Source organism: Vipera ursinii (assembly GCF_947247035.1).
Source record: "Vipera ursinii genome assembly, chromosome: 3".
In the NCBI taxonomy this organism is placed as follows: domain Eukaryota; kingdom Metazoa; phylum Chordata; class Lepidosauria; order Squamata; family Viperidae; genus Vipera; species Vipera ursinii.
In genome coordinates, this window is record NC_139516.1 from 31,694,278 (window position 1) to 31,766,366 (window position 72,089).

General features: G+C 36.6%; 1 protein-coding gene across 1 annotated transcript; it reads right to left on the reverse strand.

Moving 5' to 3' along the window:
* Positions 1–489: 489 nt before the first annotated feature.
* TOX2 (TOX high mobility group box family member 2) lies at positions 490–44,891 on the reverse strand (the record flags this gene model as incomplete). The annotated part of the gene is made up of 6 exons (XM_083360373.1): positions 490–1,716; positions 7,058–7,188; positions 9,551–9,958; positions 14,616–14,696; positions 36,418–36,645; positions 44,661–44,891. 6 exons carry the CDS (start codon positions 44,889–44,891, stop codon positions 1,680–1,682), a joined length of 1,116 nt encoding a protein of 371 aa, XP_083216499.1. The 3' UTR covers positions 490–1,679.
* Between the last annotated feature and the right edge of the window lie 27,198 nt (positions 44,892–72,089).

The window sequence follows — 72,089 nt, forward strand, 5'->3', positions numbered from 1 at the left end:
GTTCCCGAAGTCCATCATCTCTTTTGGAAAAGCTAAGTGCTGGATAGTATTCTTACAGAAACATACCATGGGTCAAAGGTTTATGTATAATCAACTAAAGTGGCAATCTTAACTTAGCTAAAGTTCATGTATTGAAAGGTATTTAACTCTTCTTTAAAGCACATAGTTATTATTCAGACCCTTATGCATAATACACACAAGAATTCCTGATTAAGCAGATCCGTCTCAATAGAGTCTAGATTCTAGTCCATTAAAACTAAGGCTAGAGTTAATGTATTAGCATTTAAGAGACTCTGGGCTCTTCTATGTTGTGTGATGATGGAGGTTCTCCTGTGTATTTTGAAACAAAAAGCAATTCTGCAAATGCATTCACTTTGTGTGTTCTCAATCCTCCATTAAAGTGAAGAAAGTATGCTTTATGAGCAAAGGAATTTCATGTGTGCCCAGATACTCCCATAACAATAGAAGTGATGCAAATACATCTGCTGGAAGCATATGTCACAGTACTTTCACTAATGAGAAATGGCAACTCAGAGTTATACACCTTTGAATGCCCCACAAAAGAATGTGACACCTTGGATTCTACTTTTTTTGTTTTATTATAAAGAAAGGTAAGATAAGCATTGTGAGTCAAAATGTGCAAGTACTGTATAAACAGCACCACAAAGAAAATAAAAAATAATTAAAAAAAACATGGAAAACGCACTTTTCATAAACTGTAATTCTGCTTTCTGTTTTTTTTTCATAAATAGACAAAAATCCTTGTCAGCAATTTTAAATAGATGGACATATGGCTGAAAAAAAATATAATAATGCCATATAACATGGATATAAATTGTCCATTTCTTGCTGTACAAATAATAGAAACGGGTTTGGCAGGGTTTTTTTTCATTTGTTTTTTTTTATACACATCTCCATTCTATGTATAACTAAAAAATGTGCTACAATTAATATAAAATGCTTTTACTATAAAGTAAACTACTATTTCTTCCACAAAAGAATTTTAAAGATGTCTTTAGCACACTTCTAAAACATTTAAGTAAGCTACTTACAACTATCCAACAAATTATATTTTCCATGGTCTTTTTTTCACATTGTTTCCTTCTCATATTTGCACTTTTGCTTCCCAGCTACTATGTCCACCCATTCTCCAAACAATAGTTTTGTTTTTTATTTTGAATTTAAATCTTTGCCAGACATTCAAGGCCTTTTGCATGTACAATATTCACACAGACTTCACATTTGTCTTGCACAGAGTTTAGTGCCTTTTAGCAAGTCATCGTAAGAGCATCTCCTCCTGCTGAGCCAAGCTAATGCCGTTGAGTGCTGTGCCATAGTCTGTGCTGAATCTAAAAAGCAGTTCGCTAGGAAAATGGTCCTTAGCTAAGCTGGTAGCAAGCAAGAAAGTTGTGTGAGGGATGGGGTGAACTTTTATCAATTTTGCTCTTTTATGATCTATGCACGGTTGGCTTCCACGTACAGTAGACTTCTGAGATGAGAAAGGAAGGGAGGAGGAACAAAAGATAGAAAAGACAAAGGACAGGCTGCTCTCAGAATCAAGATATGAAGCCATGCTCTCTTTTCCATGTGACTTGCTTGATGCCCACCTGGGTAGCCTGTGTCACAGACTCACTTAAGTGTCCTTCCTTTTCACCTTTGCAGAATGGAGATGTCAAGGCTTAAGTGAGGTAGAGTGACTTGTCCCTTGGCAGCATGCTGTAAGAAGAAAAAAGAGGGGACGTGAGATTGTGACAAGCTGCTAAAAAAAAAAAACCCAGCATAGCAACCATGAGACTAGCAGGTACCCCTGTGTTGTACCTGTGCATTGTGAGGTCCACATTGTAAGAGACAGTACGGAAATTAAAAATCAACAATCTGCCTTTTTCTGCTTGAAGTTCACCCATATATGGCAAGGGCACTATAAGGACAGTCTCAAGGAACAAGCACAATAACTGCTTGCAGGTAAGACTAGCTCATTAGCCTATCTGGAAGCAACTGACTCGGGAGCACCAAAACCCAAAAAACATCCAAGCCCTGCATGCCATTCAGACATTACAGCACTGATGTTGCCCATTACCACAGAGATAAGACCAATTATAGTTCCATTGTCAATCACAGCTGGACATGGGCTATGGCTGAGAATGAACTGCATGACTGGCCAACCAAATAACACTCAGCCTTCACATTTGGAGCAGTAGCACAGGACAGTGGAGGATATGGCTTCTGTTCCAATGCCCAACTGGCACTCCAGATATCAAAGCATTTGCAGCTGTTGCTTTTAGAAGGCTGTTGGGCCAGCCAGAGCACACAAGTAGCATGCCTGATGTATTGCCATCCGTTTTCAAACGGTTAACCAGGCTTTGTTATTTTTTGTTTCAGAGCAGGCCTTTACATACCAACTGACTGGAAATACAATTCTAGGTGATGCATCATTCTTTGGGTGTTAATCCTCAAAAATGACAGCCCAAAGATACCAGATCAGTGCTAGGATACATAGTTTACATGCATAAGGTTCCAGGCTGAATTCTTGGAGTTTGCAGAGGGGGGTGGGGGAATCTGTAAACTTGGAGAGCTGCTGTCAATCGGATAGTCAATACAGAACTAAATGGAATGTGCAAGTCTTACATTCCATCCATGATAAAATGTTTTCATTCTCTACAGTTTGCCAGTCACTATTCTTACAGCTGACATCATTGTGGGTGCAAACTGTGGATGTGCACTTTTATACTACTATATTGCATTTGTTTTATAATCTACTTAAATAATTCACTGTTGTTATACTTAACTGAGACTGGCATTGAGCTACAACTTTAGGTAAAAAATTAAATGTGGTGATTATACTTCTAAATTCATTCTAATCCTGGGACCTCCTGGGACCTCCTACCCATGTGGTGAAATGATACAGCTTAGTATCAAAGTTGTAAAGGGCCATGTAGGCCACAGCATTTAGCTCCCTGCTTAGTGTGGAAATGCATGTTAAAGCATTCCAACATTTGCTTGAATACATCCAATGAAGAGGATCACCACTCTTGGAAATGTACTCCACTTTTGAATTGCTCTTCCATTCCTAATACCCAGATGCTGCCTTAATTTGAAATCATTATTCTGTTTTCTGCATCCTGGGACATCAAGAACAGATCTTAAGTTCTTCTGCTTTCCACTCCATCTAGCGCATATTATTGTATTGTTATTTTTTAAGGCTACCTATGCAGTTTCCTCTGCGACTTTCGTAGGAGTCATGTTGCTCCTATATTGCTTAGATTTTCCTCCTTCTTCTTTGCTCAAATCCTATTCAGCTCAAATCCTTTTTAAAGCATGGTGCTCAGCCCTGGATTGCAGTACTCAGGGCTTTTTTTGTCACAGAATGCCCAGAATGGAGTTCCGGCACCTTTTTTTGGATGGAACCTTGTAGGGTAGGCAAGGCGGGTTGTATGACGTGTGTGAGTTCCGGCACTTTTTTTTTTTTTTTTTTTTACAAAAAAAGCAATGGCAGTCTCAAGGTAGAATCTGACCAATATGGAACAGAATGATTTGAGAATAATTGTATTAGATAAGACCAAAATTGGCTTCCTTATTTGCAGCTATTGTGCTGTTTCTCTTAGTGACAATTATGAAAAGTTACAATGAAGAATCCATCAATCTCTGCCCCTCTTCACCCATTTTCCTGCTAGTTACACTTAGTAGTGTTATCTGAGTTTGCATGTTTTTCCTAACAGGAACCATTTATTTTCTTTTTTGTCAACTTCCACAGGTTGTAGCAACAAAAAAGTGTGTTTTGCCTTCTTAGAAAAGTTGACTAGGGCAAAGATTAATTCTGATTATTCTTTTAATAAAAAAGGCAATGAATGGCTCCACCATTCTGACCTGAATATATTTTATACTTGCTGAATGCTAATAGATATGGATTTGCTTTGTAACACAGGCTCATAGAAATACGCTGCTGCAAATAGACTTCTAAAGTATGTTTTCACTCTCACTCACAAAAAGATGGAAATGCTAATCTGATACTAAACGTTATTGAAGATTTCTGCAAAATCAGCTAAATTCTGAAAGCCTTATCAAATTAAAACTCATAACTGGTTTCCCCATTTAAGAGCTTCATGGAAGAATTTCAGCTAATTAAATTGTGCAACTTCCAAGTTGTCTAACCCCATCCTCTCAACCCATTCACAATTTTCCAGATAAAACTATAATGCCTTTCATTGCATTTCATAATGAGTGAATAATTTTGCCTTATTGGAAACTAAGAAGAAAAGAACTATCAGAGTGAGAATCAGTGTTGAACCTAACTACTGTACAGTTTAATGACAGGTATCCCTTAATCAATACAAAGCAGGCTGTAAACTTGCATTTTAGATGGAATAAAGCACATACAGTATTGTATATGTGGTGATACTAAACATTTCACCACCAATGTATCTTGTTGGATTCAAGAATTTTCTCCAGAACTAAATTTTTCTGCTGGAAGTAGACTATGGAGAAAAAATTAAGAGATAAAAGAGGTTGCCTCAATTGTATATCCTTCCTCTATTAAAAACTGGATGGCTCTACTCTTTTTTATGTGCCTGTAGTAGGTTCATACTTAAGTGAATACATCTAAGTTCAAAATGAATTTCAGCCCTCTGTTATGGAATGAAAATATACTACAGCACTTGTTTGTCAAAGGTATCTATGGTATCCACTCTCTCATAATTCATTTATCTGTCCTTTTTACAGTCTGCACTTAGCATGTTCTATCTTCCTACCCTTAGCACAGAATTAATATGAACATGAATAGCATGGTCCTCTAGTATTAGAGCTTCATTAATTTTACAAACTGCTCTCCCAAACACATTATGGATATTGTTATAAATAATTGAATTTCAACTAAGTGCCTTTCCCATGTTTATATTTGCTCCTTTTCCCCCTCTAAATATATTTCTTCACTTACTCAAGTGATTAGGAAGATTATATCATTTTGTCTACATCTTCCAGTTTCCAACATGAATTAGTGTGGTCTGTTTTTGTTTGGACAAACTGACTGTATGCAAATCAGCAATATGTGTGGTTTGCTTCACAGCCTTAACACACAATTCAGACTATTTATTCCAGAGTGCTCTCATGCATTCTCTCTATCCATGTCAGCCCTTCAAGGTAGGCTAGATCAAGAAACAGATATAGCAGAGATTCCAGGAACACCTTTTACTGTTGAAGGGTAGAAAAATAAAATCTTGAAAACCTGTTAAAGAGTTTTTTTCTACCCCATAGTATATCAAAGATAATCAAGATGGGATTAATTTGAGTTTCTATCTCACACATTCCTCCTCTTTGTCAGGACTTTTTTCAAATTCCCTTTTTAATGGTTCACTCATTTCTTCTCCATTCCCAAGGCCAGGTTTATAATTCTTTACATAAAGAGTTTAAGAAATACAGCATAAGTTGCAAAATTATATTAAGATATCCAGACAGTGAAGCTTGAATATTGGCAAGAAGCATAATATATTTAAACCAAGATGAAGAACAATGAAAACACAGCAATAGCTTTAACTAGTGTAGTCACAATTATTCCAGTAAACAACCATCTTAGCAAAACAATTCATGGTATATCCCAATTCAGATTTCTCCAAGGGCCTTAGGCTGCTGGAATTCTGGTAAAAAACAAGACAGCAAATGGAAGCCATGTCATGTTGTAAAGAATGATGTTAAGCACGCACATTCAGAAGATTGTGCAAAAAAAAAAAGTAGCCCCATCTTTCAGGGCTAAAATGCTCCTTGCTAGGCCAGCAAAATCCAGACAGTTTCATGTCTTGGCTGCTTCAGTTTCCAAAAGACACAGATTTGCGGTTTGTGGGGCAGCACACATTAAATGGGGCAAGGCTTTAACAGCATAATTTATCTCACCATCTTTAGTTTTTGTCCTCCTTATGCTGAAGCCTTTGACCAGTGGTCTAGATAGCCTACTATTGCATTAAGTACTGTATTCCATTTTTCTGATTTTAGAAATCAGAAAAAATTCTATGGTAAATAAAAAGAACAGTGAAAATTATGATGGCACTGAAAATTATAATGGCTATAGTGGAGTAACATAAATGATTTAAAGCATATATTGTAAAGAACTATTGTCATGGTATAATAAATGGAGGTACGTCAATACTTTGGATTGCTTATACAACCGTACATATGCAGAAATCTTATGTTAGCAAGTGAGAAGGCTGGAGCCAGTTGATAGTAAAGAAGGAGTAGAGGGTTTTTGTAAATTAACCCATCTTTCTATTTGTTCTCTCTTATTAATCAGCTCCGTCACTCAGTCTTCATCATAGAAATCTTCCTGTCTTAGATAGTCTTCATCATAGAAATCTTCCTGTCTTAGATATATTACTAGGTAAAGGTAAAGGTTTCCCATGTCCAGTTGTATCTGACTCTCAGTTGTATGCTCATCTCCATTTTTTCTCTGCCAAGGGAGTCAGCATTGTCCAAAGATATTTCCGGGGTTATGTGGCCCATGTGACTATATACCAAGGCACATGGAACGCTGTTACCTTCCCACCAAAATGGTACCTATTTATCTACTCTCATTTGCATGCTTTTGAACTGCTAGGTGAGCAGGAGTTGGGGCAAGTAAAGGGAGCTCACTCTGTCATGTGCTGTTCAGGTCTCAAACCTGGAATGTCAGCTGACAAGCTCAGCATCTTTAACTGCTGAGGTACCGAGGCCCATATTACTAAATAGAACAGACCAATTCTTAATCAAAAGAAAGAAAATTAATCTTTTGAATAAAAATAAAAATTGAAAAAACAGAAAGTTAAAGTTTTTGTTTCTGTTAGATTAAATGCAGTTAGTTTTACTCTGATAATCCATGCAATTGTTTTGGGAACAAAATAGATTTTTTTCTTAGAAATGCAAAATCTAAATAAAAGCACTCATGTTCAAAGGAAACATGTATGTTTTGGAACATGGTGTTTTGTTTACTTCATTATTCTCTCTTTGTGACCTTAAATGATAAATTTCCAATTGTGTAAATAAATGCAGTTTAGAATCCTTCTAAATAAGTTGGGAGTTTTTTATTTTGTTTACTGGCCTGCAGTGGTTAATCCCACACTCTCTGCTGGAGTAATCGTTGTCCCAGTCAGTATTTCCTGGAGCGTTTGATGCACCAGGTGATCGGGGTCCAACACTGTTCTGAAACTCGGATGAAATATGTGAAAAATCCTAAGAACAGAAGACAAGGACAGAAGACAGGAAAGTTAGAACCCTGGCAGAACAATTTGGTTTTATATATATAACCATTTTATGAAAACATTTAAGAAGGGGGAAATCCCAGATGAACCAATTCTGCTGAGATATGAACAGCTGTGAACATGCTGAAGATTATTTCAGATTATTTATTCTGTAAAACAATTTGCTGCTTTCTCACTCATTCTAGCTTTACAAACTATTGTTCTGAAAAAATCATCTCACATTTACTGTCTTACTATGCATAAGAATAAATACTTTTCCCTTTATCATTTTTTTCTTTGCAATTGTAGCCTTTCCCCCCACATGAACTGCATCTCTCACTGCAGTTTTAACAGAAGCCATGTTCTGGTAGTTCCAAAAAAACCTGAGAGAGACTCCATGTGAAATATTGTTTCAGATATTGCCCTAATCGAGTTTTCTGAAATCTGCACCCTCCAGATGTGCTATGAATGTTGGTAAGTTGGCACTCTCAAAAACATGGTCTCCGTATACCTGGAGGCATACAGCTGGGGAAAGCTGAAATCATAATAACAACTAAATTTAAATCCCAGTGAAGCTCCTGAAGGAAATAAACAAACCATTATTTTATTTATTTACAACAATCAGGGTAGCCTCAAAACAGGGCAATCATAAAATTTAAAAAAGATGTTCTACACAAATTTAGCTTGACAGAAACAATGATGGAAAACATCCATTGTCAAACCTCCAGGTTGAAGTTCACTTACTCTACAGAATTGGGATTTGACTTATTGCTACTTCAACTTCCCAATGAATAATCCATAGCTCATTTTGATTTAAATCACTACACTAATTTGCCACAATAATAAATAAATAAATAGTAGAAATAGGTATACAAATTAAATAAATAAATAAAAATCCCATCCAGTTATAAAAGGCAACTTAAGGGCTATCAAAATCATGGTTCATGTTTGCAGGCAACAATAATTATAAATGATTGTCTATAGCATTCATTCTCCTACCACTAAGCACTAATAACAAATTCATATTTTTTGTTGGAGATTGCTATAGTAGAGGAACAGGAAGTTTTTATTTGGCTTGAAGGGGGAACAATAACCCTATTTAAAAATATTTCTAGGGAGATTCTCAGTCTTCCAGGTCATGGTTGTCCCAAAAGTGCTTTCCAAAAGGCAACTGGAAACAAACATAGGAACACGACTGTAAAAGCTAGTAAGGTCACATTTTTCAAATGTTTGGACAAAGGCAAAGGAGTTTTAAAAGGAACTTGCTTCAGCCACTATATTTCTTATTTTAGCAAAAAAATAAAACTAAGTAGGAGAAAATTACATTGCCAAATAATTGTTACCAAATATTAGGAATGTAACATGAAGATACTTTGGAAACTATAAAAGTAGCACAGGGAATTCTGTGAAGGCATCACAGATAGTCCTTGACTTACAACTATAGTTGGAACTGGAATTTCCATCACTAACTGATATGGGCATTAAGTGAGTATCACGTGAATGTGCCAGATTTTGAGAGGATGTTTTTTTTTGCCAAAACAGTTAAATAAATCACTTGGCTGTTAAGTAATCACACTCTTAATTAAATCTGCCTTTCCCCACTGCTTTTGTTTGCCAGAAACCAGCTGGGAAGGTTGTAATTGGCAACCACATGACCCCAGGATGCTTCAACCATCATAAATACATGCCAGTTGCCAAGGGCCTGAATCTCAATCACATGACTGTGGGGATCCTGCAACAGTTTTAACAGTTTTCCCTCCCCACTGTGTCCTATTTACTTTTGTATTTTTGTATTTTATTCTATAATCTAATAAAATGTTACAAATACTTTTAAGTCTGAAGACTGATTGGATGTCACTTTTTTGAGCATGTTACAATTTTGAAAGGTTGCTAAATGAATGGTCATAAGATGAGGACTACACATGGGAAATGGCACTGCTTGGAGTGCTTGTAAAATTCTATGGATTCCCCTGAGAGGCACCTCAAACCATGAGATGGGCAGCAAATAAGTTAGTTAGTTAGCTAGCTAGTTAGTTAGTTAAACAAATAAACAAATGCCTGAAAGCAACTCCTTATATTAAGAGCTGGTTAACCATGATTTATTAATTATACCATAACTGGCTGGATTCACATAATGCACTAAGTCAAACAGGCTTCTGTATGGCTGGCACACAATGTGGACTCAGTCAGTCTCTTCCAGAATCCCTTTTCGTACAACTTTCAATGCAGAGCAGCAGGATTGCTAAAATTAGTAAATACTATATGAGACTCACAGATCCTAGTATCACATTTAAGCAAACTATAAACATGCACAACTTATTTAAGAATGGTTGCTTCAGAACTCAGCCACTCACCTGCTGGCCTGGTGGTGAAGAATTCAGTGGGGGCTGTACCTGTAGTGCCATAGAAGGAGACAAAATAGGTTGCTGGGGGACCTGCTGCATGCTGAGGGGCTGGTTGAGGATGGAGCTCTGCGGGTGATGCAAAGAGAGTTGCTGATGGAGAGGGGGGCTAATTTGGAAAGAAGGAGGTGGCGAGGCACTGATACTGGGCAACATGGGTTTGGAACTGAGGGTCCTGGAGAGGCTGGGGTGAGGGTGACCACGGTAACTCTGCAGATCCGATGGAGACAAGAAGGAGCCCAAGCCAGGATAAGGTGATGAGGCTTGCGGTGGCATTGTATACAAGGGCTGTTTGGGTGGGATCATTTTTGAAGGTTGGCTGCTTTGAACATTTTTTGTCTCGCCTTGGTCAGCTGAACTCTATGAGAGAAACACACAGACAAACACATGAAGAGAACAAATTGCAATGAAAATGCGTTAAGTGAAACTTGGACCTCTGGATTAATTAATGAGCAACATCATTTGCCTCTCTACAAAATCTTTATCTTTGCTTCCACTCATGATAAGAAGATATTTAAGTTTAAAATACATGACTGAACATCCCTTTCCAACATATGAATCTCATACATGGAGATGTGTTCATGCTAGCTTTTCTTCACTTCCTGTAACTTAAGATCACTGAAGCAAGCAGACAACTAAATTTGTGTTAATGGCTCATCTTCTATATAGTTCTGTAACATCTATGGCTAATGCCATTTTCTTTTCTCTCTAACCTGTATAAATTGCTTGAGTAGTGTGGAATAACTATTTTAGAAAAAATAACAGCTAATAAAATACTGCATTTCTTAAATAAGACCTACAGTAATCATAATCTCTGGACATTTAGGGCTGTGCCATTTGTTTTGTCAGTTACAAAATCGTGCTTCGTAACATATGTATTGAATGAAGAGCCTTGTTCATAAGATCCAGCTAACAGAGGTCAATTCCAAAATCTTTTTAGGAATGTAGTCTTGGTGTTCCCTCACTATCCCTAGGTGTAAAAATCTAATACATGCATACATTGTAAGGGCCTTAGTCCCCTGAAGGCCACTAAATCTTCTGCTTTAATGGTGCAACTGAATCACAGTGGTCTTGATTTGAGACTTCACATTATTTCTCACAGTATAAATGGTGTACAATTAAGTAAAAGTCTACAGTTTTCGATGGTTATATTAGATGAAGAATAAGTGGCAGAAAAATGTGCAACAAACTTACTGCATTTCCCAGCACTATGTTAAATCAACTCTAGAAAACATTTTGCTCATTAATACTGTAAGTAGTACCAGCAGCACAATTGGAGTCAAGCTTAATTAACATAAAATTCTTCAGGGTCTACAGCATAAACATATAAAAAGCTTTGTACCCAGAACTAGTTAAAGGATCAAATAACAGATTACTTTTTTTCCAATACATGAAGAGCCACTGCTAATCAAAGTAGCCAATTTTGGACCAAATAAAAGGCATTTTATTATATCATTATTTCATTTAGCTGCATGTTTTACTTATTCAATGCTTAAACCAGAGGAAGACAGACTTTTGGGTCCCTGAACCAAATTGAAATTTTGAAAGCATGCTGAAAGTGCTTTCACAAAATGCTTACCATAGTGGGACACAATCGTACAGGGATTTTTTTACAATAATAAGGAAATAATCTATTTTGTTCTTTGGGCAGTCCACCTTGCAATCTAATTTATAACTTTGGGGATTTTTTGGTAATTTCCCAACTAAGGATTAACCAGAAGGCAACATGGTGATTTTATCCCACTGTCTCTACAGTTATGGTTTTTGCCAATATTCTTGATTATTTTTCTGTCTAACAGGCAAATTCCCAGGGAAAACAACTGGGCTACAGCTCTAATCACTTAAATTTTCCAAGAATCCCTATGTAGCCTATATGACAATCTCAGACATTATTGGAAATAAATTGATCTTGAAGCTAACACTTTGATTTACAATCAGCTTTCCATTTATTTATTTTAAAATACATTTTTAAAAGTTAAGTAAGATGAGACTTGCAGGTGCCCATAAGCACCATGTTGCTAATCTCTGTTCTTATCCATTAGGATCCTTCTTTATTCTCATAGTTTTGACAATTGCATATGTTATCTGCTATGCCACCTGCTTCCATTTTGTGGATTGCTTCAAATGCAGACAATTTCTAACAGAATTTTATTTATTTACCTCTCTAAGGCAATAGACATATTTTAAAGTATTTGCTTGCAAAGATAAATGGGTTTTTCTCTCCAAAATCTTTCATCCCAGCTATATTTAAATATGAAAGTCAGATTTTAAAACTGTCTTTTTTTGAAAAATAATTCCACAACAGTTATCATTACTGCTTTGCTAAATGCCGTAAGATAGTGTGCCAATGAATTAGATGCAGCATGAATGGAATACCAATATCAGAATATTCAACTTTAAACTCATTCAGTGCAGTTTTGAATTTTTTTAAACACTTAACCCAGTGAAAGGGACTAAGATTATTTCCTTTTTGACCTTTTTGCCACAGCGCTTAACCTTCAAGCATGGCTCAGTTAACTCTCCAGGCAAAGTTCCTTAGTGCTCATTGCACAGCATGAAGTGTATAATTACTTGATTTTAATTATAGTAAAATTAAAATGATGTAGAGGTTTAAAAAGTAAATTTATTTTATTATAATATTGACATTAAAAGCATTTCTGACTGGCCACTGCATGGTGGATTTATGTAAAAGGACTCTGTAATATAATGAGAGAAAGAGACAGACAGACACAGAGAGAGAGAGAGAGAGAGAGACAGACAGACAGACGGAGCTCTGTGTCTACAACACAAAGAATACTTTCCCATCTTCTCCCTCAACTGTGTTTTATCCCCAGGGTCACCCTGCCAGTCCATAGCATGCTTACTGAAATCTCATGCCAATAGCAAATGAAGAAGCAGGTCTCTGCATCATTAAAGAAAAATGCCACGTGACGTTCTGTGAACTGATAGGTCGAGATGATCTGTAAATCAAGATTCTGTTCTTTGATCCTCACTATTAAATATTTCTGCCTCCCCCTTTTAATAGTTTCATTATAATAAAATAATGTTGAAATCAAAGCAAACCAGCATGTGAAATGCACTGCTAATTAAGAAGAAAATGCTAATGTTAGCTATAACATATACTGTAATTCCCTTACATGTAACAGCTGTTGATCTAAGGTAGCAGTTCCAAGCTCACTCAAAAATGTCTATGGATTAGCAAAATGGATAGGCTTTAAAATATTATTACAGTCCAATGTCTCCTTTGTTTTATTAAATATTCCAATATTCCCCACATATATCTATGTTACACGTTCAGCATAGACATGCTGCCATTATTATATACAGGAAAACAATTGCAACTGCATTACCTTTGCTCATAATTGATTTTCAGGTAGTCAGTGGGTCATACTGTGCATACACACACACACACACACACACACACACACACACACACCAATGCAGTTCCAGTCACCTATTGAATTAATCCTGAAACAGAATTAATGAAATAAATTTAAATGTGATGATTCTATTTTTGTTTTCTCTCTCTTTTATTTTTACTTTCTCAACTTATTTATTCTTTTCTTTTACTTTCTCACTGAATGGTGTCCATTTTTAAGTATAAATTTTATATTCTATATCAATTCAATTCCAATTCCATACCAATTCAAATTCCAAACAATTCTACTCTTGTTGGTTATATATTAAAAACTATAGTTTTGTTTTATTTTTGCTTCTTTTTATTACTGGAGAGCAAAATTTTCTTCAAATACAAAAAAGAAAGAAAGTGAATATAACTAGTGAAGATAATCCCATCTAATGCAGCCGTCTCAACTTGTTCCTCAAAATATAGATTTAAATGCTCATCACCACACCCACTGGCTGAGGAAGATGTAGTCTGATGTTATAAATTCAATACACCCGAATTGCCATGTCAGCTCCTGCTATTTGAATCTTGTTGGAAGGATAACAAAGTTAAGATATCAGACACATCTCATTGAATGAACTGGACTTGAATCCCTTCCTGCTCTGACTCTGATCTTGTAGGTTTTGATGTCAAGCTCAACTGCCTGGTTTGTGAAAACATCAGATCATATGCCAAAGGTATCCTTAAAGAGTTATGATTGCTACACACACACACACACACACCCCTACATGATCACATTTTGGATACTTGACCATAGGCTTGCATTTATTTATGACTAGTTGCACCATCCTGTGGTCAAATATGGTCAATTTAGGAAAAAGTAATTACTTAACAACCTTATGATTCACTTAATGACCACTGAATGACCATTTGATTTGCTTAACAATTGCAAAAAAAGATATGATGGAAGTTCTGAGCTCAATTGTGGTTGTTAATAAATACCTGTAATAAATTGATCCTATGTGCTGCTAGGACATATCAATCTTCATTAAAACCTTTGTCTCTTTGCCTCACAAAAAATCTGATTTGCTAATGAACCATGACTACTATTTTAATCTTTGCTGATTTCAATGCCTGAATAGACGGAGACTAACATCTGCCTATTGATTTTTCTGAGAGCACTATATTAATTGTGACCTGGACATGAATGACTTGGCTAAAGCTTCTGGACCAGGGTATAGACTGAGGAAGGTTCAATTCTCTAGAAATTATATTTTAAGGAGTTTAAAATACATGCAGAGAATTTTCAAATTTCCCTTAATTATATTGAAAAGTAAGTATTTAGGCATATTTCTATCTCAAAATACTGGATCTAGTTGTGCCACAGAGTGAGCTCATAACCTGGTCTCAAAGATTGCAAGGAAACCCCAGGACATTCAGCGTTATTTTCTTGAAACCAAGAAAACTAAAATCCTTACTATGTATCCTTCAGGCAAGCTGGAGTATTTTACTTAGTTCATACACTATGTAGCTAACACTTAAATTCATTTTGATGGCATGGTTATACTGTGTTTCTTACAAACTTGCTCTTCCCCAGAGATGTCCCTGAGTTGCAACTAATTTATCATTGCTACAACCATGGAAATTCATATATGAAGCATAGTCTGTTACCTTGGAAACCAAGCTGGCCCTGTAGGCTGCCAGAGCTTTTAGATATTCCTTCTTTGCTGCTTCAGTTTTCCTTTTATATGCCTGAAAAGCCCAAGAAGAAAATATTAATTAAACAAGAGAAACAGGATGATACAGCTCTGATTGTACAGTTGTTTATATCTCGCACATTGCCCAAGGGATCTGTGCTAGGTTTATTATAAATTCAATCTTTGTATATAGGTAATACAAGAGTGAATTTTATATGCTTTCCCCAAAAACAGCAATTCAGGCTGAAATCAAAACTACCAGAAAACAAACAGAGATTAAAAATTATAGCTGGGCTTATCACAGAAGTTTTCTATTGTTTGCACAAGTTAAAATGCTATTTTAGAATTGGCAAGGAGGCATCAAATTCAGAGAGAGTGCTCTACAAACAAACTACTTATTAATTACTTCTTGACTCATTTTTTACTTTTGGTTATCAGTAATGGCAAGAGCTACTTTGATGTAGTAGTTAAGGCATCAGGCTAGAAACCAGGAAACAGGGAGTTCTAGTTCTGCCTTAGTCAAAAAGCCAGCTGGGTTTTTGAGCCAATCGCTCTCTCTCAGCCCTAGGAAGGAGGCAATGCAAACCCCTTCTGAGAAACTTTGTCAAGAAAACTGGAGGGCAGTCCAGGCAGTCTCTGCAAACTGGACATGACTGAATAGAAAGAAAAAAAATAGAGTGATGGTAAGATAACAGGATGTTTTATATTTCTTGCAGAATGGTATAAAGTATTTTTTGATACATTTTATCCAAACTCTATCAATAATCAGATCAGATTTTGTTAAACTGGAATCTTACCCTTTTCATTGAATGAAATATGATGCACATATCATATTATGTCTGGTAAAGATCATACAGTAGGTGTTAACATTTAACTGATTAATGTAGATATTAGAGCTTTAACGGCTATTTTAGCAGTTGGCTATTTTAGCCAACAGACATCAGCAAGTGATTGCTTCAATGGTCAAGGATAATCAAACTTGACATAGATCAGATAATATTTGGCTGTTAAGGTTAATGTTATTGATTTGAGTAAAGATGGAAAAGACAAAGCCACAATCCCATTACTTGCAGACAAAGCTTCCAATGAAATCTATAGATAGTATATTATCATAGCTAAATTACCTTAGCTATGGATTTCCCATAGGATTTATAAAATGGGTCCAATTTTTGTACACAGCTTTAAGTCTAAATCAATGGTTGCCTTAATCTAGTTTTTCACTTTACAGAAATACCAGATAAGGATATCCATTTTGATTTTTGATGTTTGTTTAGAATTCTGCTTGTTCTACTAGACAAGCTCATAATATCAGCTGAGATTATTTTTTGCATAATTTATTAGCATATAAATTGATACTATATGCTAGATATATTTTATTCTTTGTTTCTGATCATACTTTGATTCTGGCTTTGAAGCATTTGATTAATAAATTGAGGCAAATTAAGAGATGCTGTGTTATGTGATTGCTAAGAAGGAATTAATAGCAATAGGTAATTATCATTTTTGTATGTTTACTGAAATTATTAACTTTTAGGTATTTATATTCCATGTGACATTTCTCAAATAATTACATTAAATATAAATATTCAATAAGTATGTGGATTAAGGACGCTTTCTCAAATAAATGTAATTCCCAGGATACTTGATATTGTACATAGACTGTCCACGTATAGCAAATTGATTTTTAAGATAGGATGCAATATTTTTGGTGTCCATATTCTTGAACTACATAATCATTACATCAAATTGATGTGTAGAGAACAGAAATGGATTCTCCACATTCTTATCACTTCCAGGTCCTTCAACTTGGAAAGATAAATTAAGTGGACTGAAGACCTGATATTATGATTTAGAAATAAGTTGCTTGTAGGAGTGGATTATGCATTAGTGAAAATTATATTGTTACCTTTTGATGATTCATTGCTACATAGTTGGATAATCAAAAGTTTGGAAACAACTGGTGTCATTAAAACATTATAATATTAACAGAAAAAAGAATAATGAACTGGTAGGCAGAATTGGTGGTTGGAAATGAAAAATATGGGCTTGTCAACAGTAAGAAGAGCATCTTCCAGAGTAACTCATTATCAACTTTATTATTGTCTGAAATGGTATAGGGTTTCCTGCCTGAGCAGGGGGTTGGACTAGATGACCTCCAAGGTCCCTTCCAACAACAACTTCTTCTTCTTCTTCTTCTTCTTCTTCTTCTTCTTCTTCTTCTTCTTCTTCTTCTTCTTCTTCTTCTTCTTCTTCTTATTATTATTATTATTATTATTATTATTATTATTATTATTATTATTATCATCATCATCATCATCGCTACAATCCCACTTTCAGTGATTTTGAAGAAAAAAATATTGGTTATCAAACAGCAAAAAAAAAAACCACACTAATAAACTCTGACATTTGCTTTCTAAGGATGATCTGAAGCTTTATGGAAAATCAGAAATCAAACCACAATCACTGAGAAGTGTTATAATTTTTTTTAGCACAAATGTGGCAATAAAATTTGGCCTAGAGAAATTTGCTACAGTAGCAATAAATTGGTATAAAATCACAAACAATGATAGAATGGGAATGCTGAATGACTAAACCACAGAAACCATCAAGATGAAGCCCACAAGTATCTGGGCATTTTACAATGGGTAACATCAAGCATAGACAAATAAAAAATGTGATTAGTAAATAATACATCCAATCAGGGAGAAAACTGCTAGATAAAAACGAACTGTGGAAAACCCATCAAAGTCTGGGTCATACTTCTGAAATGATACACTACTTGAATTAGTAACCGGACACAAACTGAACTGGACATTTTGGATGAAAAAACAAGAAAACCTATGACTATTCACTGTACACAACATTCCTGTAATGATATTATACTTGCCTCACAGAAATGAAAAAAGAGGTTTACTTTCAGTCAAACTATTTGAAGACGTAAAACATGCATTGGCTGATTATGTAAAAGACAGTCAAGAACAAAGTTAAAAAAGTTAAAAATGGGAATTTCCTGAATGTATAGGAAATAACACTGGCAAGGAAACCCAATATATTGCCAATTTCTACAAGAAATTGAGGGGAAAGTGGTTAAAAATTAAACCTTCGCAATGGCTTACAACTGGAACATTAAAAAAAAGAAACTGAGGGCTTGCAATCCAAACCAGAATTGAAAAATAATAAAATGATTCCAAATCCAGATTGTACAAAGAAACAGAAGAAACAGTAAATCATATACTCATTTCATGCAAAAAGATTACACAGACAGATTATAAACAACAACACACCACAGTTGCCAAAATGATTCATTGGAAAATCTGTAAAAATTACAATGTGCCAGTAATAAAAAAAGTGAGAAGGAACATATTGATGAAAAAGTAGTAAAAATGGGCATATTAAAATAGTATGGGATTACTAAATACAAACTTGGTGCGTAAATTAATATACAAGATTTAACTGTGGCTAAAAGAAGAAAATGTGGATAACTGATGTGGCAATACCAGGAAGAAAAAGAACTGGAGTAGATCACAAAGTATTAAGATCTGAAAACTGAAGTTGAAAGATTATGACATAAACCATCCGTTATGGTCCCAGTAGTGATTAGCAGGCTAGGTGCTACATGAAAAAGCTTTGGATGAAACTTAGAAAATCTGCACATTGACAAAATTGCCATCAGTTGGATCCACACATACATACGCTGATAAATTATTTTAAGAAACTCAGTACAAATGAAGGAACTGGGGAACTGACAGCTATGATTTCTCATTGTATATGTAATTATAATAATGTGAGTTTAAGTAATCCATATACTTATGAAACTAACTATGCTAGTTTCAAAGATGTGTATGGTTGGCCAAAGTAGGCTCACTAGAAAGGCAAGAACAACTGTGGATCCAACGGATGGAAAGTTATCTCTGCCACAATCCTGCCGCCTATGGAAACACATTTTGGAGCAATGTGCTCACTACAACAGATAGAACATCTCTGATAAAACATTAATACAGCTGTAATAGTACACTTTATCAGAAGACATACTCCCTCCATTGAAGCAGTTGAACATCAATGCTTTGTCCCAAACACTTCCATTGAAATATATAGATTAGAATATTACACCCTTATAGTTATGAATGTGTTAATCTGCAATCTTGTTCTTGTGCATAACAAGAATATTGCTGAAATAGAGCATGGTTGCTGAGCCATTCAGCATTTATTTAGTCTGCTTATACATAAATATCATAATGGTATTTACTTGCTTACTTGTATATATTTGGCTCTAAGAATAAATATTTACTTGAGTGTATAGAATTGAGCAGTTTTTTTTAAAAGGTGGTGATCAATATACAATCTGGCACTGTGAAAAAAACTATATAGTGTTATTCATCACAGCCTCTACCTCAGAATAACTAAAGATTAGAATATTATTTTTAATTTCCACAAGTTGCATATTAGTTTAAAAACATAAAGGATAACAACAACAACAACAACAACAACAACAACAATAATAATAATAATAATAATAATAATAATAATAATAATAATAATAATAATAATAATAATATTAATATAAAGTTGGAAGGAACCTTGGAGGTCATCTAGTCCAACCCCCTGCTCAGGCAGGAAACCCTATACCATTTCAGGCAAATGGCTGTCCAGTCTCTTCTTAAAAACCTCCAGTGTTGGAGCATTCACCACCTCTGGAGGCAGGTTGTTCCACTGGTTAATTGTTCTAACTGTCAGGAAGTTTCTCCTTAGTTCTAGGTTGCTTCTCTTCTTGACTAGTTTCCATCCGTTGCTTCTTGTCCTGCTTTCAGGTGCTTTGGAGAATAGCTTGACTCCCTCTTCTTTGTGGCAGCCCCTGAGATATTGGAACACTGCTATCATGTCATCCCTCACCCTTCTCTTCATTAAACTACACATACCCAATTCCAGCAACCGTTCCCTATATGTTTTAGCCTCCAGCCCCCAATCATCTTTGTTGCTCTTCTCTGTACCCTTTCTAGAGTCTCGACATCTTTTTTACATCATGGTGACCAATACTGGATGCAGTATTACCTTACCAAAGCATTGGAAAGTGGTATTAGTACTTCACTTGATCTTGATTCTATCCCTCTGTTAATGCAGCCTAGCACTGTGTTGGCTTTTTTGGCAGCTGCAGCATACTGCTGGCTCATATTGAACTGATTGTATAGTAGGACTCCGAGATCCCTCTCACAGTTACTAATATTGAGCAAGGTACTACCTATACTATACCTGCGCATTTGATTCTTCTTTCCTAAATGTAGAACCTTACTTTTTTCACCATTTCATTTTGTTTAATTCCAGTCTATCCAACCAAAAGCTGCGTTTCAAATTGGCAGAAGTTAGTTTTCATTCACTGAGGAAGTTTTGCACCACCTTTTCTAATGGCAACTTTCATTTTACAAGTCAAATTCTGAGGGCACTTATGAGATGGTTTTTGAAGGCTGCAGATGTTCTATATATGTGTGGACTGAAAGTACTATAGTATTAGATCAATAGCCTATTTTATGCTCATAATACATGCAAGCTTTTTCAATAATTTTTGAGAATTGTATTATCAAAAATGAAAAGAACGATGGTAATGGCTTTGTGTCTTCAGATCAGATCCAAAACTGCCACTTTGCAATTATCTATTTGTAGAGACATTACAACTCCACAGGGAAAAGTACTAAAAAAGGCCAAAGAGAACAACTACTGTAAAGCTTGCTATTTTGACTTGGGGAAAGAGAAGGCACTGTTCTCCATGGAAAGATGGTTGCCATTTCTGACCTTCACAAGTGTCAGCTGCCTAATCTAAAGACAGAAACATAAGACATCAAGCTCTTCATTACATAATTAGCAAGAAGACTACAAATAAAACCGAATATTAGCACTGGGTGGCTAATCAAGGAAATTGAATTCAAGAAAACAGATTTTAAAAAATTAAGAAAACCTTCCCTAACTGCTCTGATTTTATTAGACATCCCAGCAATTGGAACACTTTGATTTGCATAAAATTACATGAGATTAAAAAAAAATAGGTCACTAGTATGTGGCTGAAAGTTTCCAACCTTAACAGAAAAAACTGCCTTGTGGTTAATAAGTGAGACCAATATGAGATTCAAAAAACCCACCTCAGTTTTGAAGAAGTCTCCCAAGAGATTAGGTTTGTCAGTGAATACATTTCTATTTCTGTTTTTTTTCTTAAAGCTTAGTTATACTCAGAAAAATTAGCTTTGAAAAACTAAATTTTATAAACAATTAACCAACATTTCTAACACAGGTAGTCCTCGACTTAAGACCTCAATTGAGCCCAAAATTTTTGTTGCTAAGTGAGACATTTGTTAAGGGAATTTTGCCCCATTTTACAACATTTCTTGCTACAATTGTTAAATGAACCACTGTAGTTGTTAAGTTAGCAACACAGCTGTTATGTGAATCTGGCTTGCCCATTGATTTTGCTTGTCCAAAGGTCTCAAAAGGTACATGACCCTGGGACACTGCAAACATCATAAACATGAACCAGTTGCCAAGAGTCTGGATTTTGATCATGTGACCGTGGGGATGCTGCAATGGAAAAACAGTCATAATGGTCTTTTTTCAGTGCCACTTTAACTTCAAACAGTCACTAAATGAACTGTAAGTTGAGGACCACCAGTATAGACCTGATGTCATTAGCTTGCACATGGCTATCTACATGTGGCACCATAACTTCTATGTTGAAGGATGCCATGAGCAATTGGCTCTTCATATCTTCTTTTGAGCATTTCATTCAAGAAGCATCAATTACAGGAAAGGGAGGATATATGAACTTTTTGGGATAACTTTAATTAGAACCATCCTATCTGAGGATGTGGTGGCTCAGTGGGTTAGGACGCTGAGCTTGTCGATCAGAAGGTCGGCAGTTTGGCGGGTCGAATCCTGAGTGCCGCGTAGCAGAGTGAGCGCCTGTTACTCGTCCCAGCTTCTGCCCACCTAGCAGTTTGAAAGCACATAAAAATGCAAGTAGAAAAATAGGGACCACTCTGGTGGGAAGGTAACAGCGTTCCGTGCGCCTTTGGCGTCTAGTCATGCTGGCCACATGACCACAGAGATGTCCTCGGACAAACGCTGGCTCTTCGGCTTTGAAACGGAGAGTCGGAAACGACTAGCATGCATGTGCGGGGGAAACTTTACCTTTACCTTTACTTATCTGAGGACTGGATTCCATATTCAACAAACATAACTGTGTGTGAATAGAACCATTAAGAGTAGCTTAAGATTTATGCTTAAGATCCAAAAAGGTATGCATTTTTTATGGAAGTTACATTCTATGACAAAGAAATCTACATCTCTGAGCTTTCTCTCTTTACAGTGGAGGAAAGTGTAAAAAAAAGAAAAGAAATATCTTATGATTTCTGTAGAAAAAGACCTAAGACTTATAATCAAGGTGGTGGGAAAATTGCTTTGAGGCTCAAAAAATTATAGTTCCTTCAATAACCCATCCATGTGCATAGAGGTAACTGAATCTAAGCACTGATAAAATGAAGTAGGTGTTAATATGCCTTTTAAACCTCATTCAATTGATCAAGCAGGATGATGTTTTTTTAAGTATTATTCTCTTATGTCACTATAACAGAATACTGAATAAAGGGTAAAACATTTCAATCCTGAACAGGACAGACCTACTCTTTTTGATCATTAAAAATATGTGGGCATATACACTTTAACATAATATAAAAGCATATATGATTTGTAGAAAGTACCTTTCCCCTTCTTTAATTCCAATAATTATTTCAATGTTAATTGGGTATCAATTGAAAATGTTTAGCCAAATCCAGATTTCCAGTATTGGGGTTTGGCACTTGATAAGAGGATAGCATTAGGACCCCTTATTATTTTTCTATTAGAGAAGGGTTTAAATATAAAGTGGGTAAAGACCCACTCTATTTCTCTTCCTCTTTGTCCATACTGTATATAGATTGGCAATAATGAAAAAGAAGATATAGGGTATTTCCAAAAGGAAAAATATTAAAGGTGATCTTTTTTGACAGTGGATGCTAACTTTTCCTAATTAGGGTTATCTGATACATTCAATGATATAGTGAGTTTAAAAGGAATTGCCAGATCAGTCCCTAAAATACAAAATTGATTAATATCCTGGAAGGTGCATTTATTTTATTTTATTATTTTTAAAGGGAAGGTCAGGGATTGTTGTTGTTTCCAGGACTTTAGGAATAAAATCATGTTTGAGGGATGATTTTTTTATTTTATCTTTGCTTTAAAATCATCAGATGTTTCATTTTAATTTATTTCTATCATATATTGGCAGTACTTTTTTGCTGTGGGAAGAAGAACTCCAAAGATCAAAAAAGAGTGTCCATGAAAAAAAAGCTGGAGATTAGAAGGCCAGCTGCATAAGCCTGTTTATGAGTTGTATAAGAGGGTGAGAGACAGGTATCTTGGTCTATATAGGGCGGTATATAAATTCAACTAATAAATAAATAAATATATACCAAACGAATGGCCCATTGGGATCCCCATATCAAAATAACTTATCTTATGTCCGGTCAGAACTTGAAAATAACATTTAACGTAGCACAGTACTTAAACAAAATGATCCGGTTAAGATCTGCATACGTGGGACTGATTGGGGTAGACTGCAAGGGCGACTCTGAAATATAATGTTATCATATTTTATCTATATCTTAAATTTGTATTTTATTACTATTTCATCTTAAATTGTATTTTATTTTAATTCCATTTTAAATTGTATTTTATCAAATTCCATTTTGGATTGCTTTTATCACATTTTGGTGACCGTTTGTTGCTGGAACTTTGCACTTTGATATGGCCCAAGGGCTAATCAATAAAGTTGTTGAGTTGTTGAGTTGTATCCCTCTTTCTGAGGAATAAAAATGTGATGGCATGTTTCTGCAAAGGAGAGGTAGTGTGATGGACTACAATGAAAGAGGGAGCACATTCCAAGAAGACAAGAGACAAGATTGTCCAGAGCTGGATCAGAAACAAAGGAAGAGATTTAGGATAGCCACTCCCTAGAATCTCCCAAGGTATATCCTTTACTTTAGGTTTACTTTGGCAAGATTCTGTCAATATAGTATGAGCAAATAAGGAAAGAAACTTTAGCTGGTTTGTTTTTCCATCAGAGATGAGCCTAATGGAAGAACATGGTTTCTATTTGGAGGCTTAACTGTTCCCTCCATGCATCCCTAATTGAGAGCCTAATGATAAATATCCTGTTCTAGGGGTATAAAAATTAACTTTCCATACTTTCTTCTCAGTTACATGTTGCATGAGACTGTTTACATACATTTTATTACATTCATGTAGATAAGTTATATTTCTTGTTAGGTTCAGAGTAACTTCTAAAGAACTGCCTTCCTCTCTTATATGCATGATAAAACCAATTATTAATTACCCTTAATTAATTAACCAATAGAAGAGTTTGCCTTCAGAAATCGTGGGCACTCCACCAGTGGAGGTTTTTAAGAATAGACTAGACAGTCACTTATCTGAAATGGTATTGGTCCTCCTGCTTGAGCAGGGGGCTGGTCTAGAAGACCTCCAAGGTCCCTTCCAGCTCTATTCTATCCTAATTAGCATTACTAATATGTTATTGTTCCTTATCTGATTATTTTCTTTAGGATAATTCCAAAAATAGTAAATATTATCATGATTCGTACTTATAAATGCTAGGGAGATTTCAAGATGAAAAAAAATCAAGAGGAAAGGAGAGTGTCAACTTCTATCTCTGTTTAATAACTGTACTCATTGACACAGAGACAAGGCTTCCATTCACTGGCACATGGATTTAGCTTTCTACATGTTAATATGCTTTACCTGTGACCCTGTTTAGAAACCATTACATGCTGTAGTACCCACTTGGCCTTTTTTCACTAAAAAGAGAAAATGTGTAACTAAGGCCTACTTGACACTTAGAAAATCTGAGGTGAAATGTGGACAGCAATTCCTAGCAGGGTTTCTTAAAAGCCATTTTAAAAAGGGCTTTGCTGTGAGATCCATTTAAATACTGGCAGAATTGGCCCTCTTTTTCCCCCCAGAGCATTAACTTCAGCCATTTATCAGAGCTAAAGATTTCGAAAATATTCTACATGCCCGTGGGTTTATTTTTCTTATTCAGTGGCAGGAGCATTCATTAATCATTAAGGGACTGGGTGGGTGTTGAGAAGGAGGGCAAACATGTGACTGATTATGGGGGAAGGAATTGCAGCTGATAGAAGTATAATCCAGGGTACCAGGCCTAATGCTTCTGCGGCTTAGCAAAGAAACTGGCAATTGTGCCATAATGAAATGCTGTTGTTTTTTAAAAAAAATAATAAGACAATTATTCCAAATCCTGCTGATGTACCCAGAACCACTCTGTGTTATGTTAATAATACATGTTCTTTATTAGTAAATGTTAAATGTAACTAAAGAATAAAAAAAATCCTGAATTTTGGATATGATAATTTGCCTGCTGCATTGCAATATTTGGATAAAACATGAGATAATCAGCTTCCTATCCATAATATAGTGCCATAAATACTTCTACTATCTTCCTATTAACATGCATATAACTACCTTGGTCCAATATAGAGGGCCTAATTTGATACTTCTCATAAGAGTTTTGGGGCAACTGCTACTTGTGCCAAATACTTACCAACTTGACTTCTCCATGGCCAAACATCAGATGTGCCATTGGACAGAAAAGTGGCAAAAAATAAAGCAAAAAATTCCACACATTTCTTCTATTAACAATGTATGTAATTGGGCTGGAATTTGAATGTTCAGAGCCTTAATTTGTTTGAAGTGAAAAAGGAGGCTTGTATCTCAATCTCAAAGTTGCTATTGCCATATCTTTTGCAGGAAAAGCCACCTTAACTAATATTTAATAAATAATTAAATTATATTTTAAATGTTTTGGTTTAAAGTATTTTGGAATTACCCTGAGTTAGAAATAATAAATGTAAAGTTTGCAAATATAAAAATAAGCATTATTAATAATAGTTTGCTATACTTTATAGATTATGAGTACCATATCTATGATTTTAATATAGCTTCAGAAGAAATTCAGAGTGCTGCATATTCCTACAAACTTGCAATAATTATTCTGGAAGATGAATGGACAGTTGTTGCATAGCTTGTTGCTAATGCTTTTCAATCATTACACTGATGGGAAACAACTAAGCTTCCTTGAAAACCAGTACATATGGAAAAATTCCTATTGGTTACTTGTCTTCAATCATTTTTTTATATCAGATAATGAAAAAGAAAATGCAGTTTCATCCACTTAGAATAACCCTTCCCAAGCTGGTGTCCTGTGGCAACATTAGACTGCAATTAAAATAATTCCCAATAACTTCCATTGGTTATACCAGGTGAAGATGACTTATCACTCCGAATTTATTTAAATAAGCTGTAAGTTTTGTGCATCAGTTAGGATTTGGAATAAGATTCCACCTGATATCCATGTGACCTCTACCTTTCTTATATTCTGGAAAGACCAGGCCTTGGGTTAGGGTGGGTATTGCCCCTGTTGGATTCTATGTGTTTATGTGTATTGTATGGTTAACTAGGTCTGCCATCAGTTCTTGTTCATTCTTTTATAGTTATAGTTTCTGTTTATTCTTTTATACTCATTTTGTTATATTTTAATTTTGTTGGCTTTTTTGTACACTGTCTAGACTCTGTGGAGTAAGGAGGTGTCTAAACCAGCTGCACTAAATTAAATTGTTTTGTATGTTTTATTGTTCTAGCAGAGGCTGATGGGAATTGTTTTATTGAGGTCCACAGTGCCACAGAGTGTATCACTGGCATTCAAAGGAACGCCAGTTACTCCTTTCATACCTTGCTGTGGAAGAAAGAAAAACACAGAACAGAAAATTAAACAGAACAGATCAATATGCCAGTCTGAGAAAAACATGGACATACAAAGTTGTCTTAAGACTGTTGGATCATTTAATGTACATTCCAATTCTGTTTGCAGTGACTGGTATTTCTCCCAGGTTTCAAACTAATGTCTTTTTAGCAGTGCTTATGGCTTCTTTAATGGGAAAGGTTGGATACCAGGACCTAAAGCAAACAAATGAGGTGCTCATTAAAGATCTGTTGTATTAGGAGACAGTTCTTAAGTGTCTGTGAAGTCTTGAATTACAGCTAAAAAGCAAACTAAATTAATAAGCTGTAAAATGTGTGCACAAGAGAAATGAAGGAAATGTTGATATACTACAGGTTTCATATTACATGCACATGTCAAAGTATAGAATTTCTATGGAAGGTAGCCATTGTAATTGTGAGTAGAACTAAGATTGTTGGTATGAGCCATGCTGGTCCAGAAAATTACCATTTTGGTAACTGACTAACCCCAGTTCCTCTAGATGGTGCTAATGTTAACAAAAATGATGTTCTACTTGTACATTTGGCATTAAAAAATATCCAACTCTCTCGCCATACCAGGGCCGAATTTTCTTTGCATTATTTTAATCTAGAGTTAAAATCTGCTTTGTTGTGAATATAGGGGACAATCTATTTTTATGGTGGTAATGCATTTTATGAGCTGAAGGTAGATTATTAGAGATACTTCTTTGGCTGATAACAATCATTAACATGTTATGTTTTAGAGAGATAAGAACTATCTGCACAGGAACAGCTGCTACATTTTTTGTAAGGTCAAAATAATGTGTGTTTATATATGTGTGTTACACACACATATTCTTTAGATTCTTCTCTAAGCCTCTTAGAAAAGCCTATGTCAGCTGGCAAAGTACAGTGGTAAAAACATTTATGTTGTGAGCTTCCCCCTCTGTGTGCCCTTGTGTGCCCACGCATATATGCATACACACATTTCTTCACAATATTGATGATTGAAGGAGTTAAGGCAAGGAAGGAAATTGTGCATATTCTACACAGAAGCAGTACTTGAAAGGGTTAAGGCAGGGAAGAAATTGTGCAACTTGCAAAACAGGTGTCCTTGATGAAAACCCAAGGACAGAGAGATTGCTAATCCTGTATTCCACAGCATGATCAAATCACCAAGCAACAGATATAAATAAAAAAGGCAGGAAATGAGAAATTTAGATATAAGTATGTCAGCGAGAAAATGAAGATTCATTGTAAAAAGCCAGGGATGAGAAGAAGAGAAAGAGAACAATATGATAGAAACACCAGCTGACAAACAAAAATATTACGATTCTTTTTGATTTTTTTTTTACAAAAATTCAAATAAATGACAGCAATAGTAACAACTGCTTTAAACATAGCTCTGCAATATTTTTTTACATAAGTAACAATAATTCCTTCCTCTTTCTGTTTGCCTTTTAGTGAGTGAGGGGAAAACATATAAAACTATATAACTGCAATTAAGAATATGTAATCTTTGCTTACTTCATCAATGGAAAGAAAGTAAATTTGCTTTGTAGGAGTAGCAGCACCTGTTCTGCAGCAGATAAATATCCCCAGCTTTGACACTTCAAGTGTACACAAAAAGTGGTTTAACCCTCTGTAATAAACAAGATACCTGCCGGATACATGGTAGCTCATTCCAGTTAATATCAATGCCAAGTTTAATATCCATCAAATTAATATTAATCTGTCACTCAGCTTTGAGAGTTGCCATTTTGATCTCATTGTTTTGATGATAATTCTATTACTGCTGCTTCAGAAGGAAGAGAACTTAGGGATTTTTCCTTTATCACCACATTGTGCTGCCCTATGTAAACGATGGTTCATTGCAGAATGAAGGCTACTTAACAGGTTGTTGTGCTAAAATGTATTGATGAAAACAGTAATAATTATCAGCCGATTTTATTTATACTGTCTGTTGATTTCTCGAATACAGTGACTCCAAGCCCTGTGTCCCTTATTGCTTGTCATCCCTAAATCTTTAGATGGTAGTCTTTTGAACATAAATAGAGGAAGAGCTTCAAAAGAACTTAGCAGGATTCATACAAATTCTTAGAGCAGCAAACTATAACTCTATAAATACTCACAGCTGGCTCAAGAAATTAATCTTCAATGTGGATAATTTTAAAACATTTTTCTCAAAAGTATAAATGTGTTTATAATTTTAACTTCAGACATTAATGCCCACCATCTATCTTTTCTTAAACTGATTCACACTAAATCTGCTTAAAGCAAAAGGAAACTTGAAGAATAAGGAAAGCCAAGTCACCAGATTTCTAGATAAAGCACTGTGTTCCCATGAAGAAAAGGCTCTATCCCAAGATACAGCTCTCATTGAGCAAGAATTATCTCTTGGTAGTATTTCTCATTATTATTTTATTGCCTTTGTCATCCAGCTTTTCCTTAAGTAATATATACTTATCTTCTTTTACTCTCATAGAAATCTAATGGTTAAACTGAAATAGTACAAGTTCACACAGTATATTTTATGGCATGAATTAGGATGGGAATACAAATCTAAGATTCAGATCAAATAAAATTATCAGCAGTCAAGAAAAAAAATTAAGACAGGTAAAAATGAAAATCTACAATGTGAAAAGTATAGAAAAAAGTAAATTTTCAGGTTTGAAGAGAGAGATAGTACACATTGAGTCATGGAATAGAGCAACTGAGAAACATGTCTGAATGCATGATCGGACCAGAAAAGCACTAAATAAAAGTCATGCTCTCTACCAAGAGATTTCTTCAGGATAGAACAGGGGTCTGCAACCTTGACAACTTTAAGACTTGTGGACTTCAGCTGGCTGAGGAATTCTGGGAGCTGAAGTCCACACTCTTAAAGTTGTCAAGGTTGCAGACCCCTGGGATAGAATAAATAAGAGTTATCTAGAATTCCCTGGAGTGAGATGAAAGGGTTCATCTAAGGATCAACGCTCTGGCTGTTTCCCCCCCCCCCCATCTGGTGATGCTGTGTGAAATTTGGGATTTGGTGTATGTAAAGTACTTAACTTTTGACTTAAGATCATATATCTTATCTGAACTGAAATGGTTATTCCATATTGTAATATGATGTGGTTGTTTGAATTAGGCCTAAATAAAACCCATCTTTACCAACTTATCTGGCAAAGGCTATTATTTCTAGCATGATAAGGTGAAACAAAAGCCTTATAAAATTTACAATCCTGAAAGAGTAATTTTAGGGGGGGGAATCCAATAGTTCCTTGCTGTTTCAAAAATAATTGAAGTGTACTCCTTAAAAGGTTCACTTTCTGAGATCTGCTGCAGGACAAGGATGACAATGATGATGACAATAATTTTCTCTCTCTCTTTCAGGAGCTGATATACGGTATCTATTCATTTTTTTCCTCAAATGGGAACTTCAGATGAATATAGAACTGGTAACACTGAGAAATCTACTGAAATCCTAGCTATTCTTCTAAGCTTTGGGACAAAGTAAAAGCATAGCCACCTTGGATGGGTTTTCTGGTTTTATGTTGCTTTGGGGGCACTTATTACTTTTTTGTTTTTGGAAGGATTTTTTTTTTAAAAATTAATTAAAAAAACTTGGGTAGCATCTAAAGTGAAATAAATGGTAAGCCACTCAGAGTCATTGGGAGTTCATCTATCTTTATCATTCCTTTTCAGACTAAAGTTCTGGGAAAGAAATGATCACCACATGCTCAATCTTATAATAAGAATCTGTCTCCCATTCCTGCCAGATTTTAGTCAGTTTGGAAGACAATAAGTATTAATTCAACTTAAGGGCACTGCACTGATTCTGGAACTGAAGCTGGGATACTTTAAATAACAGAATCCATATGGATAATCTGGACACTTTAGAAAAAAATAAGAATGGGGAAGTTTTTCAAAGACACAATTAATTGGTATGTTTTCAGTGAAATTTAGATTTCAGTTATATTTTACATATTTATGTAAATATCATATATCAGTGAATACATTTTGATGCTACATGTGTGCCTACCTTACAATGAAGTATTTTGAAACATACAAGGAAGAAGCAATCCTCTTGTATAATTTGGACTTTTCACTGATCACAGAATTTAAAAAAAATAAATAAAAAAGATTCAAAAAAATATTTTTAGCTTTGCTGAATCAGGACAAGTGGCCATTTGAGCAGAAATCTCTTTCTAGCCCAAATAGAAAGTAACTCACTCAACTATATTAGAGAGAAGCAATTACTTAAACATTAAGAAAAAAAATCCTGGTAGCAAAGGAGCTCCTGCATCTCTTGTAGTTGTAAAGCTATTAAGCTTTCACTGTTAGATCAGAATGTAGGGTGGCTAGGACAGGCAATAGAGACAAATTGGCAGCAAAAAGTAATTCTATAAAAATAGGCTAAGAATGATAGAGAATCATTAGTACTCTTTGCCAATGAGTCACAAAAGTGAAGAAAATTTGAAAACTACATTAGAATTTTTTTTTTAAAAAAAAGAGAGGGGGAGCTTATTAAAATTGAAGATATTCATGGTATTTGTCATCAACATCTGTGGTTACATCTGTCATCAACATTTGTCATCAACATCTGTGGTTACATTGTGGTTACATCTGGGGCTCTTGAGCGGGTCGTGGGACTACCAATTCCCACGACGGGGAAAGGCAGCAGGCGGATAGACAGGGGGCCATATCGTTACCGGGAGGGCCGTCTCCGCTGTCTTCAAGCGGTGAGGCGCTCCGACCCTCTGGTTCTTCCCCGAGGTCCCGGGAGCGGGGATGTGCAGCCTCCTGAGCTCCGGCTGGTGTACCTGAATGCCAGGTCCGTGGTTAATAAAGCTCCCCTCGTTAGGGATTTAGTTGAGGGTGAGCATGCGGACCTGGCTTGCATCACGGAGACTTGGTTGGGCCCAGAGGGTGGGGTCCCTTTGGTTGACCTCTGCCCACCAGGTTTCCGGGTGCTACACCGGCCACGAGCTCAAGGTAGGGGTGGGGGAGTGGCGGTTACCATTAGGGAGACCTTATGTCCGCGGGAGGCCACCGTTTCTCAGATAGTCGGGTGTGAGTCTCTCTTCATGAGATTTGGTCCTGGGGCGCAGTTGGGCTTGCTGCTGGTGTACATTTCGCCTAGTCTCACAGCGGCAGCCCTGCCCGAGCTGCTCGATATCCTCTCGGGTTTGGTGGTTGAGTTTCCCAAACTTATAGTTTTGGGAGACTTCAATCTACCATCCCTGGGAGGTTCATCTGAGCTAGCTCGGGAGTTCATGGCTTCCATGGCGGCCATGGACCTGACGCAAGTAATTTCAGAGCCAACTCATGAGGGAGGCCACACCCTTGACCTGATTTTTTTATCTAGACGGTGGTTGGATGATCTAGGTGGGGGCTCTCCATTTATTATGCCCCTGTCATGGACCGATCATCATCTCCTGCGGCTGGTCTTCCGCTTTGCCACCCCCCGCCGTGGGGGTACGGAGCCAATTAGATGGTACCGCCCCAGACGCTTAATGGATCCTGATAGATTCCAAGCGGCGCTGGGGTCCCCACCTGCCTCCACTGCTCACAGCTCGGCTGATGCCTTAGTGGAAGCCTGGGGAAGGGCAGCCACTGAGGCACTTGACCGGGTTGTACCCTTGCGGCCCCTGACCCGGTGCAGATCCCAGCGAGCTCCATGGTTTTCCGCGGAGCTCCGGGAGATGAAGCGCCGGAAACGGGGCCTAGAGAGCTGCTGGAGGTCTAGCCGATCCGAACCCGACCGGTTGCGGTTAAGAACCTATATTAGGTCTTATCTCGCAGCGATGAGGGTGGCGAGGTGTAATTACTTCTCCACCCTCATCGCGTCCGCAGATAATCGCCCGGCCGCCTTGTTTGGGGTGACTCGCTCACTTCTCAATCAGGAGGTGAGGGAGGATCCCTTGCAAGGTCGTGCCGAGGAATTTAGTCATCATCTGTCGGATAAAATCGCTCGGATTCGGACCGGTTTGGACTCCAGCTGGGCAGAGTCAGGCGATCAGGACACGGGCGGTCTTGTCAATGTTATCTGGGAAGAGTTTGATTCTGTGACCCCTGATGAAGTGGACAGGATTATGGGGAGGCTGAGCTCCTCCACATGTTTGTTGGACCCGTGCCCTTCCTGGCTGGTTTATGCAGCTAGGGAGAGGACACGAGGCTGGCTCCAGGCGGTTATATCTGCTTCTTTGAGTGAGGGTTATTTCCCCACCGTCTTGAAGGAGGCGGTGGTGAGACCTCTCCTCAAGAAGCCTGCCCTGGACCCAGCCGTTTTGAACAACTTTCGTCCAGTCTCCAACCTTCGCTTTCTTGCGAAGGTTGTTGAGAGTGTGGTGGCGCATCAGCTCCCTCTGGTCCTGGATGAAGCGGATTATCTGGACCCCTACCAATCGGGTTTCAGGCCCGGGTACAGCACGGAGACGGCATTGGTCGCTCTGGTGAATGATCTCTGGAGGGCGCGGGATAGGGGACATTCCTCTGTCCTAGTCCTATTAGACCTCTCAGCGGCTTTCGATACCATCGACCATGGTATCTTGCTGCGGCGTCTCAGGGGATTGGGAGTGGGAGGCACAGTTCTTCAGTGGTTCTCCTCCTATCTCCTGGGACGCTCGGAGTCGGTGTTGGCAGGGGGGCAGAGATCGGCCCCTAGGTCTCTCGTTTGTGGAGTTCCTCAGGGGTCGGTTCTCTCGCCTCTCCTGTTCAACATCTATATGAAACCGCTGGGTGAGATCATTCATGGTTTTGGAGTTGGGTATCATCAGTATGCCGATGATACCCAACTTTTCTTTTCGACCCCAAACCACCCCAGTGATGCCCTCGCCGTGATGTCCCGTTGCCTGGAGGCGGTTCGGGTCTGGATGGGGAGGAACAGACTTCAGCTCAACCCTGACAAGACTGAGTGGCTGTGCATTCCGGCATCCCGGGACATTCCAAATGTTCCATCTCTTTCTATGGGGGGTGAGCTCTTACCCCCCGTGGATAGGGCTCGCAACTTGGGAGTCCTTCTAGATTCACGGCTTACTTTGGAAGAGCATATAGTGGCCGTGACTAGGGGGGCTTTCGCCCAGGTTCGCCTGGTGCGCCAGTTGCGGCCCTATCTGAACCGGGATGCCCTGTGTACAGTCACTCATGCGCTCGTGACCTCTCGCCTTGACTACTGTAATGCTCTCTACATGGGGCTTCCCTTGAAGACCACTCGGAGGCTCCAACTGGTACAGAATGCGGCCGCGAGAGTTGTCTTGGGAGTTTCCCGGTACTCCCATGTTACACCTTTGCTCCGCGAGCTGCATTGGTTACCAGTTGTCTTCCGGGTGAGGTTCAAGGTGTTGGTTACGATCTTTAAGGCCCTACATGGCATGGGTCCGGGTTACCTCAGGGACCACCTGCTGCCGGCATCGACTCCCCTCCGCCCTGTGCGTTCCCACAGAGAGGGCCTCCTCAGGGTGCCGCCAGTCAGGGAATGTCGACTGGTGGCCCCCAGGGGGAGGGCCTTCTCTGTGGGGGCTCCGGCTTTATGGAATCAATTGCCGGTGGAGCTCCGGATGGCACCAGACCTTCGAACTTTCCGTCGGGGCCTGAAGACCCATCTGTTCGAATTAGCTGGTCTGGCCTGATGGGGGATTATGGGCTTTTAATTGTTTTTAATCTGTACTTCTGTTTTTAATTGGGCATGGATTTAATTCTTTTTAATTTTTGTATAGTGTTTCTTATGTATGCCCTGTGAACCACCCTGAGTCCCACCAAGGAGAAGGGCGGTATATAAATCAAATAAACTATAACTATAATAAACTATAACACAAGGCTACATAAAATGCACAGCTATTTTAAAGCACACTTTTAGTTTCAAGTAGTTTCTCCACCTGCTTCTCTTTTCCTAAATGCAGTTTCTGGGAACCCTTCCAGTGGGAGGATCTTGGCTCTCTAGATTTTTTTTTTAAAAAATCACCAAGCATTGCATTGCAACCCAGATAAGGCAGCTCTTAAGAATACAGAGTACTTTCCACTGATGGAGCTGCTTCTTCCAACTCTCTTCAATCCTTTGAATAGTCTTAAAAATCTTCAGAAGCTTAAGGGGATTCTTTAAAACACATTACAAAAAGAAAGAAAAGTTCTGGTGTGCTAGGTGAACATCCATATGGCCCCCCACCTTGTTTAAGTTCTATCAAGCTTGCAAGTTATCCCGGACCAGGGTAGGGTGAATAGAGTCCCCTCTTGGAAGGGTTTTTGCATCAGGCAATCAGATCCCCATCTTGTTTTGTTTTGTATAACATTTCTATTGCATTTTATAGTGTGAACTGCCCAGAGTTGGTTTAAACTGAAATAAATAAAATGTGAAAACATAATTTCCATATTTATTGCCAATAAAATGTCTAGAGATGCTACTTCCTGTATCTAAGTGAGTGACTATAGGATTTACTGGAAAATATTTTTGTTAAAATATAAGTTTTCAAAGCAAACTTTATAGCAAAGTTTCTATAGCAAAACTCCTGGAGTGAAAATTACCTCTTCAATTTAATGAAGCAATAGAAACAAAAACCAATTACCATTTTATAGATTCTTCAAATCCCTGGAGAGCAGAAACTATTATCTATCATCCCAGATTGCAGGATGTGGACTAAGGGTCAAGCTGCAAGGAGGCAGATTCCAGTTACAACTTAAGAAAACTTCCTAATGACAAATCAACATTGATTGTAGAATCAATTATACATACTCTTCATAGTTCAAGCTACACCTGGACAGACATTTGTTCGGGATGCTACAATCTGAACACCAGCACAGTGGCGTAGCGTGGGTTGTCAGCACCTGGGGCAAGGCAAGTAATTTGCGCCCCCTAACCCGTGGATTTTAGCACTCGAGTCTCTTCCACTAGATTAGTTAAAGAAACCCTTACCCCCTAAGCACATGTATTGTTTGTTATGAAAATACTGATGTAATTAAAGTAAAATGCATCTAATGCGCCCCCCCAGATGTTGCGCCCGGTGCAGCCGGCCCCCCCTGCACCCCCCACGCTACGCCACTGCACCAGCATTGAGGACTTGATGGCACAGACCTGAAAGACCAGTCCCCTTTCAGCTGTGATTCTGTGGCACTGCAAGACAGCTTAACTATGCAACAAGGATTCTTGAAAAGTGAAGGATCTTTCCATCAAGATGTCCCTGCATTCACATCTACCAATCCTCACAAAACATATTTATGGTGTAATATTATGTACATTTTTTATAATTTCTGCTTGAGAAATAAATTTCAAAATAGCAATTTCCAAAGAGTCCACATTTAAAAGATATAGCTTTAAGGATGCTCAGTGGCATCATTTCAATTTGTAAACAGGTATCAAAAATAACAGATAACTAACTGTTTAACTAAACAATAACAGCTATGAGATTCACAAATTTCTGCTCCATATAACACTATAGGATACATATAACTGTCTTGGAAAAAAGCTGTGTTTTTACTATAGTGTAACACACAGTCTGATTTTGAATCTGAAGCAGACATCTAGAAAGCGCACAAACCAACTTATACAAAATTGTCTACAAAGATAGCTTTGATAACAAAAACAACAAAATAAACTGGCAACAACAACAACAATCATCACTACCCAGAAGACAAGCAATGATATACTCAGTGAAAAAGTGCACTCAGGAATGGGGGTGGTTTTACTAAACTTTACACGCTGCTCAAAACCCCTAAGGCTTTTGCAGGCATTACTTTTACTGAAAATGTTAGCTTTAATATGAGATGGAGGTATTTGAAAAGGTAATTGATAATTTTACTGCTGCAGAAAATAGCTTACATTAGTAAAACAACTATGACTACCATCTTAAGAAATAGTGTGGGCATATAATGTATGAGATAAATGAAAATAAAATATGGCATTATCAAGGGGGGGAAAAAGCAGTAACTGGATGGGAAAAAACATTCACCTGCTTTTGTTCTTCTCCTAAACTATCCCACATCGATGCAACGATTTTTGACACGTCCCCAAAGGTAGCATTGGGATTTTGTCCTTTGATAGCTGCTTGTGTATCTCTGAAGAAGAGGGCATAGGCAGACACTGGCTTCTGGGGTTCATTAGGATCCTTCTTTTTCTTCTTCTTTTGGTTTTTGGGTTTCTTGCCCAGATCTGTCAAAGGTCTCTTCTCTCCAGTAGCCTATCAAGAGTCAAGAAAAATGTTTTATTTTTTTCCCCTCTTAATTTTACAAGAAACATTATATCTGATTTTGAACTGGGGAGTAAAAACCCACACCATAACTAGGAGTAGTTTAAGAACATGCATCCCAGGTAACTCTTTTAACTTTTTTTTCCAAAATACAATGCAAATATACAATTTCTTTTACAGATGGTTCTAATCAACACCCTTTACTTTTGATAACTTATTGTCCCAGCACTGGTATTAATCCATGTAATTACTCTAAATGCCACACATTTTTGTTGCTATCTTAAGGAAAAATTCATTCACATACAGTATGTGCACATTACTTGATTTGTCATTATTGACTATTAAAATATCTGAAGACTTTCCCATGAATATATGTTACATAGATAGTCCTTGGTTAATGATAGTAACTGGGATTGAAATTTCCATCACTAAGCAATGGGGTTATAAAGTTTGACGGCACGTGATTACATTGTATAGCAATGGTAATCCCAACTATCTTTGTTGCCATTGTTAATCGAATACTACTGGCCATTAGGGGAGGATCTACTCCAATCCAAACCATTCCCAGCTTGATCCCTCCCAGCCCTGAACCTTGGTAAGGTAAGGGATTGCCTCCTCTTGAACTTCCTGTCTCTTTCCATCACTCCCTTTTGGCTGGTCATCTACCTGAAGTTGCCAGCTGCCCCCACTGCCCAGCACACTGGGATTCTTTGGCTAATGTGTGAAAGACCGCCCCAACTAGAAGGGTCCTTCTTTCACACTGGAATAGCTGGGCCCTTCCTTCATGCACCAGGCTTCTTTTGCTGGTCTTGGCTACGCTGGCAGAAAAGAAGGATCTGGTTAGAAAGGTCCTTTCATGTCAGCAGAATTAGGTCTTTTTCATGAAACAACATCCTAGTTAGAGCACAAAGAGAATCTCTGGTTAGCATGCAAAATGGAGGCCCTAGCTGGCCCAGGAACAGAGACACTGAGTGAGGTGTTAGAGAAGCCCCAACTGCACTGGTGCAAAAAAGATGATACAAAATACACTAGGGATTTTTGGTGAGGCCTTCAAAAGTATCGCAAGAATGGAATGTGTTATTTGGCATATGCACTATTTCTTTGACAGCAGCATAGTGACATGGGGGCTGAGTTGGAAGCCCAGAGGTAGTGGCAGCCAGCTAAGAGTGGGCCTCTACTTCAACAAAGCTGCTGCCCCCGAGAAATCAAAACAGGCAAATATGGGGGGGGGCATAGGTGGGTGATGGTTTTAAAATGCCCCTATAATTGTACATGTGGGTGGGCTGTTGTGTGTGTGTGTGTGTGTGTGTGTGTGTAACAACCCTAACTTTGTATACCATTTGTTTAGCATCACCATAACTTCAAATGGTGATGAATGGTCATTAATTGAGAACTACTTGTATATTTTTTCACATGTATACATGAAAAAGGAACAAACATTTATTTGAATGGAAAACTTGGCTAATTTGAATGTTTATGATGAAAGACTTAGAGACCTGGCAGTGGATAAAAGGATGGTGAGTCTGAATGAGTCACTTTTTGCTGAGAGATTATGTTGGGAAAAATGGATGTAGAAGGAAAGGAAAGAAGTAAAAGAAAGTAGAACAAGTACTGGAAAATAATGTATAAAGCTTGTATGAAAAAGTAGTACAAAACAGACTAATCTTCCAACAGAATGAAACAAAAGTGACATAAGAGATACAGAAACTACTTAGAACTGGGATTTGAAGTCCACATGTATTAAAGTTGCCAACTTTGATAAAGACTGCATTAGAGGGAGGAAACTGAGATCAAATATCCTTTTCTCTCCCAGTACAAACTCCAAATCATTTCTTTTTCCCACCATATTCATTCCAGGGGAAAATAAAGAGTTCTTCTTTATTTCATCCCCTTGAGGTAACTACTGAAGGAAGGATTTGCAACATTTTCAGGAAACACAAACTAATCCCTATCCTAGGCTCTATGCCAGGGCATGCCTGCTACCAGTCACTACTATTTCCAACTTACTAAATCAACTGACTGTGCATATGGCAACCATAATTGCTACTGGATTTGACAGTACATCATCAGTATTGCTACAGACAAAGAAGGTTCATCTTTAACACTTTCTGATCACTTTGTTTTCTTCTCAGTTTAAATGACCACAATATCTACGTACTTTTAAGCACTTTATGAACCAGTTATAGTGTTCAGAAAGCTACAGAGTTAATCTCATGTAACAAGATGAAGTTCTGGTTTCTATTTTACTTAGCAAACAAATTAATGAAGGCAAGAATACTTGGAATTTCTTTGCTTCCATGGTGCCAAAGTCTTAGAACACGTTCCTGCAGAATTCATAGCTAATTATGGAACATATGAAGCACAGTGATGCCACATAATTATGAAAATCATTATATATGGATCTATAAACACACCATTTATAGTCAATACTCTAATCCAAGCGAAGAGGGAAACTACCGTAATCATATTGGTTACCTTCACTGCTATTATCTGAAAAAAAACAACCCACAATGATAGCCCTTTATTACAATGACCAGATGCATAAGAACACAAATATCTAGTTTTGTGACTTAGAAATAGCTGCACTGAACTGGAAATGTGAAAGAAATGAAATGTTATCTAGGAACGTGTATTCATCTTAAATGATTACAATACTTCATGCAAACTGGTACCCATTATTATTTTTAATGTGTCTTTGCCCAAACTGCAATAGGTGGCTATGAATGAGCAATGTTATTATTTGTGCACTTTTTTTCTTATTATCATTCATAGGAAGGAAAAGAGTTCTATTCACATATGGATTTTTGGCTTTGCAGTATTTATCCTGGAGTATTTATCTATTAATCAGGTTTATAGTCTTCCTTTCTTCCCAGAAATCAAGATAGTACACAATACCAACTTCTTCAGTTTACTGCCTCCAGAAGTTGTGAATGCTCCAACACTGGAAGTTTTAAAGAAGAGACTAGACAGCCATTTGTCTGAAATGGTATAGGGTTTCTTGCCTGAGCAAGGGGATGGACTAGAAGACCTCCAAGGTCCCTTCCAATGTATTATTATTATTATTATTATTATTATTATTATTATTATTATTATTATCATCATCATCATCAACCCACAAGGATCTGATAGTTTCTTCTTTTTCTTCCATCCTCAATCCATTTTTCTTTTTTACTTATGTCCTTTAAAGTATGGGAAGAAATTGTCCCGTTTTCACTGATCATACATAAATTGTTCTGGATGTCTTTCTACCAGGAAAATGGAATAAATAGGCTATGTGAAAAATATAACATAATAACAGATCTAAAGATCAAAAGAGATTTATATTATTTCTAGAGAAACAGATTAGTATTCCTGCAATATAGGGCAGGTGTCAAACCTTAATATGTACTTTTGCAAATTTTGTCAAGTCAAAAGATTCCTTGTCAGATTTTAGTTTTGATTATATGAAAAGGTTGTGAGAATGAATAAGATTAATTCTACCCTCTTGATAATTTCCTGCACACTGGCAATACTCCTAAGTGACATACATTAAGAATAAGGAAGACGACCTTGATGGAGATAAGCAGGAACTGTTATCGATGCAAAAGGGGCTGAAGCATTTTTAAAATCCACAATGAAAAAACATTCAGAAGCAACTCAGGCAGATGTTCCCCTAATTCAATGAAGTATAAGGAGAAGAAGGAGGCACAGCACAATCAGATTTCCAAGATTGTGTTATTGTAGCCAATCACAATAAAAGAAGATGTCCAGTGAATCTGATTTCCTATTTTGGTCTATCTAGTGCAAGTGACACATATAATCAGTTTTCCATAAAAACTTTCAAATGTGGAATTAGGAATTTTGGCCAGTTAGGGATCAGTTTCATAGTTATTTCCTTAAGTGTCACTGAGTTGGTGACTCCTAGTAATCATGATTTCTAGTAATCCCAAAGGACAAATTATTACCTGCGAGAAGTGATTTGACCTAGTAAAAACACTTCTATAATATATCTGAACCTAATTATCCATCTTATCTGCTGTCTTCTTCTCTCAACCATCTCCAACAGTTTTTTGTTTTCCTTTTGTTTCTCATTTATCATCCACTTATACACGTGCCCCAAATCTGTGAATTTTTAATAGTTGGTTATTACCTTAAGGAAGCAATTCAGGAGTGATTGATTCTTCCTGCAGTCCATGATACTCTTTGTAACCATGTCCAAATCCATAATTCAAACAAGTGTATCTTTCTTCTCTTACTCTTTCTCAATGACCAAGGTTCACAGCTGTACAATTACCTTCACAATTTTGTTTCATAGAAATATCTTTATGCTTCATTATTGTGCAGAAAATATGTTATTATTTTTCTCCCTTACAATATCCTATTTATTATTGTGATGCACTCTCTGTCTGTATATACAGTATTCTTGAACCCATACACATATCATAAATCTTATTCCTATTTAAATTTAAGCAGACTCATGCAGTATTATATGCTCGAGTACTGCCATCATATACAGTAGTGGCCAAAATTGTGGAAACCTTTTGGGAAAAGTGTATTTCTGAGGTTTGATGGCTAACAACAACACCTTATTTTTGGAGTAGTACCATAAAATTATATATCAATGGAAAGATAATTTAATCAAGAAGGTAATGCAACAAAGTTTGTTCAATTATCTGTACTGTATTATATGAAAAGGTATAGCCAAATAACCAGAAAAAGGAAGCACAACTTGCTTAGGTTGATATCAGGTAGCTTTCCTTCATCTGATTGTAGACAATGAGCATAAGTGTTTAGAGAGCCAATCAGGTGTCATCTTGTTTTGGCAATGAGTCAATCAGATCACAGTAGGATACAGTTATTGATGTCATGTACTGAAGCTGAGAGGAGGACATTTGTCAATGTGTTATGTGATCGCTATCAAGTTGGTTGGGTTTTTTTGTGTTCTTTCATTTAGTGAGCTTGTAAAATGTAATAAAATTAAAGTAACGGTGCAAACAGTTGACTGGTTGCCCAGAAAGTAATGTAAAATAGTATTATTAAGCGAACAGGGCTGCAGTTATAAAGAAATTAGAAGAAAAATTGGTGGAAACTTAACCAAAGGTGGCATTTCTACTGTAAACTTTTCCCAAAAGGTTTCCACAATTTTGGCCATTACTGTAGTTAGTTTCAAGGAGGCAAAGCAAAACTAGCAATTCCTGAAATCTCTTCTCTTCCTTATTCCCAAATGGAAGGCTAATGTTAGGTATTGATATCTTTGTTCTGAAGATGCTCAAGCTACAGTATGTGTAGACATTATACAAAGTATAGAAATGAAATAAAAATCAATAAACCAAAGAAACACTGCAAATACAAAACAGTGAATATAGGTAAATTTTGTGTACACAAACAATGTTTGTGTTCATTACATATATTCTACATATATTTGTTCTACCATGTCCATATACACTTAGACCACCCAGAAATGCCTTGAGTTTTTAAACTCCTTAACACTATTATTTTTAGGATTTTCAGATTTCATTCAACCATGGCTTCCTTGGACTTCCCATGGCCCATTCATTCTTCCTTTGTATATTTCTTTTGCAACTTGATTCTTATTCATTTTCTCAATATAACCAGACCAACCTAACATCTCTTTTGATACAACACTGAATCCACATTTATTTACCACTCATTTCATTACTTTGCATACCTTTTTACTTTACCTCTTCTTGTTTTATTATTCATATAAGTAACTAATCCTGTCATATAACCAGTCACACAGCCATACTAGGTTAATATGTGTCCAGTAATACCAACTATACTTACAGTTGTACTATTTTTCAATATTCTTATAGTATTTTTATTTTATTTTTATCATTTATTTTCTGGATACTGCAGCATTTGTTTTAGCATAATTATTTTCATTCTATTCCAGGCAATTCTTCACACATACACACACACACACATATGTATGTGTACATATGAACAGACATGCTTAAATCATGAATTTTTAAAGAAAAATCTAAGCCAATACATTCAACAATTACAGTTCCTGGGTTTCTGAGTGGCCCATTATTTTTGGATATTCTTTTGCCTCATCCCCAGCCATCTATTCATGTAACCTAACAAAATAATTTTCCCTTGTTGAAGCACATTCATTCAGAATGTTGCATAATTTTTCCTAAAACCAATCACCATTTCTTCTATTTCTTCTTCCACTTTTCCCATTAACTGGTTGTATGACATGCAACCTTCATCAACTTATGAGTTCCTACTTTCAGCTACATGCACAACAGTCTATGTAACATCAGTTCTGTTGCCAAACATATAGTATACCTTTTTCATACTGAACCTATACCTTCCCTTCTGTTATTCATCAGTTTCATTCCAGAACATCATACTAACATTATTCAATCTATTACAGTTTTACCCTTTGTCTTAATTTCTGACACATAATACAGCTATGTTTTTCTATTTCATTTCATTATGCTCTTTATCACTAATCACACTAATATACCAAGGTGCTATTTTCTACTCACCATCATCATCATGAGATGAACCCACAGATGCACTTCCCATCATGTTTAATAAAGATAATGTAGACTAACTTAACAATCTTAATCGTATCATGAATTATCCCTGCTAATGGTAAAGATACTAGCAGAATTTGCATAGTTCAATAAACACAACCAAAGCCCAGTTTTACTCCAACCACGCTCACACACAGCATGTTATGATCTTTCATAGAGACAACATTTCAAGCCAAGACGCCAACTAGGAAATACATATAGCACACAAAGATATATTCAGGACACCAATTCCTACGTAGCTTAATTTCAAAATATGTTAGTAAACAACCAGTTTGGCTCAGGCACTGAAGGGAGAAGAGAAGGAGTGGCAGAAGACATGGTAAAAAGGATAGCAGAAAGAAAGGAATGGCCCCTGCCTGCCACCAGCAATTAATTTATTATCTCCAATGAGGTGCAGATTTCAACATATTTGGTCCAGGATGACTGATCACTTGAGGGGGACAGAAGATCCACCTCCCTCTCTCATGCTCCCCTTCTCTGAAAGCAGTAGATCTACCAAACATGTTCTCATGGCCAGCTAGCTATCATCTTGGTATAAGCTGCAGGAGGAGATTCTCCAGTTGGTGAAACATAAAATGGCTGCCTCTCCTTCACAGTGAAAAGTCTTCATCCTTTAAAAAAATGCTAGAGCTATTCTGCTACAACTTGTGTTTTTATAAAAATGATAGGTAGTATGTAAATGTATTTAGCAAGACTTTATTTTCAAATACAAAATAAATATGCATATTCATTTAGCAAGACATTCAATATAAAAACACATTTCTTCATACAAATTGCTATGTTAATGTGCAAGCATTCTTTAGAACCTTACAACATATTCAGCATATACGTATCACTAACAAAGCAAAATAATCTGTTTTAAATAACTTATAATTTATTATGTCTTTAAAATCCTTCCTATCTAGGTTTAGGTATAGTAAAAATATTTTCTGTTATTTCATTCTGATAATGACCTACCTGGCAAGCTATTTAATTAAAATCCCAGCTGAATATTTATGCTTTCCTATTTTCACTCTCCAAATATGAAATTTTTGCCTCTACAGAAAACATTTTCAGCTGGTGGAATTGAATGCTTGTATGCGATAAATCATACTTTTATTTCAGAATCTTAACCTGGAAGGACAGTACAAAATGATATACTTAGCATTTTCAACAAGACGGAAAACATTTAGGAAGAAAAATCTCTTTTAGAATTTGCTGTATTGTTTTGTATCCATCGATATAGCACCTCAATGCCTGATATAATTTGTAATCCTGAAACCTTTTCCAATTCTTTTGCTAAGAAAAGTTCTTTTCAGATGGTCTAGGTTTTAAAAAAGTTCTTCTCTCTCTTTGTATGTATCCCTCCTGGAAAAGGTGAATGTCTTTGTTCTAGGTGCTGTTCATTATTTCTGCCATTGCAGGTTGCCTGCCACTGTCTGTCTCTATGTCTGTCAAAACAGGCATGGCTGCACGTACCTTATAATGTGATTCTGTCTCCTCTTCCTGAGTAGAACTGGAGGGAGATGGTGTAGCAGATTTGCTTCCAGGGGGTGATGGGGAACCATGTGTAACACCGCTCCTCAAACCCATCTGAGAAATCAGCTGTGACTGGCTGAGGGCACTCATGTGACTGGTTAACATCCCTGGTCGATTGATCAGGGGAACTTGATGGTTGGACTCATAGGACGTAGCATCTGAGTGGACCATCTCCTGGATCTGAGTTAGGAGAATATTACTTTTAAATTAAATTGTATTTATTATCTTATCAAAATTATATGATGATACAAGTTGGGCATGGTTGTTAGCAAGGTATCAATCATCTTTGGGAAAAAACTAAAGTTTCATGCTGGGAAAAATTATGCTTAATTTGTAATGGAACTGTTTCCATCATATCAAACACTTCTATGTTAGCTTTATTTGTAGTATGCAGAATATTCAGCAATGTATTTTTAGATAAAATTGTACTATATTTTTAATATCAATCTATTGCTGAGGATTTCCTCAGGTGCTAACATTCTCCTACAGGTAATATTTGGCAAATTAAGGCATCCCTTGAATTCAAATGCCAAATGTCTTACAGCAGAGCTGTTATAATGGGCTAACCCTATAATCCTTTACTAATCTGACATTAATCAGCAATATTAGCAGTTATTTTGAACTGGGTCATGCAGTATTCTGACTCCCAAATATCAGAATTTGAAAGTGGGAAAGGGAGGAGACCTCATTGCAACATGCAGTGGACTTCCTGGTTGTACTTTGCTTTTCAAAATAGGTTCATACAAATATCTTTGCTTACTTTACTGTATATTTCAGCAAGATAGCCCCATTTTATGATCAAAAAGAAAGTCATAAAATGTTACCATATAATGGAAACAAAAATGAAGAGATTAATTCTTGAATGTAGCCAAATATGTACAGATGGAAACTACAAATCTGGGTCCAAAGAAATATACAGTATTTTACAGTAATAGTTATATGAAGAGCAGGTGGCAGTCATGGCTAGAAATCCCTTAGCACAGTGCCAATTGTACCCTTTCCTAGATCATGAGACCCTGTGCACTGTCACATATGCCCTGGTCATCTCCCAGTTGGATTACTGCAACATGCTCTACATGGGGACTCCCTTGAAGAGTATTTGGAAGCTACAACTGGTACAGAATGCAGCAATGTGGACAGTTCTGGGGGGCCCTTGGGTGGTGCATGTGACACTGCTGTTATGCCAGCTGCACTGGTTGCCAGTTTGCTTTCAGGTCTAATCCAAGGTGTTGGCCATTACCTTTAAAGCCCTTTATGGCAGGGAGTCCAGGAATTACCTTATCCCATTGGGATTAACCCACCCCATTTTTCCAGGGGAAAAGGCCTATTCAGATCCACTCAGCCTATGAATTTCAGCTGGCAGGATCCAGGAGAAGAGCCTTTTCTGCTGTGGTTCCCACCCTCTGGAATATTTTCCCATCACAGGTGAGATCTACCCCTGCACTCCTGGCCTTCGAGAAGAGCCTAAAAACTTGGTTCTGCAACTTGCCTGAGGCGCTGAAAGGGGCCCATTACATTGGGAGTGGCTGATGGGATAGAGAAAATTCTTTCCTCAAGGCTACACATCATTTGGGTTTTTAATTTTAATTGGTTTATTCTATTTTAATTTTTGTAAAAACTTTTATTATATTGTAAGCTGCCCAGAGTTGCTGTATGAGTAAGATGGGCATAGAAAACCAATAAATAAGTAAAGAAGCAAGCAAGCAAACAAACAAATAAAGTGATACAGTAGAACATTTTTTTTGGTTCAATTTTCCTAAAATAATACTAAAATTTGAAAAAATAATAGTTTCATATGTGAAACTAGCTGGAAACCTGAAAACAAAATATTAAAACAGTTTGGAAAGCACGTAGAAGATTTTGTTTACAGAACAGGATTTCTTATATAATTCTTAACTAAAATATTTATTTAAAGCATTTTTAATGGAAGATCAAATCCACTACTGTCAACTTAAAAAAGGAAGGACAGCTTCAAATGCATTTTTATTAGTCAAAAGAATTCAAATCTGCACTGACGAATTTTTAAAAAATCATGTTCTTTTGAAATTTGGAATGTTGAGCTTACATGAAGAAAATATCAACTGATGCAAATACAGCTACAATAGTTAATGTTTCAACTGGAACCTATTTCCTTAAATGGAATGATCATGGCAAAGACCCCCAAGCTCACTAGTTTTCAAATTGCTGGAGGCCAAAGGATTTGAAATTAACACTTTTTTTGAAAAAAGTATAAACTTAGCTCTGAAGTCCATCAAGAATTTCTATACTTTTGTGCTCTTATATATCCTTTATGATAACTCTACTATCTATATACTGAGATTTCTTCCTAATGCTTATGCGTGGAGCTACACATCATCTAGGTTACCGTTCAATTCTGTTGGTTTCCTCAAATCTATTTTCTTAAAATTCTTGATATTCCTCTTAAAAACTCCCAGTGCATGTTGAAACTGTTTTCATTCCTTATTGTATTTCAAGCCCCTGGCAGTGAAGTCAGTAATTATGACTAAGGTCTTAATGGACACATTTATTACTATCAGGTTTCTTTTTTACTATGATATTTTACCATGCTTAAGAGTTATGCCTTAATGTTCTTTCAAAACAAACTTATTTTGGCTTTCTGTAAACTTTTTAATACTCTTAAGAATTGAAACAGACTTGGAAAACTGAAGGAAAATACTTAATTTTATTATAGTCTTTTGAGATAGGAACTTAGAATGTTATAGCATAAACTTTTCACAAGGCTGCTCTTCAGCTGAATCTGTATCTATTTATCTGCTTCAGAAGTTAAATTTAGTTATGCAGCATTATTCTAACTATGGATAGAATCTTCGTATTGAAAGAGAGATTACTCTTTTAAAGGCTGGATAGAAGGGCTAAAACCAAGATTCTTTCCACAAGCAAGGTTTGGGATTTGTGTAGATCTCAAGCAGGTGAGCCAGTTAACTATTGGTTTGAAAATGTGGTATTTCTAGTTGTGTTGATAACAAATGGCTGTAACATTATGGACTAGGAAAGGCATTAAAAGACCCAGTAAAAAGTGAGGGAGTTTTGGTCACTTTTAAATAGAAGACTGAAAGGAATCATAGGGTATCTTCCCTCCTTTGGAAAATACAAAACCATGTAACAGTTTTAACTAAAGTTAATAAAAAATTATAATAGTGAATTAGGTCAGGGCTTTTCAACCAGCGGTACGGGTACCACCTGTGGTTCGTGACCATCCTAGAAAAGTGGTAGTGGGGGAGGGGAATGAGCTGAACCAGTGGCAGCACCACACAAGCCTGAGTGAAAGATGGCTGGAGCTGCAGGGCTGTCAGGGCTCAGCGGATGCACCAGAATCAGTGCCAGGCTCCAGCTGGAGCTCAGCACTGATCCTGGTGCTTCTGCTGAGCCCAGAAGAAGTGCTAATCAGCTGAAATGTTGCAGCATCTCCAGGGTCTTGTGATTTACATTCAGATGCCTGGCAACTGATTCATATTTATAATGGTCACAGTGCCCCAGGGTCATGTGAAGTGACCAAAACCTGCTGCAACCACCCAGCAAAGGGGGGGGGATAAAAACCAAACACCCACCCCCACCCCACCCCCACTGTCAATCCTCAACAGAAATGCTCACAATAATAAAAACCTCGGACAGGAGGAAGAGTGCCGCCGGGCGAGCAGGCAGGTGTCTTGCTCGGCTGTGGCTTGGGAGGCACTTTTTTCAGTGCCGCTGTAACTTCAAACAGTCACTAAGCAAACTGTTGTAAGTCGAGGACTACCTGTACTTCATCACTTTTTTCCTTTTTTTTTTTTTGGTCTTCAAGTTTTTGACACCTTGCTAGGCAACTGATGGTACTCGGATGTTGCCATATCCTAAAAGTGGTACAATGGGTGAAAAAGTTGAAAAGCCCTGAATTAGGTAAGCAGGAAGAGTAAGTTATTCCTGTGATATCCAAAGAACAAAATGTGACCTCCAACAAAGCCCACAAGATTCTATTGTTAGTTAGTTCTTCTTCAAAAAAGAGACAAGATGCTCAGAAATAGGGGCTTATCACTTTCATTCTGCTATAACTGCTAACATTTTAGAAAAAGTGTCTGTTTGTGGGGGTGGGTGGGGGAAAACTTGTTAATAAAAAAAGCCAGAGCACTGAAATACAACTGCTCCTTCACTTGTTTTAGAAACAAAATTAATCCAGATACTTAGGTACTATCAATCGAGACCCAGTAGAAACCAGCAGGAGAGAAATCAAATACTGTCTTAAGCTTTTGCCAGACTCTCCCCTCCCACTTTTTATATTAATCTGATTAATGTTAACATGACTTTAAAGACTCAGGGCTTTATTTATTAACAATTTTCATTTCCAATAAGCCCACTGAGGTGCAATCTCTCATTAGCAGAGGATTCCTGCCAACTCCATTAGCAGCTCATAAAGTCAGGAATGTAGGGAAGAACTGGAAGGGCTCTGTAGGCTTCAGCTGAAATAAATCCAAATTCAGAAGCAGATTTACTGCTACAGGTCAGGAATCAAGAGCTTTTCTACAGCATTAGACAGCATGTAGGGCTCAGATGTTCAAAAGACACAGGGAGGGAGCTTAAGAGTGGGGAGCTGGCAAGGTTTGGTAAGAGCTGTTCTTGTCAGTTCTGTTAAATAAATAAGAGAATTCAATACACTTTTTAGAATGTGTCGCATTTTCAATCTATTTCTATTTGTCCTCCAAAGAGCTGAATGCAGAATTCTGTAGCTGAATGACAAGCAGGCTTGTTTTATAGGACTTGTTCACAAGAATCTGTCCACATGACTTAATGACGGCAACATGAGCTGATGATTTTAATGTGCGAATGAACAACTGCGGAAGAACTTTTAATGCCAACTCAAATTATCTCAGAAACAATGGTTGTTGCTAAACTAGCTTCCAGATTAAGCTCCTAACAGAGAATCAGAGAATTATACATTTACATGAATTAGATTATACATGTCAAAATCCATACAATCAGTTATTTGTATACAGAGCTTCTCCTGCAGCTCTGGAAAAAAAAGGTCAGGATACGAAGGGCATTTTGTAGATCACTTGCAGGGGAAAGAATTTGTTTCTGATTTAATAAATTGTGCAAACTGTTTTAAAATGCTAAATACCATTCTATAAGAAGCAAAAAGAAAATAATCATATCTACTTATCTAGCATTCAATGAAATCCTTAAAAAAAGAAACTAATGTTACACTGTCAACTGTCTCTGTTAAGCAAGGTTATTTAAAAGGGCTAGCTCTAATTACATGTAGAATTATAAATTTCTTAAAGCTCTTTAGATCTGTTTCATGAAGATGTTAAATGTTAAAGATGATTGGCCATCTAGTAAGAAAAATAATACATTCTCCTTATTTTTTATTCATTTTTTTAATAATTATTGAAAGATATAATGTAATGTGTTGAGTTTTAAACAAATCTAAAAGATCATTTCCATCTATACTTACATTAGTCTCTTGGGCAAACACTGCATTAAGACTTTTTTAAAAAAATTGTTATTATGGAGTCAGTGGACCACAACACCTCCATTTATCCATTAAATATGTAATCATATTTTTTCTTTAAAGTGAATATATTTATGCAGCAGAGCAGAACTAGTCCAGGAATGTAATTATGAATATGAGACCTGTGCAGAAAATTTATTATGAAAATTTTCAAAATGAGTATAAAGTCAATCTAGCTAGCCCCATTAATATCAGTAGAAAGATTCCAGCTAAACACATGTGTCTTGGATTGGGCCCCTGATATGCTTTATCCCATATACTAATTAACATTGTTACCACTCTATCTTTTTATTATACTTTAGCATCAGACTATGAGTAAGCTATCACCATCATGTGCTACAGATGACAAAGCAGAGTAAATAATTAAGTGGAAACTGCACACATACACACATACAAATACCTAGGGCTTTTTTTGTCATAGAATGCTCAGAACGGAGTTCCGGCACCTTTTTTTTGATGGAACCTTGTAGGGTAGGCAAGGCGGTATGTATGACATGTGTGAGTTTTGGCACCTTTTTCTTTTACAAAAAAAGCAGTGCAAATACCCATAAGTGTTTATACGATAAATCAGCACTGAAATGATAAGGGTCATTTGTTCTAGATCAGTGATTCTCAAATACTTTGGTCTCAGGACCCCTTTACATTCATAAAATAACTGAGGACCAAAGAGCTGTGGTTAATGTGGGTTATATTTATCAATATTTATTTTATTAGAAATTAAAAATGAGAAATTTTAAAATATTTATTTGACATCATGGACTTGATGAAAAGGTGTCATAGACACTTGAAGAACTGTTGTTCTAGACAGACCAGATAGATAGCTCTCTGTATCAGGGATGCTGAAACCAAGGAAATGAAGGGTAATGGTGGCTGTAGCTTTTATCATTGCAGCTTAATTAACATATATATCCAGTTAAACACAGTAGTCATGACCCTCTGTGGATCCCATACTCCATAGAGAAGGAAGACGGGTCTGCTGAGCCCACTAAATCCTGTGCATTAGATAAGCCTGGCCCAGATTAACCCAGACTCAGGTCAGAATTAGCCTTTTTTTAGCCAGATGCACTCTGCCCAGGATTTTGATCTACACTCAGTACAGTAATCTGAGTCCACTGACTTGTACTACCGCTGCATTCAAGGAGGAGGGGCTCAAAGTACTCAGCTATAAATGAGAATAAAGATATACTTGGGAGCTACATGATCTTGTAGCCAGACAAGGTTCACAAAGTATTAACTGAGAAAGGAGGTGGGCAGTTCACGCCTCAATATAAGTTCTATAATTGTGGGCAGCTCATTACTGGAAGTAATAATCTCCCATTCATGATACTTGCTAATATTGTGCATGAGTTTTGACTGACCTCTGTGTTATACTATCGCCTTTGGCTTTGACTTCTAGACTGATTTACCAAGTACTTCTGCATCACAGAGAAGCCACGCCCACCCCAGCTCCGGCAAAGGGAAAAAAGTCACAATACATCGTGACACGTCACGTGACATGGTGAGTTTGACACCCCTGATCTAGGTCATACCTTATAATTCATCTGCATATTAAAAGAGACATCTGGTAGCAGGTATCACTTCAAGGTTTTTTAAAAATGTATTTCCCACCACTGGAATTTATGTGAAAAATCTTCCAACTATCAAAGAGGTTAACATTCTTTGGAATAGCACAAAATTCAATGTAATAAAACGTAATAGTACTACTACATCTGAGAATGACTTATTTCCAAAACTTGTGCAGAAGTAATCAAACAGCGTACAAAATGACAGATTTTCTAAAGCAATAACTAATGTCTATTCTCTCTCTGAAAAAAAAAACTATTCTGATCTGTCAGGCTTGATCAACCATTTTATATTTCTGCTTCCTTAGTAAACCAAGAGGTACAGCTAACTCAAATCTGCAACTTACAGATGAAAAAAAACACAGTGTTTATAAATTAGAAATAAATTCTGCTATATGTTGTAGCACAGGATATACAAAGACAAAATTTTAATTACTTTTCTTAAATAGAAATGGACCACCCTTATCAAATTCCTGATTTTACATTAGACAAAAAAGATGTATACACACGCACACAATTTTTGTTACCCATTCAATTTGTTTCTGTTTCTAAGAATCTGTGTCATAGCATATGTAGAATGCATTGGAGAGGGGACAATTTCTGGTGGAATTTGAGATGTCTTGTTCAGAGTAATAGCTGTCTCACACAGGTGCCCAGCTGGTATTGTAAAATCAGTAAGCATTTAATTGAAACAAATGACTATAATAATAGTACATTATCCCTGCAGGCTCATAGCCATAACCATTTTAATTATTGAGTTAAGAGTCAAACTAATTTATTCTTTAAAGTAACAGCCACTTTTTTGGTTCAACTACTCATCCTGTTAAGAATATGAGTGAAGCAGTAGGGAAGGACTTAAAGAGGGAGCAATTTATTTCTGTAGGGGTGCATTTATCACACAGTAGAAGCTTCTTACTGTTATATCTCTCAATCACTGGTTCAGATACAAGCTCAACTAGACCTAAGTATTGAAATGCAATGTGGTCCTCTCAAATCAAAGTCTGCTCCCCTCATGATATCGAATGCTGAGCAAGGGGCAAAGCAGCTAATACTAAATTCCTGCTTTAATTAACATAGTAGTTATCACAATTTGATTTTCCCTCACAATCTTCTCACAGGATGTCTCTATGTAACATTTTAATTATGACTTTATACAGATTTCCCCAGATGACATTACCTACTGCTCATAAACCTTGTTTTTACTTTTTAAAATTTCTATTCACAGAACATTTGCTCAGGAGGGAAGGAATACTGGAAGATCATATTTTAGTTAGGAGCTCTCCCTCTGAAATCTCCATCAAAGTCGTTTCTACTTAATGTCCTATAATTTTCTGCAATGAAATATTGTATGGCATCCCAGACAATTTAAGTCTAATTGTCACTCATAAACAAGGTGATGGTACTTTATGTTAGACACTTGCTTTATTTAAATTATTTACCATTGATTATTTTAATGGTCAGGTTCTTCTCCAAAGCCTTTGGATAACCTTGCCACTTTCTTTATGTCCTTCATTCCCACGTTTGAGCCAAGCCTCTTATGGAGGAGGGGGAGAAGGAGCCACACTTGAACAGAAAACTGAATGCAGAGTTTTTACCAGCTATGATCCAGTATTATGGCATGTAATATTAATGGGAAAAGGGTTATTCAAACATAATTAATGCTTCATATAAAGACAAAAGGGACACGGTGGCTCAGTGGGTTAGGACGCTTAGCTTGTCGATCAGAAGGTCGGCAGTTTGGCGGGTCGAATCCCGAGTGCCGTGTAGCAGAGTGAGTGCCTGTTACTCGTCCCAGCTTCTGCCCACCTAGCAGTTCGAAAGCACGTAAAAATGCAAGTAGAAAAATAGGGACCACTACGGTGGGAAGGTAACAGCGTTCCGTGCGCCTTTGGCATCTAGTCATGCCGGCCACATGACCACGGAGACGTCCTCAGACAAGCGCTGGCTCTTCGGCTTTGAAACGGAGATGAGCACCGGCCCCTAGAGTCAGAAACGACTAGCACGCATGTGCGGGGGAAACTTTACCTTTTATAAAGACAAAATGACAGCCCACATGGTAAGAAAAGCTGTCAGAAACTGAATTACAATATTTAACTAATGCAGAAAGTGTTTAATTGTTTCAGATTTCACCCATGTTCTAAAGATACAAGTGGATTGCAATTTGTTTTCAGTGTTGATATTTGTAGATGGGAATACCATTCAGGATTTTTGTTGCCCAGAGATTCTGGGCAACAATTCTGAAGATAACCTAATTATTTCCCAGTAACTGACATATGAGATTAAAAATCTATTCTATCTTTTTGTTCAATTAATACTTGTTTTTCTTTAAAAATCCCACAAAAGTATTAAGGAATCTTAAGATTTCCCCACCTGATGCTTTGGGTTACAACTATCAGAAATCTTACTCAAAGACTATGTTGATTGAGATACAATCGAAACTATCAACTAAACTGTCAAAACACTGTCCAATGAAATTCTGCCCTTTGTTCTTTTATTATTTATTTATTTTATTTATTTCATTATATTTGTATACCGCCCTTCTCCTGAAGGACTCAGGGCGGTGAACAGGGCACATATAAAATACCAAGTACAAAAGTTAAAAGAGAATTAAATATAAGCCCGAGCTAAAACAATAAATAATAGTATAAAAAAACCGCAATAAAAACCCCAACACATCCCCCATCAGGCCAGGCCGGCTTGTTCAAATAAATAGGTCTTCAGATCGCGTCGGAAGGAGCGAAGGTCAGGCGCCGTCCAGAGCTCAACCGGCAACTGATTCCATAAGTCCGGGGCGCCCACAGAGAAGGCCCTCCCCCTGGGGGCCACCAGACAACATTCTCTGACCGGTGGCACCCTGAGGAGGCCCTCTCTGTGGGAACGCACAGGGCGGAGGAAAGTTGATGCCGGCAGCAGGTGATCCCCGAGGTACTCCGGACCCATGCCATGTAGGGCCTTGAAAACCATTACCAAAACCTTGAATCTCACTCGGAAGACAACTGGTAGCCAATGCAGCTCGCTGAGCAGAGGTGTAACATGGGAGTATCGGGAGACTTTTGAATTTTTACTTTGTTTTCTATTGAGTACTAACCATCTGGGTCAGAGACTGCTTCCATCAATTCTTTTTGCTTAATTATTAATAATTAACTGTGGTATTTTAACATTATTTTATCATGTTTTGTTATGGTTAATACAATATTTTAAACTACTACCTTTCTTCTGAACGAGACAGATGTTTAAATAAATGATGAAAGGCTTAACTATAGTTCAAAGTTTGTGTCTTGATTCTTCTGGATAATTTATTTTTTGTTGTTTTGTTAATCTTTGTGAAGCAAAACACGAAGATAATAGAAGACTGAACTTGCATCATATAATTTTGTAGTAATTAAGCAAAAGTTTCAGTGGGCTTTAGAGAAAATCTTTCTCTCAAATAATATTTATTCAGGAACGTTTATGGCATTTGACTTGCTTGTTACCTTTTGATTTTATACCTGCTCTGTTTAACAATCTTTTTTCTGATATTCTTTTCCCTCAGTGCTTTACAGCAATGTGACCATTCTCATTGTACATATCTAGAAAACAAAAATGATCCCCCACATTTTATGCACAGTCACATCATCATCGTTTCATGCTTTTTATAGCTTTGCTAGTTATTTTAGATATTGTGTTCCCATAAACAAAAAGGTCTAAAAATAATGGTATATCTCTATGTTTTACTGCATGAATATAAAACATTATGATTTTAGAACAGAGAAGTAGAAAACTCTCTAAGAGAGAGAAAAAAAGCATCTAGGGAAGAGCTCTGCAAGTATGTTTCAAAAGCATGAATTCTGACCACAAAACATGATCTAATATTTCAAATGCCATTAAATACAACTCGTCATTGACTGATCATACAGCAAAAATGTAATCAATATTAAAACATAAGTCTTTACATGTATATAGACACAAAGGGCTGGGGGAGAGAGATTTTTCTAGTATTTTAATGGAGCAAATTAAGAGTGCAATTGGCAGTTTTCTCCAGAAGACTGAATTTTTTTCAGCACTGGATTTTCCTAATGTGATTATTAATATGCTTGGAATAAGATCACAATGGTTTCTCCACTCCTCTCCATACTTAGATGGAAGAATTGGTAGGATATGGTATGGCCAAACAGATCTTTTTTACATTTGAAGGATTCAATTTTGCACTTCTATTTTATAGCTGAAATGCCAAGTTTATCCAAAGATTTACCCTCAAAACACCACCTCAAAGAAGAGACAGAAATGACCCTACGGCATTTGGCCTATTATACACTTCAGATAAGGTACCTATCAGATGCATCTTTGCTACTAGAATTATCCTTGAATGAAGGAGAGACAAGGAAATATTAGAGATAATAGAATATATCTTCAATATTATTGGGATGATTTAAGAACATCAGCTTACCGTATTTTCCGGCGTATAAGACGACTGGGCGTATAAGACGACCCCCAACTTTTGAGAAGATTTTCAAGATTTTTCATCTTATATGCCGGAAAATACTTACATGCCAGTTGCCAAGTGTCCGACACAAGCTCGATTCAGACCCGTCTGATGCAGATGGTGCAAAGCTCTGCCGGTTCCCGCCCGATGCTGGATGGCTCTGCCGGTGCCGCCTCGAGAGGGAAGGGCATGAGGCGCCTGCCACGGCTCCCTGAGGACTCCTTAGCAGCCGGGGAGCGTGCGCGTGCACAGGACTGCCCTGCCGGCTCCCGCCCAATGCCAGCCTGCCCTGCTTCCTCCACAGTGAGAGGGGAGGGCGTGCCTTCCCGGGCTTGTCTACTTGCAGCCAAGCCGGAGCCAAAAGGGGCTTTTCCTTCCACCCACCCTTTGGAATAAACGCAAGAGCTCCCGGGGTCTGGCGTTTGCAAGGGGGAGGGGAAGGGGCTTAGAAGCTCTTGGTGATGGGAAGGGAGAGTCACGTTGGAGGGGGGACTGGACTAAGGAGGCTTGAAGTTGCTTTGCAAGAACGGGGGCACTCAATTGATTTATGTACTATTTTCCGGCGTATAAGACGACTGGGCGTATAAGACAACCCCCCAACTTTTGAGAAGATTTCCATGGGTTAAAAAGTCATCTTATACGCCAGAAAATATGGTAATTTGTTGAATTAAAAAAAGAACCCAACTCCAGTTTAAGTAGGACAATCACCTGTCAAAAAAGGAAGATGTGGATTGCTTAAAAAGGGACAAAAAAGGAAGATGTGGATTGCTTAAAAAAGGGACAAAAGAAACAGATCAACTATAAATTGGAATCAACTATAAGACTATATAATATTATCAATAAGTGTGCTTATTCAGTCTACTGGTGACTTGCTAGCTATCTGAATGGAGCATTCTCTTACAATCCTTCTTAAACCATCAGAGTAGATTGTCCTCTATATAGTAAAACAGGGAAGATTAAAAGCCTTTCGAGTGGATCCTGACTTGAAATAGTTCCCGACCTTGCTTCTGTCACTTTTCTATCCTAACTGAAAAACCTGGCAAAACAACAACAAAAAAGTTTTAGCCAACTATAAGGAAGCTTAGTTTGGTAGGGAATAATTTTCCAGAAGGAAAAATGTTGTAGATCAGGGGTCCCCAACCCCCAGTCTGTGGACTGGCACTTGTCTGCTGCATGCCAGCAAGGGGGCCACACAAACATCCAAAGCTCCATCCTTATTATCTTCAAACTAAATTATTGAACTACAATGTGCTTTGGACTGTCTTTCAAGACAACTTGGAAACTTTAGCTAATACAGGAGCAGCAGTATGAATGTTAAGAGGTGAGAACTGTTTCAGCAGAATTACACCAATGTTTCAGTGACAGGGTTGGTTGTCTGTTAGTTTCCAAATCCAATTCTGTGTTAGTTATAACTTCTGGAGCCCTCTGTGAAGTGGGTTGCTGTCAGGTTGATAAGGAATAATGTCAGTGCCTCCCTTTGGGAAGTTAGAAGGATGGGAGTGAAGAAGATATATCCATTGCTACCTTGGTCTTGTGGAAGTTTGCCATCTAAGCTTCAGATTATTTCCTCCCTCCTAACCTTTAGAAAAGACTATATTTTTTCACCAGGCCTTTAGAATTTAACATTTTTATTGGCCTTCTTCTTATTCTAGCTATTTTAATTAATTTTGTTATTGCTGTCATTTTTAGAAGATTATAAGCCATCTAGAGTCCGTTGATTTGGCAGTGTAGAAACCTTCCTCCCCAGTAGGTTGCTAGAAAACATAGCCAAAAGAAACAATGCCTCATTTTCTTTATCACCGAGACTTTGAGGAGAAAACAAAAATGCAAGGTAATTGCATTTTAAAAATACATTTCATGCTAGTGTCCTTGCTTGCCTCAGTGAAAACCTATAGTTATGTAATAAGCCACAACAGTTTTGGCTTCACCCTAGAGGTTATAAAATACGCAGAGGTTTTCATGCACTTTGAGATGCCTTCTTCCTGAGGTTCAACTTTAAATAGTGGAGAAAAGAAAAAACAGAAGAAGAAGAAATAGAGATGCTTTTTAAAAAACAAGCTGATTGGAAAGCTTCAGTTCTCCCCAGGACACAACACTATATTTTTTTTTCTGGCTAAACTGGGTTAGCAAAAAGAAAACCCATAAAAAAAGTATAACCTTTTGAACAATAGTGAGAAAAATCATAAAGAAGGAGGTAACGGTTAGCTAAATCAAGTTCTGGCTGAGAAGCCCAACAAAGCAAAACACCAGAGGCATTGCGTTCTCTAATGTTAACTTTGTTAGGCATTAGCAAACTGGTATGATAGAATTAAAGCTAGCTCTGAGAAAATAGTGGGAAGCAGTTAATTAAAAGAATGGAACTTTCCCTCCTCTCTCTGACTGTTCAGGTCACATTGTCCAATATATCTTTCCAGTAATTATTATGAGAAGAAACTTTAGTTCGCCAAAACAACTCTTCAATGGTTTTGGTTCTCACATTGATAAGGAACACCTGTGGATTCAAAAATCTTCCCTTCTTTCCCTCCCGCACCGTTGGCAAGCTAGAAGCATGCAGCGGTCCTAAAGACAGTAGGTTTCATAGCTTGTCACCCTCCTATCTTGCCTTAACATAGCAAAGTCTTAAAAGCAAAAGAAGGCAAAAAGTGCCTCCCGCTACATCTAATTATTATCATAAGGGCTGCAAATAGATCGTGCATATGATATTAGGTTATTGTTAGCCAGTCGTACAAATGTGTCATGTATGTTTCTGCACTTAAATAATTTATTTCATGATCACAGATCACTTGGGTCTCCCAAAGAAGTAAATACCATGTTTGACCATATTGTTTAATTTTATATTTAGATTATGTTGCAAATCTTAATATATTATATTGCTTTGATACAATATTTGTACAATATTGATTGAAATTTATTAATACTCTAATGTTTAGACAGTTGAGAATAAAAAGAAGAAAGATTTTATTAATATTAATTACAATATAGGATATCAATGTTAAAGATTGTAAGATTATTTGGCATTTTTAAAGTTTTTTTATCCCACCTTTATTATTTCTATAAATAATTCAAAGCAGCAAACGTGCCTAATAGTTCTTCCTCATTCATCCAAAATTGAATATAATATTTTTTTTTTTAAAAAAACATTCTATATTGCAACAAAACATTTGCTTGTCTTAGGTTAATTACTTAGTGTTAAGGTCTCCAGGCATGTGAAGTCCCAGTGGTTAAGATGCCGAGTTTGTCAACTGGAAAGTTGACAACCTGGGTTTGAGACCTGAGCACCATGCGATGGGGTGAGCTCCTGTTATTTGTCCCAGCTCCTGCTAACCTCACAGTTCAAAAGATGCAAATACAAGAAAATAAATAGGTATCACTTCAGTGGGAAGGTTAGTGCATTCTGTATATTCCTGTTGGCCCCATGGTGACAGAATTATCTTTCAGATAGTGCTGGCTTCCTCAGCTGAGAATTGGAGATGAGCACTGCCCCATTAAGTCAGTCGTGACTGGCTAGGGGAAACCTTTAAATCTTCTTTAAAAGATTTAAAGAAAGAAAAAAACAAGATACAAGGAGCAAATTTGACAACAATCAAATTCCAAAAAAGAAAAGAAAAGTAATGGGTTTCTAACTTTCCCCTTTTTGTGTTAACTTACATAAAGTTTATAAACATTTAGGTCCTTTTTTAAAAACAAGTTTTATTAGTTTTTCAATTTAGAACCTATATATTTAGAAAGCATCATGATACCTGTGTAGTCATCAATTGAGTAACAGAGTTTTCAATACATAGTTTGGGTTACCTTATCATAACATCCTTCTCTACAGTATTTCCCTCAACATTCAATACAACATATTTAAACTAACAAATTTCTAGGAATAGCATGGTCAATTAGAGAAGATTTTGTCAATCCAATTTCGATTGGGTATATCTATATCCTGTTATTAAATTTTAACTAAATTTGATGTTAATTATAGTATCCAAGTTTAACCTTTAACATCCCAAATAGTATTCACAACGCAAAGTTCCCTTATCTTATTACACCAAAGATTGTATCATCTAACATACACCAATAATTAAATAGCTAGCTTCTACCTAATAAACATTGTTTATTTCATATCCTAATACATCAAAGGTTACCAATCGGAGAGTCTATATTTATCAGTCTACTTCTACATAACCAAAATTTTAACATCAAACATAGGATTCATAAGCCAGATTTCCATTATATCAATAAATAAATTTATAGTATTTGGAATAAGCTTAATAAATACTTAAACACATTTTAATTCTATCTCACGGATATTTTCTGTTTCAGGTCCTAATAAGTCACTAATTACTAACAAAATGACCTACGATAATTCTCTAGGAATTCATTTTTTAAAACTAACTCTAGGTTTCTTTTTTTGCCAGTCGGGTTTCCAGACGCAAGGCTTTAAATTGCCAAGTAGGTCTTCATTTACTCGCATGCATATTATTTGCACCAGAGGAGACCATCCAACCATCAGCAATATACAAAGGTTGAACCATTTATAGTCATTATATTGTTGCCATGTTAATTCCACTCTCTTTACGTATTTGCTCTGACATCTCTGTCTGCAGTTCAATCTGGATTCTTCTTCCATTTGGGTTGATCTGTTTTTAGTAGAAAATCTTATCCAGTTGTATAGTTAGTAATTGAATGTCCAAGCTTTCCACAGGTTGTCTTTGTTGGTATTCGGCGTCTTCTATGTTGGCATCACTATCTTGCATGTAGTGTACTTCTGAAATTGTAGGCTCCTTAGAGAGAGTCAGAAGTTGAGTATTAAGTTTTTCCCTAGTTTGTTGTTGGTCTTTAAGATTTTCATAGTAGTAGTTCCTTGTACTTTAAAATTTGTAGGTTCTTTGAGTAAAGTTTTGGATATTAGTTTTTTCAGTACTTTGTTGTTGTTGCTTATATTCCTCTGTCTCAATAGTAGTATCTTTCAATTTTATTATATTCTGAAGTGTAAGTTCTTTAGTTGCAGTCTGGGTTTCAGGTTGTGACTTAAGATTGGTGTGTAAATTATTAAATCTGGAGATAGACATCTCAGTGACTCTACAGATTGTTTCAAGTATAAGGTTATAGTCAAGCGAGGTTTGTGGCTGATGCTTCTCCATTTTGTAGTATTTATAAATATTCCTTAGTGGAGGCTATTTTTCAAACAAAAATCAGTAAGTGTCCACCTCCACAAGTCTAAGCCAGATTCATCTCCAGCTGTTTCAGGTTTTTATCTCAAAGCCAAGGTTGGTCCAAAATGTAAACACTTGCTGTAACAGGCTTAGCCACTAGATGTCCTCAGAGTACTTCAAATCCTTTTCAGACGGAGTCTTTTTGTTTATTTCTTTTTTTAAAAAAATTCTTTTTTAGACTAATAGGTAGAATAGTCCATTTCTGTGAATATAGGAAATTTGGGCCAAAAGTAAAAAGGCAGTAAGTCCAATTAATCAGTATCATTTAGTACAGGGCTTTTTCTTTTCTCTCCCAATGTAGACAAAGGCCACTATTAAGGAGGGTGGGAGAAATAAACAGAAATTCCTTCCCTCTCTCCTTGCAAGAGGAAGCAAATTCGGAAAGCTTTTGACAGGCAAAGTAGACAATTAGGAAAAGAAGAAGGCAATTCTCACCCAGTTTTCAAGTGCTTTCAAGTTCTTTGTTGTGCTTTTGGCTTTGGCAAGAAACAGCTAAATGATGGGCCATGGGAGAGGCCGATCCTTTCTTCTTTGGTTCGGAGAGTGGCTCCAAGCCGACGGGAAGGCTGGTGCCCTTCTACCACTGACTGGAGAGACCTCTCCCCTGCTTGTTGCCCCTCCAGGGCAACTTTTGACCCCTTTACAGGGGCCCCCGATGAAGAAATCGAGGCAACATGAGGAGCGATTCCCTCATGTGTCTGGCTGCACCAAAATCCGGAACCGGAAGCCAATATTTAGGTCCCTTTAATGCCAGACTTTAAGTGATTATATTTGCCATGCTACATGATGTGTTGTATGTATAGGAACAATTCTTGCTTAAATTTGGTTAAGCCCTGTTGTGAATATATACACTAATATATACGCTAATTATAAAAATTTAATAAATAACAAAATAATAATAATAATCTTGCCATTGCTGCATCTTGTCCAAGCCTAAATTCCCAATCAGATGTTGTCAGCATTATATCTTTCTTTCAGTATTGGGCAGCATATATTCTCACTGCTGTGAGCATGTACCTCATTAAATTGGGATATTTTGTTGTGCATTTTTTTTCTGAAATTATGCCTAGTAAGAAAGTTGTTTTCATTTCAAATTTAAATTCCATTTTTTTGCTCCATGCTATGTATACGTTTCCAGTACTTTCAAGTTTCCAGTATTTTCAGTGAAAACATTCTTTTCACTGCATTTCCAATGTTTATTACATATTTATTTTATCAAATTTATATGGCTGACTCTGAATGACTCAAAATGGCATACAACAAAGCCAACCATTAAGACTGAATGTAAAAACTAATTAAAACAAATAGCCAACATAAATATTATTTTTGTCTCAGATATTATTCATGGAGTTATATCACATATATAGAACATTTTGTACCAGTTTTCATTTTATATCTTGGTGTGGATTTGATATATAATTCTTCCCATCCAGTTTGTGATATAGCTTTTTTTTGTTCTTTCTCTGTATTATATCATATCATATTGATTTCCTAAAGAATGCTGCTTATTAGAAAAATATATTAACTTTTTATTAATTCTTTAGCCTCTCATAATATTAACCTACAATTTGCAATTTTCTGTACATAGTCTTGTGAAAAATTAACAACAAACATCTGATTAATCAAGATGTCTATTGCTCCACCTGAGTCTCAGTCTCATGTGCCTGTTTAGAACAAAATGTAAAGCATTTATTATACAGCCATCTTTATTTTTCATTTCCTTGAAAGTCAGATATCTACCCCTTACATACATTTTGCATGAAACATAAAAAAATGAAGTTATGATTTAGGATTTTGATAATTAAAACAAATACATTATAAGAGTTTTTTTTTATTTTGTAACCATAAGTAAAAGGTAATTTTGTATTTTACTTAATAGTTGTTATGAAGAAAATCAGAAGCTACTTTTTTCCATTTCTTTTCATTCTTTCCTTTTGCATTTGTTTTTCGCCTTTGTTTTTCTTCTTTCTTTTCATTAGTTCGTTAGTTTTTATCATTTTTAAATTTTTAGCAAAAATTATTAAATGTATATAACTCACTCTTTCTCTCTCTCTCTCTCTCTCTCTCTCTCTGTGTGTGTGTGTGTGTGTGTGTGTGTGTGTGTGTGTGTATGTATGTATGTAAATCAGAAATCCCGGCACAATAATGGAAATTAATTATACTTCTAATGTTGTATACCACATCAGTATCTGGCTGTATTACTGAATAGGTACTAATGAGATACTAATTAAAATGCACTAAAATATGGCAAAGCAAAAGAAGATTTATTCCTTTGGCACAGTATTAAGGTAAAAAAAAACCTACTCTATCTCTCTGCATTTTACATTTTATAGTCAGCTGCCTATTTTAATATAGCAGATGAATCTCACAGAAAAGAGCACACATTTCAATTAAGTTTCTTCAAAAGCTGGTTCTCTTTGTCTTGCTGTCTCTGACACCAAAATATTCTAGAAGGAACACTACTTTCAATGCAACATTTGCATTTTTATCCAATCAGATCTTAAGGACACGTGCCAAGTCAATGTTTATATTATAGAATAAAATCAAACATCAGCAAGATCTGATTAACCTAATGACCTGAAATTAAGCAGTACCACCTGGAAGAACTGCTCCTATATTCATTAGAATCTGAGAAGCTCTCTCAGAATCTAATTTAGATGTTCTATGGTCCATCTAAAGATATAGAAATTTTAATGATTTTTTTCAAACTTCCCAATACTTAATGAATATTGTACATCCTAAGGGAAAAAATTAGGACTGGGCCTTCTTTTAAAATATAACTTGAATCTATTTTGAACTCAAAAATGTGGCCCTTGCAAATATTTAAATATTTAAAATGGCTTTTTGTCCTCTTGTATTGTTGTTTAGAGCAGGGTTTTTTCATCTTATAATGGTGTCAAAATTGAGGGCAGGAAGCACTAGGATCTATGTTAGTTCTTTGGGTTTGAAGACATTCTGTTGTGCAGTTCATCAATGCACACAATGGTTGCTCTACAACCCCAGTCTGGAAGCACAGAGGCTAGCACAGAAGGGCCATGGAAGTCCATTGTTGCAGTAACTGTGGGTGTTATTCTGTGATGCCACTCATAGCATCACAGCACCTGTCTTCAAAGTTAGTGGAGGCTTCATACCATAAGATTTGCTAGCAGGTTCTGTCAGCCACTGCAGCTTCTAGTTCTAGATGTCACATAGGTGTACAGTTTTCTTACAGTATCTATGTAGTACTTATTTGGTTGAACTCAAGATTTCTTCCTAGATTCCAGTACACTACAGAGCAACTGATAAGGTATATGGCAGTCATCCATTCTGATGAGATGCCCAACCTATCTCATCTTCATTCTGTTAATCAGGGACTTAATCCTGCTGGACTCTGGAAGATCCAAGATCTCTAGGTTGGAGACAGGCCTTGCCAATAAATGTCAAGGATGGAACAGATAGTGTGTATGTGAAATTTCTCCAGTTGTTTGATGTCCCTTTGGTACAGAGTCCAGGATTCACATCCATATAGGATAGAAAGGATAACAACAGCTCTGTAGACGTTGCTTTGTGGAGATGTGGATGTTGGATTGATTGAGTATTCTAGTATGCAGAGATCCATCCAAAGATCCATCACTCAAGATGATGCTTCCCAAGTACATAAAGCTGAAATATTTATCAGCTGGATGTCATTATCATTGATTATTAATTCTACAAGCTTTGTATTTGGCATGGTGTATCAGCTTGGTTTAGGCTGATAGTCAAGCCGAATAGCATAGCAGCTTCTGAGAATTGTTCAGCATCAACTGTAGATTATACAATCATCAGCAAAGAGGGTTACTTTAAAGAGTGTATGGGAGGCATTTCATCCATGCATTCAAATAGCAAAGGGGAAAAAAAGAGCCATCCAATCAGTACCTGAGGTATACTCCCTCCTTCAGACTCTGGACAGCATTTATGTGCAACTCAATAATTTCATCCATTGTCACTATCAATAGGAACTAATTTGGTCTATGATTCATTTACTTTGAAATCCATACTACTCACAGCACCTTACAATATATTTAAGTTTTAAGTTCCACCAGAAACCATTCAAGTTGTCACCCAAGAGGTTGTTGTATGGGGTTTTTTTCTTTCATTTTTTATTTTTTCTTTATTCTTCTTTTTTATTTAATAAAGCTAAAAAGAAAAAATAAATGAATAAAAAGTAAATTTTCTGCTGGAGACCAAAAATCTAGTAGATAACTGGTCAGCAAAAAGCCACACTATGCTTCCTTTGTTTTGCTCACTACTAAATACCTTCCAGCCATATTGAATAAACTAATTCCTCTGTAGTTTTTGTTTTGACACTAGTTACACAATTTGTTTTGACACTAGTTGCACAAGGGAACAATAACAGCATTCTTCCATTCTGAGGTATAGATCCAGTCTTTAAATGCAATACAGAAGTCACACAACCATTCTGAAAACAAGCTGCATCTATATTTTTAACATTTCGTCAGTTTGTCATCCACACATGCAGCCCTACCTTTTTCTATATTCTTCTAACATATCACATTTTCTTGGATACTAAACACAACTTTCAGCTATCAGCAATCTATATTACAATGTACCTATAGAAATCAGAACAAAAACAGCTCCTACTCTCTAATATACATTTTGCTCTTTGACTTATTAAATGCATATCTTCACTTCCATGTGTACCTTAGCTCCACTCTGGAAGATCAGACAACTTTTATTCTGATCTATTCAAAAACACATGACATTCCATCCTTCTTGTCACATCACATCATGTCATGTCACAACATTTATTTATGCTCTTTACCATAAACTCCTCTTACATTTCAAATCACAAGCACAACATGCTCATCAATAAATGGATTAGGAATACTGACACTGATCATCCACTATGGTGTTGGCTTATATCACGCACTGCACTAAGACTTCCAACTGGAGATTTGTCTGTCTCCAAGACTGATGACAGCACTCCCAGAAAATGTCAAAGAAGGTGCTGTTCCAGAGGGCCTTTGGGTCTTTATATTGTTTGTATCTTATTTATTTTATTTTGAAGTTTTAAATATTTCATTATAATTCCATATTTTGTCAGTTGCCAGCAATCTCACAAATTTAGTCGCATGCAAATTATTGTGTTCATACTTTTTAATACATGCTACAACCTCTAAGTACTTCCTTGTAAGTCATCATATTGTTCCCCATTTCCTATCAATTGTTCACCGTATCCTATCAACTAGGATAGGATTAGGAAAAAGTTGTAGTATTCTACAGCAATTGTATTTGTTGTCATTGGACTTTCATTACATATTTGCTAATGAGTGAATGCTAATTTCAAATTAGGGAACGTATGCATGCATAGTGAAAGAATGGAACAGTGAAAGAGAAAGAAATCTGGACCCAGGTCTGATCTGGAAGCATATAAAATTTGCTTAGGAAAAAAAGTGGTAGAATGCAGTTTAATTAGGTTTAGGGAAAGTAGTAGTACTGTCTTCCCCCTCCCCATTCCATATTTGTATGGACTGAGTATAATGAAAGGCATCAATGGATAAAGAGGAATATTCCAACTGTTCCCAATGTTGTATCTTGAAGTCTGTACATTAGTAAAAATGTCTGAAAGGCATTTCTGTTTTAGAGATACTGTAAATAGCAGCTAACTCTGAATCCAAACTAGTAGTGTATGCTCACTACTTTGCTTTTCATATGATGATTTCTTTAAATAATAAGAGGGGAAAAAACAACTTCTTTTCATAGGCTTCCAGTTAAACAAAGACAAAAAGAAAAAAAAATCAGGTTGGAGGAATAGGATAAAGGAAAATATGGAGAAGAAAAGAAGGGTTGAAAAGGATAATATCAGTGAAATATGTAAACATAATTTCACAGATATACAGTAAAAAATAAGCAGGGAAGAATTAAAATATTACAAGAGAAAATATTGGAAAAGGAGAAAAATGAGGAGGAAAAGGCCCGACCAATTATGTACAATAAGTGTCTGTGTCTGTGTGTGTTTGTGTAATATTGACAGCCAAAAAGTGTGAATTAGAGTAACTGATTACAAACTCAATATAGCTAGTAAATTGCATAAACATTTGCTATCTCAAAATTCAAAGATCATTCTTCAAAAAATGCTGAATTCCAATTAAAACACAAAGGAAATTCAGTAGAGTAGTTAAAAAAAAATAACCTGGCAGCAAAGGGTTACTTTTTAGTTTAAAATTAATGCACTATTCCAAATTAACATGTGGGATAATTAAAACCATCTTTCCAATGAATTTATTATAGGATATACAAAGCTAATTATAAATTCTCTGTTGCTAATCCGTTGCAGTTTGCTAATGCAGCGTTGAAATCTCTTTGGCCACACTTGTTTAAATTATTCATTAGACACAGCAACAGTTGTGAACTGTAATTTAAATTGGCATCTCATGAATATTCAATTAATACAATAAACATTGGAATGTTTTACTGCTCACTGCTCAATATTTTGCACTCTATCCGGTGTTTACATATTTTTATTAACTCTTTATAAAGGTGTTACCTATTTATGTCACCGATTACAGTGAGAATAAAATGTCCTACTCATAAATATTTGTGTCATCTTACGAGAGGGAATGTAATTAGGCAAAGCTTCAGAAGCCATAATTAATATACAGCTGATATTACTCTTGTACTCTTTGCTTTGAGCATGTGGCTTGGCGTAATTTCAAACTGAGAAAGGTTTACGTACAGTGCAACTCCATCATTACAGAGTTCCCACGTATGCAGGATGAAATCTGCCGGAATAAAGTGTTAATTTTCAATAAACTCATATTTTCCTTCCTGTCCTTCTTAAAACTGAAAGGCTTTGTGGAATATCATAATGCAAGTTACTTGCTGTTTTTATATAAATCATATTTTGTCTCTGTTATAATTTACACAAATCAAGATTATCCTGCAGGAATGTTTGCACTATGGTTAATGATTTTGAAATTATCTGAATTGCTGGCTTATTTTATTAGTTATTAGATTATGCTGTTTAACTACAGTTAAATAAAAAATATGAACAATTTCCTGCATTGTTAGCTCTTGGTGAGAGAAGTAAAAAGACCAAGATAGAAACATTTGATCTATGATGCACAAGGTTAACATGGTGAAAAGGAACCATGTGTTTTATTATTATTGATCATGCAAATTTCTTTGTATTATTGGACACAAAGGCATTATCTCTTAAATTGTTCCATATTGAATCTGATGCAAGGTTGTCTTTACATAGAAAGCAGCTTAACTGTATTTCATAGGGAAAAAATATGCAATTCAAGTGTAGGAAAGCGAGTCAATAAATTAGCATGCATCATGAACCTCAACTGCTTTGCATCAATGCAGCTTAGAAAAAAAGTGGATGACTACATTCCGGTTACTAATAAAATGATTTAATAGACTGTAGTGCCTAGCCTATACCAACTAAAAGCAATATGAAGGGTTTTTTTAAAAAAATAATTCAGTCAGAGTCTGAATTGAACAAAGGCTAGGGAGAAATGTTCCATCATTTCATCTGCCTATGTTCTAGGAATACTTCATTTAAAGTATTATATAGATGTGGAACCAAAGATCTGTAATAACAAAAAAGAGAGATAAAATATATTCAGAATTTAAATCATTGATCTCTTATGTCCTAAGGCAAGGAGGAAGAACTACTTTCACAGTGATAAATAGATGGAAAGGGGCCATCCTAACAGAGCCTTGGTGGAGCAGTGGGCTAATGCCCCCTTAAGTAACACCAGCTGCCTGCAATTAGTGCAGGTTCGCGTCCCACCAGGCTCAAGGTTGACTCAGCCTTCCATCCTTCCGAGGTAGGTAAAATGAGGACCCAGATTGTTGGGGGCAATTAAGCTGACTTTGTAATAATGCCGCTTGGGGGTGTGTGTGAAAGCCCTAATAAGCAGGCATATACATAGAATGAAGGCTACTGCTAAGCTTGTAAGCCGCCCTGAGTCTTCGGAGAAGGGCGGTATATAAATGGAATTAAAATAAAAATAAAATTAAAAAATATAAAGACACCAGTAAAACAAGAGTCCTATAGTTTAATATGAACCAGTAGCTGGGTCCATCCTAATTTAGATACTTTGTATTTTGGAAATTTTGCACAATTCTTCCTGGCAAATGCTAGATCAAAGATAACACATTTTTAGCTGAACAAAATTCCAAGTCTGGAATCAGCTTGAAAAACTAATTCACATAGTTCAGTTCAAATTGGAATCCACAACTACTCTCAGTTTGGCTCCATACAGCTCACTCTGCAGACAAGTATTATGTTTTAAAAAAAACAAAACCCCAAACTACGCAAACAGATCTTCTGCAGTAAGATACAATTATTTCTTTTCCATTCTGAAAATCCAGTGCAGTCAAAATTAATGAACAGATAACTCAGCTAGTAAACAATATTAAGGTAGGTCTATGTAGCAACATACTTTTTAAACTCAGAATTTAAACGGTATCAAACCATGCATCAATTCAGTATAGCTTGATTATGTTTATTGCATGATGATATAAATGACCATCTTTGTTTTTCAACCATATGACATTGCATCTTATCATTGTATGCAATTTTGGTATGACTAACAGGCCAGAAGAATGCAGACAACTTATTTCTTTCAAATAGTTTACCAGCAATACACTTTGCACCCATTATACCTGCATATAGTATTTAAATTGCTTTTTTTATGACATGATATTGTGGTGTACACCCAAAAGCAATATTTGATTTCAACTATTTACTTTGAGATAATAGCAAAGGGATTCAGATGGCTAGCAAGTAGATATATTGCCATTTTTAAAATTATACAATGACTCTATATTTATTATGGGCTTGCACGGAACTACTTCCTATAAATTAATAAAATGGATTATCTGGCAGTAGATTATTACAGTCTAAATAGTCACCATCAACAAACCTTTAAGGCATTTCTGCAAGTTTATCTAGGTATTGAAAAAGAAAGAAAAAGAAAACTTAAAGGACTGTGAAAGGGGCAAAATCCAATGACAATTTTTGATGCCAGTAAAAATAGTAAGTGTTGGTTAGGAAGGGGGGAAGAGAGAGAAAAATTAGTGTTTATAGATTTTGGAAAAGGATCACTATTTACTTCACACTGCAGTATTTAGTTATGCATCTTTCTATATATTTTCTAATATCTCCTATGCAATACAAGAAACACAACAGTCTAACAAAATGCAAGTAACCACTGCTTAAATTACTGGATGGTCTCTCTATTTAAATAACTTTACGCAATTACTTGACTTCAAACATGCAAACCAATTCATATATCTTGCCACGTTTGCATATATTGCCTTTGGTAATGCCTTGTATTTGATGTTCAATTATATATGTCAGCTCAACTAAAATTCAGGCAGGGATTTTCAACATTCCATGGACTCAAGGGATGGGAATGGTTCTCTTTTTGGTGGGGACAGGGTAGAATAAAAAAGTCTTTAAATGTTGTACTAATTTCATTAAAGTACATTTGGATTAATTGTGCTGTCTCAATATTACAATCCTCCGATGCAATCCATACTTTCTACAAAGATATGCTATTTAAGTATGCTATTATATTTGATATGGGAGCCACTTATGCAAAACACCTATAAGTCTCTGTTGTTCTCATTTTGAAAATGTAAAACTGCAAGATAGAAAAGCTACATGCAAACCATGTAGCTGACCACTCTCCTGCATATAATTATATATACCGTATTTTAAAAAAAACCTTTTAATAGTACAGTTAGTCAATAATGGTCTGCATGGTTAATTAGAAGATGATCAGCCTGCTTATTCCCAATTGGTATTGTAAAGCAGAAAATGTGTCTCATTGGTAGAAGCAACATCTGCCATAATACTTTGTATCACACAGCTCTTAAAGGTGCAGTAGCCTTATCTTTTCTCTTCTGTCCCTGCCAAAAGGGATTAGCAACCAGAGCTAAAAAACACCTAATTATACAATTCCAGGTTTGTGCATTCAGTAGTAAATCCTAATGGGTTCAATGAAACTTACTGTCAAAGAACACAGATGTAACAAAGATAACAAATATGTGGCATTCCAGATGTTGCTAAGCTAGTTTCCTGATATGACTAAACAACAGCTAAACATCCTCACTGCCTCCTCTGGCTACTGGCTGTTGGAGCTCAGAAGCATGTGAACCATCTACATCACAGGTGTCAAACTTGCCATGTCACATGATGTGGGATGAGTGCGATCTCTGCATGATGCAACCAGCCCGTGGGCCAGCAGTTTGACACCCCTGATCTACATCAATCAGCTTTCCATCACCATTTCCGAAAGCAAATTGACACTGCATTATTTCATCCCAAGCATCCATGTGGTTGCTAAAACTTGATGGCACATAATTGTTATTATGGATGGATTAACTAATTCAATGTATCAGCATCATAATTCAATAGAACCTGAACAGATTTGAACATAGGTCAAAATCCTGTAGGATGATGATAAATAACAATTATAAAGTTTAGCATCTGGGTAGGAAAAATAAAAATCATAGGAATATGACTGAAGAATCTGATTTGATGTCATGTGAGAAAGAACCAGGAATACCAGCAGATCACATGCTGAACATGAATGAAAAAAGGACCAACACAATGTTGGGCTGCATTAATAGGAGCAT